The sequence below is a fragment of the Petromyzon marinus genome, unplaced genomic scaffold (genome assembly GCF_048934315.1).
Source record: "Petromyzon marinus isolate PM22_M1 ecotype Great Lakes invasive population unplaced genomic scaffold, UKy_Petmar_22M1.pri1.0 PM_G_Scaffold_1, whole genome shotgun sequence".
Lineage (NCBI taxonomy): Eukaryota > Metazoa > Chordata > Hyperoartia > Petromyzontiformes > Petromyzontidae > Petromyzon > Petromyzon marinus.
Window position 1 is genome coordinate 653,172 of NW_027422650.1, and position 72,089 is coordinate 725,260.

Here is a 72,089-nt window from a genome sequence, read left to right on the forward strand (position 1 = left end):
GAAGTTGCTGAAATAAGGCTATTTAATAAGTCTAAGTTGCTGATATAAGCCTATTTAATCAGCGTAAGTTGCTGAAATAAGCCTATATAATAACCCCAAGTTGCTGAAATAAGACTACTTAATTAGGCGATTTAATAAGCCTAAGTTGCTGAAATAAGCCCATTTAATGAGTCGAAGTTGCTGAAATAAGGCTATTTAATAAGTCTAAGTTGCTGATATAAGCCTATTTAATCAGCCTAAGTTGCTGAAATAAGCCTATTTAATAAGCGTAAGTTGCTGAAATAAGCCTATTTAATAAGCCTAAGTTGCTGAAATAAGCCCATTTAATAAGCCTATTTAATAAGCCTAAGTTGCTGAAATAAGCCTATTTAATAAGCCTATTTAATAGGCCTATTTAATAAGTCTAAGTTGCTGAAATAAGCCTATTTAATAAGCCTAAGTTGCTGAATGAGCCTATTTAATAAGCCTAAGTTGCTGAAATAAGCCTATTTAATAAGCCTAAGTTGCTGAATAAGCCTATTTAATAAGCGTAAGTTGCTGAATAAACCTATTTAATAAGTCTAAGTTGCTGAAATAAGCCTATTTAATAAGGCTATTTAATAAGCCTAAGTTGCTGAATAAGCCTATTTAATAAGTCTAAGTTGCTGAAATAAGGCTATTTAATAAGCCTAAGTTGCTGAAATAAGGCGATTTAATAAGTTTAAGTTGCTGAAATAAGCCTATTTAATAAGCCTAAGTTGCTGAAATAAGCCTATTTAATAAGGCTATTTAATGAGCCTAAGTTGCTGAAATAAGCCTATTTAATAAGCCTAAGTTTCTGAACTAAGCCTATTTAAAAAGGTGTATTTAATAAGTCTAAGTTGCTGAAATAAACCTGTTTAATAAGCCTAAGTTGCTGAAATAAACCTATTTAATAAGCCTAAGTTGATAAAATAAGCCTATTTAATGAGGCTATTTAATAAGTCTACTTAATAAGCCTATTTAATAAGCCTATTTGATAAGCCTATTTAATAAGCCTATTTAATATGCCTATTTAATAAACATATTTAATAAGTATTTAATGTGCCTATTTAATAAGCCTATTTATTGAGCCTATTTAATAAGCCTATTTATTGAGCCTATTTAATAAGCCTATTTATTGAGCCTATTTAATAAGCCTATTTATTGAGCCTATTTAATAAGCCTATTTAATAAGTCTATTTAATAAGCCTATTTAATAAGTCTATTTAATAAGTCTATTTAATAAGCCTATTTAATAAGTATTTAATGCACCTATTTAATAAGCCTATTTATTGAGCCTATTTAATAAGCCTATTTATTGAGCCTATTTAATAAGCCTATTTATTGAGCCTATTTAATAAGCCTATTTATTGAGCCTATTTAATAAGCCTATTTAATAAGCCTAAGTTGCTGAAATAAGCCTATTTAATAAGCATAAGTTGCTGAAATAAGGCTATTTAATAAGTCTAAGTTGCTGAAATAAGCCTATTTAATAAGCCTAAGTTGCTGAAATAAGCCCATTTAATAAGCCTATTTAATAAGTCTAAGTTGCTTAAATAAGCCTATTTAATAAGCCTATTTAATAGGCCTATTTAATAAGTCTAAGTTGCTGAAATAAGCCTATTTAATAAGCCTAAGTTGCTGAATGAGCCTATTTAATAAGCCTAAGTTGCTGAAATAAGCCTATTTAATAAGCCTAAGTTGCTGAATAAGCCTATTTAATAAGCCTAAGTTGCTGAATAAACCTATTTAATAAGTCTTAGTTGCTGAAATAAGCCTATTTAATAAGGCTATTTAATAAGTCTAAGTTGCTGAAATAAGGCTATTTAATAAGCCTAAGTTGCTGAAATAAGGCTATTTAATACGTTTAAGTTGCTGAAATAAGCCTATTTAATAAGCCTAAGTTGCTGAAATAAGCCTATTTAATAAGGCTATTTAATGAGCCTAAGTTGCTGAAATAAGCCTATTTAATAAGCCTAAGTTTCTGAACTAAGCCTATTTAAAAAGGTATATTTAATAAGTCTAAGTTGCTGAAATAAACCTATTTAAAAATGCTATTTAATAAGCCTAAGTTGCTGAAATAAACCTGTTTAATAAGCCTAAGTTGCTGAAATAAGCCTATTTAATAAGGCTATTTAATAAGTCTAAGTTGCTGAAATAAACTTATTTAATAAGCCTAAGTTGATAATATAAGCCTATTTAATGAGGCTATTTAATAAGTCTACTTAATAAGCCTATTTAATAAGCCTATTTGATAAGCCTATTTAATAAGCCTATTTAATACGCCTATTTAATAAACATATTTAATAAGTATTTAATGAGCCTATTTAATAAGTCTATTTAATAAGCCTTTTTAATAAGCCTATTTAATAAGTCTATTTAAAAAGCCTATTTAATAAGTCTATTTAATAAGTCTATTTAATAAGCCTATTTAATAAGTATTTAATGAGCCTATTTAATAAGCCTATTTATTGAGCCTATTTAATAAGCCTATTTATTGAGCCTATTTTATGAGCCTATTTATTGAGCCTATTTAATAAGCCTATTTATTGAGCCTATTTAATAAGCCTATTTATTGAGCCTATTTAATAAGCCTATTTAATAAGCCTATTTATTGAGCCTATTTAATAGCCTATTTAATACGCCTATTTATTGAGCCTATTTAATAAGTCTATTTATTAAGCCTATTTAATAGGCCTAATTAATAAGTATTTAATGAGCCTATTTAATAAGTCTATTTAATAAGCCTATTTAATAGGCCTATTTAATAAGTCTAAGTTGCTGAAATAAGCCTATTTAATAAGCCTATTTAATAGGCCTATTAAATAAGTCTAAGTTGCTGAAATAAGCCTATTTAATAAGCCTAAGTTTCTAAATGAGCCTATTTGATAAGCCTAAGTTGCTGAAATAAGCCTATTTAATACGCCTAAGTTGCTGAATAAGCCTATTTAATAAGCCTAAGTTGCTGAAATAAGCCTGTTTAATAAGTTTAAGTTGCTGAAATAAGGCTATTTAATAAGCCTACGTTGCTGAAATAAGCCTATTTAATAAGCATAAGTTGCTGAAATAAGCCCATTTAATGAGTCGAAGTTGCTGAAATAAGGCTATTTAATAAGTCTAAGTTGCTGATATAAGCCTATTTAATCAGCGTAAGTTGCTGAAATAAGCCTATATAATAACCCCAAGTTGCTGAAATAAGACTACTTAATTAGGCGATTTAATAAGCCTAAGTTGCTGAAATAAGCCCATTTAATGAGTCGAAGTTGCTGAAATAAGGCTATTTAATAAGTCTAAGTTGCTGATATAAGCCTATTTAATCAGCGTAAGTTGCTGAAATAAGCCTATATAATAAACCCAAGTTGCTGAAATAAGCCTACTTAATTAGGCGATTTAATAAGCCTAAGTTGCTGAAATAAGCCTATTTAATAAGCGTAAGTTGCTGAAATAAGCCTATTTAATAAGCCTAAGTTGCTGAAATAAGCCCATTTAATAAGTCTATTTAATAAGCCTAAGTTGCTGAAATAAGCCTATTTAATAAGCCTATTTAATAAGCCTATTTAAAAGGCCCATTTAATAAGTCTAAGTTACTGAAATAAGCCTTTTTAATAAACCTATTTAATAGGCCTATTTAATAAGTCTAAGTTGCTGAAATAAGCCTATTTAATAAGCCTAAGTTGCTGAATGAGCCTATTTAATAAGCCTAAGTTGCTGAAATAAGCCTATTTAATAAGCCTAAGTTGCTGAATAAGCCTATTTAATAAGCCTAAGTTGCTGAAAAAACCTATTTAATAAGTCTAAGTTGCTGAAATAAGCCTATTTAATAAGGCTATTTAATAAGCCTAAGTTGCTGAATAAGCCTATTTAATAAGTCTAAGTTGCTGAAATAAGGCTATTTAATAAGCCTAAGTTGCTGAAATAAGGCGATTTAATAAGGCTATTTAATGAGCCTAAGTTGCTGAAATAAGCCTATTTAATAAGCCTAAGTTTCTGAACTAAGCCTATTTAAAAAGGTATATTTAATAAGTCTAAGTTGCTGAAATAAACCTATTTAAAAATGCTATTTAATAAGCCTAAGTTGCTGAAATAAACCTGTTTAATAAGCCTAAGTTGCTGAAATAAGCCTATTTAATAAGGCTATTTAATAAGTCTAAGTTGCTGAAATAAACCTATTTAATAAGCCTAAGTTGATAATATAAGCCTATTTAATGAGGCTATTTAATAAGTCTACTTAATACGCCTATTTAATAAGCCTATTTGATAAGCCTATTTAATAAGCCTATTTAATACGCCTATTTAATAAACATATTTAATAAGAATTTAATGAGCCTATTTAATAAGTCTATTTAATAAGCCTTTTTAATAAGCCTATTTAATAAGTCTATTTAAAAAGCCTATTTAATAAGTCTATTTAATAAGTCTATTTAATAAGCCTATTTAATAAGTATTTAATGAGCCTATTTAATAAGCCTATTTATTGAGCCTATTTAATAAGCCTATTTATTGAGCCTATTTTATAAGCCTATTTATTGAGCCTATTTAATAAGCCTATTTATTGAGCCTATTTAATAAGCCTATTTATTGAGCCTATTTAATAAGCCTATTTAATAAGCCTATTTATTGAGCCTATTTAATAAGCCTATTTAATACGCCTATTTATTGAGCCTATTTAATAAGTCTATTTATTAAGCCTATTTAATAGGCCTAATTAATAAGTATTTAATGAGCCTATTTAATAAGTCTATTTAATAAGCCTATTTAATAGGCCTATTTAATAAGTCTAAGTTGCTGAAATAAGCCTATTTAATAAGCCTATTTAATAGGCCTATTAAATAAGTCTAAGTTGCTGAAATAAGCCTATTTAATAAGCCTAAGTTTCTAAATGAGCCTATTTGATAAGCCTAAGTTGCTGAAATAAGCCTATTTAATACGCCTAAGTTGCTGAATAAGCCTATTTAATAAGCCTAAGTTGCTGAAATAAGCCTGTTTAATAAGTTTAAGTTGCTGAAATAAGGCTATTTAATAAGCCTACGTTGCTGAAATAAGCCTATTTAATAAGCATAAGTTGCTGAAATAAGCCCATTTAATGAGTCGAAGTTGCTGAAATAAGGCTATTTAATAAGTCTAAGTTGCTGATATAAGCCTATTTAATCAGCGTAAGTTGCTGAAATAAGCCTATTTAATAACCCCAAGTTGCTGAAATAAGCCTACTTAATTAGGCGATTTAATAAGCCTAAGTTGCTGAAATAAGCCTATTTAATAAGCGTAAGTTGCTGAAATAGGCCTATTTAATAAGCCTAAGTTGCTGAAATAAGCCCATTTAATAAGCCTATTTAATAAGCCTAAGTTGCTGAAATAAGCCTAATTAATAAGCCTATTTAATAGGCCTATTTAATAAGTCTAAGTTGCTGAAATAAGCCTATTTAATAAGCCTAAGTTGCTGAATGAGCCTATTTAATAAGCCTAAGTTGCTGAAATAAGGCTATTTAATAAGCCTAAGTTGCTGAAATAAGGCGATTTAATAAGTTTAAGTTGCTGAAATAAGCCTATTTAATAAGCCTAAGTTGCTGAAATAAGCCTATTTAATAAGGCTATTTAATGAGCCTAAGTTGCTGAAATAAGCCTATTTAATAAGCCTAAGTTTCTGAACTAAGCCTATTTAAAAAGGTGTATTTAATAAGTCTAAGTTGCTGAAATAAACCTATTTAAAATGCTATTTAATAAGCCTAAGTTACTGAAATAAACCTGTTTAATAAGCCTAAGTTGCTGAAATAAGCCTATTTAATAAGCCTATTTAATAGGCCTATTTAATAAGTCTAAGTTGCTGAAATAAGCCTATTTAATAAGCCTAAGTTGCTGAATGAGCCTATTTAATAAGTCTAAGTTGCTGAAATAAGGCTATTTAATAAGCCTAAGTTGCTGAAATAAGGCGATTTAATAAGTTTAAGTTGCTGAAATAAGCCTATTTAATAAGCCTAAGTTGCTGAAATAAGCCTATTTAATAAGGCTATTTAATGAGCCTAAGTTGCTGAAATAAGCCTATTTAATAAGCCTAAGTTTCTGAACTAAGCCTATTTAAAAAGGTGTATTTAATAAGTCTAAGTTGCTGAAATAAACCTATTTAAAATGCTATTTAATAAGCCTAAGTTGCTGAAATAAACCTGTTTAATAAGCCTAAGTTGCTGAAATAAGCCTATTTAATAAGGCTTTTTAATAAGTCTAAGTTGCTGAAATAAACCTATTTAATAAGCCTAAGTTGATAAAAATAAGCCTATTTAATGAGGCTATTTAATAAGTCTACTTAATAAGCCTATTTAATAAGCCTATTTGATAAGCCTATTTAATAAGCCTATTTAATATGCCTATTTAATAAACATATTTAATAAGTATTTAATGTGCCTATTTAATAAGCCTATTTATTGAGCCTATTTAATAAGCCTATTTATTGAGCCTATTTAATAAGCCTATTTATTGAGCCTATTTAATAAGCCTATTTATTGAGCCTATTTAATAAGCCTATTTAATAAGTCTATTTAATAAGCCTATTTAATAAGCCTATTTAATAAGCCAATTTATTGAGCCTATTTAATAAGCCTATTTAATAAGCCTATTTATTGAGCCTATTTAATAAGTCTATTTAATAAGCCTATTTAATAAGCCTATTTAATAAGTATTTAATGAGCCTATTTAATACGTCTATTTAATAAGCCTATTTAATAAGGCTATTTAATGCACCTAAGTTGCTGAAATAAGCCTGTTTAATAAGCCTATTTAATAGGCCTATTTAATATGTCTAAGTTGCTGAAATAAGCCTATTTAATAAGCCTAAGTTTCTGAATGAGCCTATTTAATAAGCCTAAGTTACTGAATAAACCTATTTAATAAGTCTATTTTGCTGAAATAAGCCTATTCAATAAGGCTATTTAATAAGCCTAAGTTGCTGAAATAAGCCTATTTAATAAGCCTATTTAATAAGCCTATTTAATAAGTATTTAATGAGGCTATTTAATAAGCCTATTTAATAAGCCTATTTAATACGCCTATTTAATAAACATATTTAATAAATATTTAATGAGCCTATTTATTAAGTCTATTTAATAAGCCTTTTTAATAAGCCTATTTAATAAGTCTATTTAATAAGCCTATTTAATAAGTCTATTTAATAAGTCTATTTAATAAGCCTATTTAATAAGTATTTAATGCACCTATTTAATAAGCCTATTTATTGAGCCTATTTAATAAGCCTATTTATTGAGCCTATTTAATAAGCCTATTTATTGAGCCTATTTAATAAGCCTATTTATTGAGCCTATTTAATAAACCTATTTAATAAGCCTAAGTTGCTGAAATAAGCCTATTTAATAAGCATAAGTTGCTGAAATAAGGCTATTTAATAAGTCTAAGTTGCTGAAATAAGCCTATTTAATAAGCCTAAGTTGCTGAAATAAGCCCATTTAATAAGCCTATTTAATAAGTCTAAGTTGCTTAAATAAGCCTATTTAATAAGCCTATTTAATAGGCCTATTTAATAAGTCTAAGTTGCTGAAATAAGCCTATTTAATAAGCCTAAGTTGCTGAATGAGCCTATTTAATAAGCCTAAGTTGCTGAAATAAGCCTATTTAATAAGCCTAAGTTGCTGAATAAGCCTATTTAATAAGCCTAAGTTGCTGAATAAACCTATTTAATAAGTCTTAGTTGCTGAAATAAGCCTATTTAATAAGGCTATTTAATAAGTCTAAGTTGCTGAAATAAGGCTATTTAATAAGCCTAAGTTGCTGAAATAAGGCTATTTAATAAGTTTAAGTTGCTGAAATAAGCCTATTTAATAAGCCTAAGTTGCTGAAATAAGCCTATTTAATAAGGCTATTTAATGAGCCTAAGTTGCTGAAATAAGCCTATTTAATAAGCCTAAGTTTCTGAACTAAGCCTATTTAAAAAGGTATATTTAATAAGTCTAAGTTGCTGAAATAAACCTATTTAAAAATGCTATTTAATAAGCCTAAGTTGCTGAAATAAACCTGTTTAATAAGCCTAAGTTGCTGAAATAAGCCTATTTAATAAGGCTATTTAATAAGTCTAAGTTGCTGAAATAAACTTATTTAATAAGCCTAAGTTGATAATATAAGCCTATTTAATGAGGCTATTTAATAAGTCTACTTAATAAGCCTATTTAATAAGCCTATTTGATAAGCCTATTTAATAAGCCTATTTAATACGCCTATTTAATAAACATATTTAATAAGTATTTAATGAGCCTATTTAATAAGTCTATTTAATAAGCCTTTTTAATAAGCCTATTTAATAAGTCTATTTAAAAAGCCTATTTAATAAGTCTATTTAATAAGTCTATTTAATAAGCCTATTTAATAAGTATTTAATGAGCCTATTTAATAAGCCTATTTATTGAGCCTATTTAATAAGCCTATTTATTGAGCCTATTTTATAAGCCTATTTATTGAGCCTATTTAATAAGCCTATTTATTGAGCCTATTTAATAAGCCTATTTATTGAGCCTATTTAATAAGCCTATTTAATAAGCCTATTTATTGAGCCTATTTAATAAGCCTATTTAATACGCCTATTTATTGAGCCTATTTAATGAGTCTATTTATTAAGCCTATTTAATAGGCCTAATTAATAAGTCTAAGTTGCTGAAATAAGCCTATTTAATAAGCCTATTTAATAGACCTATTAAATAAGTCTAAGTTGCTGAAATAAGCCTATTTAATAAGCCTAAGTTTCTAAATGAGCCTATTTGATAAGCCTAAGTTGCTGAAATAAGCCTATTTAATACGCCTAAGTTGCTGAATAAGCCTATTTAATAAGCCTAAGTTGCTGAAATAAGCCTGTTTAATAAGTTTAAGTTGCTGAAATAAGGCTATTTAATAAGCCTACGTTGCTGAAATAAGCCTATTTAATAAGCATAAGTTGCTGAAATAAGCCCATTTAATGAGTCGAAGTTGCTGAAATAAGGCTATTTAATAAGTCTAAGTTGCTGATATAAGCCTATTTAATCAGCGTAAGTTGCTGAAATAAGCCTATATAATAACCCCAAGTTGCTGAAATAAGACTACTTAATTAGGCGATTTAATAAGCCTAAGTTGCTGAAATAAGCCCATTTAATGAGTCGAAGTTGCTGAAATAAGGCTATTTAATAAGTCTAAGTTGCTGATATAAGCCTATTTAATCAGCGTAAGTTGCTGAAATAAGCCTATATAATAAACCCAAGTTGCTGAAATAAGCCTACTTAATTAGGCGATTTAATAAGCCTAAGTTGCTGAAATAAGCCTATTTAATAAGCGTAAGTTGCTGAAATAAGCCTATTTAATAAGCCTAAGTTGCTGAAATAAGCCCATTTAATAAGTCTATTTAATAAGCCTAAGTTGCTGAAATAAGCCTATTTAATAAGCCTATTTAATAAGCCTATTTAAAAGGCCTATTTAATAAGTCTAAGTTACTGAAATAAGCCTTTTTAATAAGCCTATTTAATAGGCCTATTTAATAAGTCTAAGTTGCTGAAATAAGCCTATTTAATAAGCCTAAGTTGCTGAATGAGCCTATTTAATAAGCCTAAGTTGCTGAAATAAGCCTATTTAATAAGCCTAAGTTGCTGAATAAGCCTATTTAATAAGCCTAAGTTGCTGTATAAACCTATTTAATAAGTCTAAGTTGCTGAAATAAGCCTATTTAATAAGGCTATTTAATAAGCCTAAGTTGCTGAATAAGCCTATTTAATAAGTCTAAGTTGCTGAAATAAGGCTATTTAATAAGCCTAAGTTGCTGAAATAAGGCGATTTAATAAGGCTATTTAATGAGCCTAAGTTGCTGAAATAAGCCTATTTAATAAGCCTAAGTTTCTGAACTAAGCCTATTTAAAAAGGTATATTTAATAAGTCTAAGTTGCTGAAATAAACCTATTTAAAAATGCTATTTAATAAGCCTAAGTTGCTGAAATAAACCTGTTTAATAAGCCTAAGTTGCTGAAATAAGCCTATTTAATAAGGCTATTTAATAAGTCTAAGTTGCTGAAATAAACCTATTTAATAAGCCTAAGTTGATAATATAAGCCTATTTAATGAGGCTATTTAATAAGTCTACTTAATACGCCTATTTAATAAGCCTATTTGATAAGCCTATTTAATAAGCCTATTTAATACGCCTATTTAATAAACATATTTAATAAGAATTTAATGAGCCTATTTAATAAGTCTATTTAATAAGCCTTTTTAATAAGCCTATTTAATAAGTCTATTTAAAAAGCCTATTTAATAAGTCTATTTAATAAGTCTATTTAATAAGCCTATTTAATAAGTATTTAATGAGCCTATTTAATAAGCCTATTTATTGAGCCTATTTAATAAGCCTATTTATTGAGCCTATTTTATAAGCCTATTTATTGAGCCTATTTAATAAGCCTATTTATTGAGCCTATTTAATAAGCCTATTTATTGAGCCTATTTAATAAGCCTATTTAATAAGCCTATTTATTGAGCCTATTTAATAAGCCTATTTAATACGCCTATTTATTGAGCCTATTTAATAAGTCTATTTATTAAGCCTATTTAATAGGCCTAATTAATAAGTATTTAATGAGCCTACTTAATAAGTCTATTTAATAAGCCTATTTAATAGGCCTATTTAATAAGTCTAAGTTGCTGAAATAAGCCTATTTAATAAGCCTATTTAATAGGCCTATTAAATAAGTCTAAGTTGCTGAAATAAGCCTATTTAATAAGCCTAAGTTTCTAAATGAGCCTATTTGATAAGCCTAAGTTGCTGAAATAAGCCTATTTAATACGCCTAAGTTGCTGAATAAGCCTATTTAATAAGCCTAAGTTGCTGAAATAAGCCTGTTTAATAAGTTTAAGTTGCTGAAATAAGGCTATTTAATAAGCCTACGTTGCTGAAATAAGCCTATTTAATAAGCATAAGTTGCTGAAATAAGCCCATTTAATGAGTCGAAGTTGCTGAAATAAGGCTATTTAATAAGTCTAAGTTGCTGATATAAGCCTATTTAATCAGCGTAAGTTGCTGAAATAAGCCTATTTAATAACCCCAAGTTGCTGAAATAAGACTACTTAATTAGGCGATTTAATAAGCCTAAGTTGCTGAAATAAGCCCATTTAATGAGTCGAAGTTGCTGAAATAAGGCTATTTAATAAGTCTAAGTTGCTGATATAAGCCTATTTAATCAGCGTAAGTTGGTGAAATAAGCCTATATAATAAACCCAAGTTGCTGAAATAAGCCTACTTAATTAGGCGATTTTATAAGCCTAAGTTGCTGAAATAAGCCTATTTAATAAGCGTAAGTTGCTGAAATAAGCCTATTTAATAAGCCTAAGTTGCTGAAATAAGCCCATTTAATAAACCTGTTTAATAAGCCTAAGTTGCTGAAATAAGCCTATTTAATAAGGCTATTTAATAAGTCTAAGTTGCTGAAATAAACTTATTTAATAAGCCTAAGTTGATAATATAAGCCTATTTAATGAGGCTATTTAATAAGTCTACTTAATAAGCCTATTTAATAAGCCTATTTGATAAGCCTATTTAATAAGCCTATTTAATACGCCTATTTAATAAACATATTTAATAAGTATTTAATGAGCCTATTTAATAAGTCTATTTAATAAGCCTTTTTAATAAGCCTATTTAATAAGTCTATTTAAAAAGCCTATTTAATAAGTCTATTTAATAAGTCTATTTAATACGCCTATTTAATAAGTATTTAATGAGCCTATTTAATAAGCCTATTTATTGAGCCTATTTAATAAGCCTATTTATTGAGCCTATTTTATAAGCCTATTTATTGAGCCTATTTAATAAGCCTATTTATTGAGCCTATTTAATAAGCCTATTTATTGAGCCTATTTAATAAGCCTATTTAATAAGCCTATTTATTGAGCCTATTTAATAAGCCTATTTAATACGCCTATTTATTGAGCCTATTTAATTAGTCTATTTATTAAGCCTATTTAATAGGCCTAATTAATAAGTCTAAGTTGCTGAAATAAGCCTATTTAATAAGCCTATTTAATAGACCTATTAAATAAGTCTAAGTTGCTGAAATAAGCCTATTTAATAAGCCTAAGTTTCTAAATGAGCCTATTTGATAAGCCTAAGTTGCTGAAATAAGCCTATTTAATAAGCCTAAGTTGCTGAAATAAGCCTGTTTAATAAGTTTAAGTTGCTGAAATAAGGCTATTTAATAAGCCTACGTTGCTGAAATAAGCCTATTTAATAAGCATAAGTTGCTGAAATAAGCCCATTTAATGAGTCGAAGTTGCTGAAATAAGGCTATTTAATAAGTCTAAGTTGCTGATATAAGCCTATTTAATCAGCGTAAGTTGCTGAAATAAGCCTATATAATAACCCCAAGTTGCTGAAATAAGACTACTTAATTAGGCGATTTAATAAGCCTAAGTTGCTGAAATAAGCCCATTTAATGAGTCGAAGTTGCTGAAATAAGGCTATTTAATAAGTCTAAGTTGCTGATATAAGCCTATTTAATCAGCGTAAGTTGCTGAAATAAGCCTATATAATAAACCCAAGTTGCTGAAATAAGCCTACTTAATTAGGCGATTTAATAAGCCTAAGTTGCTGAAATAAGCCTATTTAATAAGCGTAAGTTGCTGAAATAAGCCTATTTAATAAGCCTAAGTTGCTGAAATAAGCCCATTTAATAAGTCTATTTAATAAGCCTAAGTTGCTGAAATAAGCCTATTTAATAAGCCTATTTAATAAGCCTATTTAAAAGGCCTATTTAATAAGTCTAAGTTACTGAAATAAGCCTTTTTAATAAGCCTATTTAATAGGCCTATTTAATAAGTCTAAGTTGCTGAAATAAGCCTATTTAATAAGCCTAAGTTGCTGAATGAGCCTATTTAATAAGCCTAAGTTGCTGAAATAAGCCTATTTAATAAGCCTAAGTTGCTGAATAAGCCTATTTAATAAGCCTAAGTTGCTGTATAAACCTATTTAATAAGTCTAAGTTGCTGAAATAAGCCTATTTAATAAGGCTATTTAATAAGCCTAAGTTGCTGAATAAGCCTATTTAATAAGTCTAAGTTGCTGAAATAAGGCTATTTAATAAGCCTAAGTTGCTGAAATAAGGCGATTTAATAAGGCTATTTAATGAGCCTAAGTTGCTGAAATAAGCCTATTTAATAAGCCTAAGTTTCTGAACTAAGCCTATTTAAAAAGGTATATTTAATAAGTCTAAGTTGCTGAAATAAACCTATTTAAAAATGCTATTTAATAAGCCTAAGTTGCTGAAATAAACCTGTTTAATAAGCCTAAGTTGCTGAAATAAGCCTATTTAATAAGGCTATTTAATAAGTCTAAGTTGCTGAAATAAACCTATTTAATAAGCCTAAGTTGATAATATAAGCCTATTTAATGAGGCTATTTAATAAGTCTACTTAATACGCCTATTTAATAAGCCTATTTGATAAGCCTATTTAATAAGCCTATTTAATACGCCTATTTAATAAACATATTTAATAAGAATTTAATGAGCCTATTTAATAAGTCTATTTAATAAGCCTTTTTAATAAGCCTATTTAATAAGTCTATTTAAAAAGCCTATTTAATAAGTCTATTTAATAAGTCTATTTAATAAGCCTATTTAATAAGTATTTAATGAGCCTATTTAATAAGCCTATTTATTGAGCCTATTTAATAAGCCTATTTATTGAGCCTATTTTATAAGCCTATTTATTGAGCCTATTTAATAAGCCTATTTATTGAGCCTATTTAATAAGCCTATTTATTGAGCCTATTTAATAAGCCTATTTAATAAGCCTATTTATTGAGCCTATTTAATAAGCCTATTTAATACGCCTATTTATTGAGCCTATTTAATAAGTCTATTTATTAAGCCTATTTAATAGGCCTAATTAATAAGTATTTAATGAGCCTACTTAATAAGTCTATTTAATAAGCCTATTTAATAGGCCTATTTAATAAGTCTAAGTTGCTGAAATAAGCCTATTTAATAAGCCTATTTAATAGGCCTATTAAATAAGTCTAAGTTGCTGAAATAAGCCTATTTAATAAGCCTAAGTTTCTAAATGAGCCTATTTGATAAGCCTAAGTTGCTGAAATAAGCCTATTTAATACGCCTAAGTTGCTGAATAAGCCTATTTAATAAGCCTAAGTTGCTGAAATAAGCCTGTTTAATAAGTTTAAGTTGCTGAAATAAGGCTATTTAATAAGCCTACGTTGCTGAAATAAGCCTATTTAATAAGCATAAGTTGCTGAAATAAGCCCATTTAATGAGTCGAAGTTGCTGAAATAAGGCTATTTAATAAGTCTAAGTTGCTGATATAAGCCTATTTAATCAGCGTAAGTTGCTGAAATAAGCCTATATAATAACCCCAAGTTGCTGAAATAAGACTACTTAATTAGGCGATTTAATAAGCCTAAGTTGCTGAAATAAGCCCATTTAATGAGTCGAAGTTGCTGAAATAAGGCTATTTAATAAGTCTAAGTTGCTGATATAAGCCTATTTAATCAGCGTAAGTTGCTGAAATAAGCCTATATAATAAACCCAAGTTGCTGAAATAAGCCTACTTAATTAGGCGATTTAATAAGCCTAAGTTGCTGAAATAAGCCTATTTAATAAGCGTAAGTTGCTGAAATAAGCCTATTTAATAAGCCTAAGTTGCTGAAATAAGCCCATTTAATAAGTCTATTTAATAAGCCTAAGTTGCTGAAATAAGCCTATTTAATAAGCCTATTTAATAAGCCTATTTAAAAGGCCTATTTAATAAGTCTAAGTTACTGAAATAAGCCTTTTTAATAAGCCTATTTAATAGGCCTATTTAATAAGTCTAAGTTGCTGAAATAAGCCTATTTAATAAGCCTAAGTTGCTGAATGAGCCTATTTAATAAGCCTAAGTTGCTGAAATAAGCCTATTTAATAAGCCTAAGTTGCTGAATAAGCCTATTTAATAAGCCTAAGTTGCTGTATAAACCTATTTAATAAGTCTAAGTTGCTGAAATAAGCCTATTTAATAAGGCTATTTAATAAGCCTAAGTTGCTGAATAAGCCTATTTAATAAGTCTAAGTTGCTGAAATAAGGCTATTTAATAAGCCTAAGTTGCTGAAATAAGGCGATTTAATAAGGCTATTTAATGAGCCTAAGTTGCTGAAATAAGCCTATTTAATAAGCCTAAGTTTCTGAACTAAGCCTATTTAAAAAGGTATATTTAATAAGTCTAAGTTGCTGAAATAAACCTATTTAAAAATGCTATTTAATAAGCCTAAGTTGCTGAAATAAACCTGTTTAATAAGCCTAAGTTGCTGAAATAAGCCTATTTAATAAGGCTATTTAATAAGTCTAAGTTGCTGAAATAAACCTATTTAATAAGCCTAAGTTGATAATATAAGCCTATTTAATGAGGCTATTTAATAAGTCTACTTAATACGCCTATTTAATAAGCCTATTTGATAAGCCTATTTAATAAGCCTATTTAATACGCCTATTTAATAAACATATTTAATAAGAATTTAATGAGCCTATTTAATAAGTCTATTTAATAAGCCTTTTTAATAAGCCTATTTAATAAGTCTATTTAAAAAGCCTATTTAATAAGTCTATTTAATAAGTCTATTTAATAAGCCTATTTAATAAGTATTTAATGAGCCTATTTAATAAGCCTATTTATTGAGCCTATTTAATAAGCCTATTTATTGAGCCTATTTTATAAGCCTATTTATTGAGCCTATTTAATAAGCCTATTTATTGAGCCTATTTAATAAGCCTATTTATTGAGCCTATTTAATAAGCCTATTTAATAAGCCTATTTATTGAGCCTATTTAATAAGCCTATTTAATACGCCTATTTATTGAGCCTATTTAATAAGTCTATTTATTAAGCCTATTTAATAGGCCTAATTAATAAGTATTTAATGAGCCTACTTAATAAGTCTATTTAATAAGCCTATTTAATAGGCCTATTTAATAAGTCTAAGTTGCTGAAATAAGCCTATTTAATAAGCCTATTTAATAGGCCTATTAAATAAGTCTAAGTTGCTGAAATAAGCCTATTTAATAAGCCTAAGTTTCTAAATGAGCCTATTTGATAAGCCTAAGTTGCTGAAATAAGCCTATTTAATACGCCTAAGTTGCTGAATAAGCCTATTTAATAAGCCTAAGTTGCTGAAATAAGCCTGTTTAATAAGTTTAAGTTGCTGAAATAAGGCTATTTAATAAGCCTACGTTGCTGAAATAAGCCTATTTAATAAGCATAAGTTGCTGAAATAAGCCCATTTAATGAGTCGAAGTTGCTGAAATAAGGCTATTTAATAAGTCTAAGTTGCTGATATAAGCCTATTTAATCAGCGTAAGTTGCTGAAATAAGCCTATTTAATAACCCCAAGTTGCTGAAATAAGACTACTTAATTAGGCGATTTAATAAGCCTAAGTTGCTGAAATAAGCCCATTTAATGAGTCGAAGTTGCTGAAATAAGGCTATTTAATAAGTCTAAGTTGCTGATATAAGCCTATTTAATCAGCGTAAGTTGGTGAAATAAGCCTATATAATAAACCCAAGTTGCTGAAATAAGCCTACTTAATTAGGCGATTTTATAAGCCTAAGTTGCTGAAATAAGCCTATTTAATAAGCGTAAGTTGCTGAAATAAGCCTATTTAATAAGCCTAAGTTGCTGAAATAAGCCCATTTAATAAGCCTATTTAATAAGCCTAAGTTGCTGAAATAAGCCTAATTAATAAGCCTATTTAATAGGCCTATTTAATAAGTCTAAGTTGCTGAAATAAGCCTATTTAATAAGTCTAAGTTGCTGAAATAAACCTATTTAAAATGCTATTTAATAAGCCTAAGTTACTGAAATAAACCTGTTTAATAAGCCTAAGTTGCTGAAATAAGCCTATTTAATAAGCCTATTTAATAGGCCTATTTAATAAGTCTAAGTTGCTGAAATAAGCCTATTTAATAAGCCTAAGTTGCTGAATGAGCCTATTTAATAAGTCTAAGTTGCTGAAATAAGGCTATTTAATAAGCCTAAGTTGCTGAAATAAGGCGATTTAATAAGTTTAAGTTGCTGAAATAAGCCTATTTAATAAGCCTAAGTTGCTGAAATAAGCCTATTTAATAAGGCTATTTAATGAGCCTAAGTTGCTGAAATAAGCCTATTTAATAAGCCTAAGTTTCTGAACTAAGCCTATTTAAAAAGGTGTATTTAATAAGTCTAAGTTGCTGAAATAAACCTATTTAAAATGCTATTTAATAAGCCTAAGTTGCTGAAATAAACCTGTTTAATAAGCCTAAGTTGCTGAAATAAGCCTATTTAATAAGGCTTTTTAATAAGTCTAAGTTGATGAAATAAACCTATTTAATAAGCCTAAGTTGATAAAATAAACCTATTTAATGAGGCTATTTAATAAGTCTACTTAATAAGCCTATTTAATAAGCCTATTTGATAAGCCTATTTAATAAGCCTATTTAATATGCCTATTTAATAAACATATTTAATAAGTATTTAATGTGCCTATTTAATAAGCCTATTTATTGAGCCTATTTAATAAGCCTATTTATTGAGCCTATTTAATAAGCCTATTTATTGAGCCTATTTAATAAGCCTATTTATTGAGCCTATTTAATAAGCCTATTTAATAAGTCTATTTAATAAGCCTATTTAATAAGCCTATTTAATAAGCCAATTTATTGAGCCTATTTAATAAGCCTATTTAATAAGCCTATTTATTGAGCCTATTTAATAAGTCTATTTAATAAGCCTATTTAATAAGCCTATTTAATAAGTATTTAATGAGCCTATTTAATACGTCTATTTAATAAGCCTATTTAATAAGGCTATTTAATGCACCTAAGTTGCTGAAATAAGCCTGTTTAATAAGCCTATTTAATAGGCCTATTTAATATGTCTAAGTTGCTGAAATAAGCCTATTTAATAAGCCTAAGTTTCTGAATGAGCCTATTTAATAAGCCTAAGTTACTGAATAAACCTATTTAATAAGTCTAAGTTGCTGAAATAAGCCTATTCAATAAGGCTATTTAATAAGCCTAAGTTGCTGAAATAAGCCTATTTAATAAGCCTATTTAATAAGCTTATTTAATAAGTATTTAATGAGGCTATTTAATAAGCCTATTTAATAAGCCTATTTAATACGCCTATTTAATAAACATATTTAATAAGTATTTAATGAGCCTATTTATTAAGTCTATTTAATAAGCCTTTTTAATAAGCCTATTTAATAAGTCTATTTAATAAGCCTATTTAATAAGTCTATTTAATAAGTCTATTTAATAAGCCTATTTAATAAGTATTTAATGCACCTATTTAATAAGCCTATTTATTGAGCCTATTTAATAAGCCTATTTATTGAGCCTATTTAATAAGCCTATTTATTGAGCCTATTTAATAAGCCTATTTATTGAGCCTATTTAATAAACCTATTTAATAAGCCTAAGTTGCTGAAATAAGCCTATTTAATAAGCATAAGTTGCTGAAATAAGGCTATTTAATAAGTCTAAGTTGCTGAAATAAGCCTATTTAATAAGCCTAAGTTGCTGAAATAAGCCCATTTAATAAGCCTATTTAATAAGTCTAAGTTGCTTAAATAAGCCTATTTAATAAGCCTATTTAATAGGCCTATTTAATAAGTCTAAGTTGCTGAAATAAGCCTATTTAATAAGCCTAAGTTGCTGAATGAGCCTATTTAATAAGCCTAAGTTGCTGAAATAAGCCTATTTAATAAGCCTAAGTTGCTGAATAAGCCTATTTAATAAGCCTAAGTTGCTGAATAAACCTATTTAATAAGTCTTAGTTGCTGAAATAAGCCTATTTAATAAGGCTATTTAATACGTCTAAGTTGCTGAAATAAGGCTATTTAATAAGCCTAAGTTGCTGAAATAAGGCTATTTAATAAGTTTAAGTTGCTGAAATAAGCCTATTTAATAAGCCTAAGTTGCTGAAATAAGCCTATTTAATAAGGCTATTTAATGAGCCTAAGTTGCTGAAATAAGCCTATTTAATAAGCCTAAGTTTCTGAACTAAGCCTATTTAAAAAGGTATATTTAATAAGTCTAAGTTGCTGAAATAAACCTATTTAAAAATGCTATTTAATAAGCCTAAGTTGCTGAAATAAACCTGTTTAATAAGCCTAAGTTGATGAAATAAGCCTATTTAATAAGGCTATTTAATAAGTCTAAGTTGCTGAAATAAACTTATTTAATAAGCCTAAGTTGATAATATAAGCCTATTTAATGAGGCTATTTAATAAGTCTACTTAATAAGCCTATTTAATAAGCCTATTTGATAAGCCTATTTAATAAGCCTATTTAATACGCCTATTTAATAAACATATTTAATAAGTATTTAATGAGCCTATTTAATAAGTCTATTTAATAAGCCTTTTTAATAAGCCTATTTAATAAGTCTATTTAAAAAGCCTATTTAATAAGTCTATTTAATAAGTCTATTTAATAAGCCTATTTAATAAGTATTTAATGAGCCTATTTAATAAGCCTATTTATTGAGCCTATTTAATAAGCCTATTTATTGAGCCTATTTTATAAGCCTATTTATTGAGCCTATTTTATAAGCCTATTTATTGAGCCTATTTAATAAGCCTATTTATTGAGCCTATTTAATAAGCCTATTTAATAAGCCTATTTATTGAGCCTATTTAATAAGCCTATTTAATACGCCTATTTATTGAGCCTATTTAATAAGTCTATTTATTAAGCCTATTTAATAGGCCTAATTAATAAGTCTAAGTTGCTGAAATAAGCCTATTTAATAAGCCTATTTAATAGACCTATTAAATAAGTCTAAGTTGCTGAAATAAGCCTATTTAATAAGCCTAAGTTTCTAAATGAGCCTATTTGATAAGCCTAAGTTGCTGAAATAAGCCTATTTAATACGCCTAAGTTGCTGAATAAGCCTATTTAATAAGCCTAAGTTGCTGAAATAAGCCTGTTTAATAAGTTTAAGTTGCTGAAATAAGGCTATTTAATAAGCCTACGTTGCTGAAATAAGCCTATTTAATAAGCATAAGTTGCTGAAATAAGCCCATTTAATGAGTCGAAGTTGCTGAAATAAGGCTATTTAATAAGTCTAAGTTGCTGATATAAGCCTATTTAATCAGCGTAAGTTGCTGAAATAAGCCTATATAATAACCCCAAGTTGCTGAAATAAGACTACTTAATTAGGCGATTTAATAAGCCTAAGTTGCTGAAATAAGCCCATTTAATGAGTCGAAGTTGCTGAAATAAGGCTATTTAATAAGTCTAAGTTGCTGATATAAGCCTATTTAATCAGCGTAAGTTGCTGAAATAAGCCTATATAATAAACCCAAGTTGCTGAAATAAGCCTACTTAATTAGGCGATTTAATAAGCCTAAGTTGCTGAAATAAGCCTATTTAATAAGCGTAAGTTGCTGAAATAAGCCTATTTAATAAGCCTAAGTTGCTGAAATAAGCCCATTTAATAAGCCTATTTAATAAGCCTAAGTTGCTGAAATAAGCCTATTTAATAAGCATATTTAATAAGCCTATTTAAAAGGCCTATTTAATAAGTCTAAGTTACTGAAATAAGCCTATTTAATAAGCCTATTTAATAGGCCTATTTAATAAGTCTAAGTTGCTGAAATAAGCCTATTTAATAAGCCTAAGTTGCTGAATGAGCCTATTTAATAAGCCTAAGTTGCTGAAATAAGCCTATTTAATAAGCCTAAGTTGCTGAATAAGCCTATTTAATAAGCCTAAGTTGCTGAATAAACCTATTTAATAAGTCTAAGTTGCTGAAATAAGCCTATTTAATAAGGCTATTTAATAAGCCTAAGTTGCTGAATAAGCCTATTTAATAAGCCTAAGTTTCTGAACTAAGCCTATTTAAAAAGGTATATTTAATAAGTCTAAGTTGCTGAAATAAACCTATTTAAAAATGCTATTTAATAAGCCTAAGTTGCTGAAATAAACCTGTTTAATAAGCCTAAGTTGCTGAAATAAGCCTATTTAATAAGGCTATTTAATAAGTCTAAGTTGCTGAAATAAACCTATTTAATAAGCCTAAGTTGATAATATAAGCCTATTTAATGAGGCTATTTAATAAGTCTACTTAATAAGCCTATTTAATAAGCCTATTTGATAAGCCTATTTAATAAGCCTATTTAATACGCCTATTTAATAAACATATTTAATAAGTATTTAATGAGCCTATTTAATAAGTCTATTTAATAAGCCTTTTTAATAAGCCTATTTAATAAGTCTATTTAAAAAGCCTATTTAATAAGTCTATTTAATAAGTCTATTTAATAAGCCTATTTAATAAGTATTTAATGAGCCTTTTTAATAAGCCTATTTATTGAGCCTATTTAATAAGCCTATTTATTGAGCCTATTTTATAAGCCTATTTATTGAGCCTATTTAATAAGCCTATTTATTGAGCCTATTTAATAAGCCTATTTATTGAGCCTATTTAATAAGCCTATTTAATAAGCCTATTTATTGAGCCTATTTAATAAGCCTATTTAATACGCCTATTTATTGAGCCTATTTAATAAGTCTATTTATTAAGCCTATTTAATAGGCCTAATTAATAAGTATTTAATGAGCCTATTTAATAAGTCTATTTAATAAGCCTATTTAACAGGCCTATTTAATAAGTCTAAGTTGTTGAAATAAGCCTTTTTAATAAGCCTATTTAATAGGCCTATTAAATAAGTCTAAGTTGCTGAAATAAGCCTATTTAATACGTCTAAGTTGCTGAATAAGCCTATTTAATAAGCCTAAGTTGCTGAAATAAGCCTGTTTAATAAGTTTAAGTTGCTGAAATAAGGCTATTTAATAAGCCTACGTTGCTGAAATAAGCCTATTTAATAAGCATAAGTTGCTGAAATAAGCCCATTTAATGAGTCGAAGTTGCTGAAATAAGGCTATTTAATAAGTCTAAGTTGCTGATATAAGCCTATTTAATCAGCGTAAGTTGCTGAAATAAGCCTATATAATAACCCCAAGTTGCTGAAATAAGACTACTTAATTAGGCGATTTAATAAGCCTAAGTTGCTGAAATAAGCCCATTTAATGAGTCGAAGTTGCTGAAATAAGGCTATTTAATAAGTCTAAGTTGCTGATATAAGCCTATTTAATCAGCGTAAGTTGCTGAAATAAGCCTATATAATAAACCCAAGTTGCTGAAATAAGCCTACTTAATTAGGCGATTTAATAAGCCTAAGTTGCTGAAATAAGCCTATTTAATAAGCGTAAGTTGCTGAAATAAGCCTATTTAATAAGCCTAAGTTGCTGAAATAAGCCCATTTAATAAGCCTATTTAATAAGCCTAAGTTGCTGAAATAAGCCTATTTAATAAGCATATTTAATAAGCCTATTTAAAAGGCCTATTTAATAAGTCTAAGTTACTGAAATAAGCCTATTTAATAAGCCTATTTAATAGGCCTATTTAATAAGTCTAAGTTGCTGAAATAAGCCTATTTAATAAGCCTAAGTTGCTGAATGAGCCTATTTAATAAGCCTAAGTTGCTGAAATAAGCCTATTTAATAAGCCTAAGTTGCTGAATAAGCCTATTTAATAAGCCTAAGTTGCTGAATAAACCTATTTAATAAGTCTAAGTTGCTGAAATAAGCCTATTTAATAAGGCTATTTAATAAGCCTAAGTTGCTGAATAAGCCTATTTAATAAGTCTAAGTTGCTGAAATAAGGCTATTTAATAAGCCTAAGTTGCTGAAATAAGGCGATTTAATAAGGGTATTTAATGAGCCTAAGTTGCTGAAATAAGCCTATTTAATAAGCCTAAGTTTCTGAACTAAGCCTATTTAAAAAGGTATATTTAATAAGTCTAAGTTGCTGAAATAAACCTATTTAAAAATGCTATTTAATAAGCCTAAGTTGCTGAAATAAACCTGTTTAATAAGCCTAAGTTGCTGAAATAAGCCTATTTAATAAGGCTATTTAATAAGTCTAAGTTGCTGAAATAAACCTATTTAATAAGCCTAAGTTGATAAAATAAGCCTATTTAATGAGGCTATTTAATAAGTCTACTTAATAAGCCTATTTAATAAGCCTATTTGATAAGCCTATTTAATAAGCCTATTTAATACGCCTATTTAATAAACATATTTAATAAGTATTTAATGAGCCTATTTAATAAGTCTATTTAATAAGCCTTTTTAATAAGCCTATTTAATAAGTCTATTTAAAAAGCCTATTTAATAAGTCTATTTAATAAGTCTATTTAATAAGCCTATTTAATAAGTATTTAATGAGCCTATTTAATAAGCCTATTTATTGAGCCTATTTAATAAGCCTATTTATTGAGCCTATTTTATAAGCCTATTTATTGAGCCTATTTAATAAGCCTATTTATTGAGCCTATTTAATAAGCCTATTTATTGAGCCTATTTAATAAGCCTATTTAATAAGCCTATTTATTGAGCCTATTTAATAAGCCTATTTAATACGCCTATTTATTGAGCCTATTTAATAAGTCTATTTATTAAGCCTATTTAATAGGCCTAATTAATAAGTATTTAATGAGCCTATTTAATAAGTCTATTTAATAAGCCTATTTAATAGGCCTATTTAATAAGTCTAAGTTGTTGAAATAAGCCTATTTAATAAGCCTATTTAATAGGCCTATTAAATAAGTCTAAGTTGCTGAAATAAGCCTATTTAATAAGCCTAAGTTTCTAAATGAGCCTATTTGATAAGCCTAAGTTGCTGAAATAAGCCTATTTAATACGCCTAAGTTGCTGAATAAGCCTATTTAATAAGCCTAAGTTGCTGAAATAAGCCTGTTTAATAAGTTTAAGTTGCTGAAATAAGGCTATTTAATAAGCCTACGTTGCTGAAATAAGCCTATTTAATAAGCATAAGTTGCTGAAATAAGCCCATTTAATGAGTCGAAGTTGCTGAAATAAGGCTATTTAATAAGTCTAAGTTGCTGATATAAGCCTATTTAATCAGCGTAAGTTGCTGAAATAAGCCTATATAATAACCCCAAGTTGCTGAAATAAGACTACTTAATTAGGCGATTTAATAAGCCTAAGTTGCTGAAATAAGCCCATTTAATGAGTCGAAGTTGCTGAAATAAGGCTATTTAATAAGTCTAAGTTGCTGATATAAGCCTATTTAATCAGCGTAAGTTGCTGAAATAAGCCTATATAATAAACCCAAGTTGCTGAAATAAGCCTACTTAATTAGGCGATTTAATAAGCCTAAGTTGCTGAAATAAGCCTATTTAATAAGCGTAAGTTGCTGAAATAAGCCTATTTAATAAGCCTAAGTTGCTGAAATAAGCCCATTTAATAAGCCTATTTAATAAGCCTAAGTTGCTGAAATAAGCCTATTTAATAAGCCTATTTAATAGGCCTATTTAATAAGTCTAAGTTGCTGAAATAAGCCTATTTAATAAGCCTAAGTTGCTGAATGAGCCTATTTAATAAGCCTAAGTTGCTGAAATAAGCCTATTTAATAAGCCTAAGTTGCTGAATAAGCCTATTTAATAAGCCTAAGTTGCTGAATAAACCTATTTAATAAGTCTAAGTTGCTGAAATAAGCCTATTTAATAAGGCTATTTAATAAGCCTAAGTTGCTGAATAAGCCTATTTAATAAGTCTAAGTTGCTGAAATAAGGCTATTTAATAAGCCTAAGTTGCTGAAATAAGGCGATTTAATAAGTTTAAGTTGCTGAAATAAGCCTATTTAATAAGCCTAAGTTGCTGAAATAAGCCTATTTAATAAGGCTATTTAATGAGCCTAAGTTGCTGAAATAAGCCTATTTAATAAGCCTAAGTTTCTGAACTAAGCCTATTTAAAACGGTGTATTTAATAAGTCTAAGTTGCTGAAATAAACCTATTTAAAATGCTATTTAATAAGCCTAAGTTGCTGAATAAGCCTATTTAATAAGTCTAAGTTGCTGAAATAAGCCTATTTAATAAGGCTTTTTAATAAGTCTAAGTTGCTGAAATAAACCTATTTAATAAGCATAAGTTGATAAAATAAGCCTATTTAATGAGGCTATTTAATAAGTCTACTTAATAAGCCTATTTAATAAGCCTATTTGATAAGCCTATTTAATAAGCCTATTTAATATGCCTATTTAATAAACATATTTAATAAGTATTTAATGAGCCTATTTAATAAGTCTATTTAATAAGCCTTTTTAATAAGCCTATTTAATAAGTCTATTTAATAAGCCTATTTAATAAGTATATTTAATAAGTCTATTTAATAAGCCTATTTAATAAGTATTTAATGAGCCTATTTAATACGCCTATTTAATAAGCCTATTCATTGAGCCTATTTATTGAGCCTATTTAATAAGCCTATTTATTGAGCCTATTTAATAAGCCTATTTATTGAGCCTATTTAATAAGCCTATTTATTGAGCCTATTTAATAAGTCTATTTAATAAGCCTATTTATTGAGCCTATTTAATAAGCCTATTTAATAAGCCTATTTATTGAGTCTATTTAATAAGTCTATTTAATAAGCCTATTTAATACGCCTATTTAATAAGTATTTAATGAGCCTATTTAATAAGTCTATTTAATAAGCCTATTTAATAAGGCTATTTAATTATCCTAAGTTGCTGAAATAAGCCTATTTAATAAGCCTATTTAATAGGCCTATTTAATAAGTATTTAATGAGCCTATTTAATAAGTCTATTTAATAAGCCTATTTAATAAGGCTATTTAATTATCCTAAGTTGCTGAAATAAGCCTATTTAATAAACCTAAGTTTCTGAATGAGCCTATTTAATAAGCCTAAGTTGCTGAAATAAGCTTATTTAATAAGCCTAAGTTGCTGAACAAGCCTATTTAATAAGCCTAAGTTGCTGAATAAACCTATTTAATAAGTATAAGTTGCTGAAATAAGCCTATTCAATAAGGCTATTTAATAAGCCTAAGTTGCTGAAATAAGCTTATTTAATAAGCCTATTTAATAAGCCTATTTAATAAGTATTTAATTAGGCTATATAATAAGCCTATTTAATAAGCCTATTTAATAAGCCTATTTAATACGCCTATTTAATAAACATATTTAATAAGTATTTAATGAGCCTATTTAATAAGCCTATTTATTGAGCCTATTTAATAAGCCTATTTATTGAGCCTATTTAATAAGCCTATTTATTGAGCCTATTTAATAAGCCTATTTATTGAGCCTATTTAATAAGCCTATTTAATAAGTCTATTTAATGAGCCTATTTAATAAGCCTATTTATTGAGCCTATTTAATAAGCCTATTTAATAAGCCTATTTATTGAGCCTATTTAATAAGTATATTTAATAAGGCTATTTAATAAACCTATTTAATAAGTATTTAATGAGCCTATTTAATAAGTCTATTTAATAAGCCTATTTAATAGGCCTATTTAATAAATCTAAGTTGCTGAAATAAGCCTATTTAATAAGCCTATTTAATAGGCCTATTTAATAAGCCTAAGTTGCTGAAATAAGCCTATTTAATAAGTCTAAGTTGCTGAAATAAGGCTAATTAATAAGCCTAAGTTGCTGAAATAAGCCTATTTAATAAGCCTAAGTTGCTGAAATAAGGCTATTTAATAAGTCTAAGTTGCTGAAATAAGCCTATTTAATACGCCTAAATTGCTGAAATAAGAATATTTAATAAGCATAAGTTGCTGAAATAAGCCTATTTAATAAGTCTAAGTTGCTGAAATAAGGCTATTTAATAAGTCTAAGTTGCTGAAATAAACCTATTTAATAAGCCTAAGTTGCTAAAATAAGCCTATTTAATGAGGCTATTTAATAAGTCTATTTAATAAGCCTATTTAATAAGCCTATTTAATAAGCCTATTTAATAAGCCTATTTATTGAGCCTATTTAATAAGCCTGTTTATTGAGCCTATTTAATAAGCCGATTTAATAAGTCTATCTAATAAGCCTATTTAATAAGCCTATTTAATAAGCCTATTTATTGAGCCTACTTAATAAGCCTATTTAATAAGCCTATTTATTGAGCCTATTTAATAAGTCTATTTAATAAGCCTATTTAATAAGCCTATTTAATAAGTATTTAATGAGCCTATTTAATAAGTCTATTTAATAAGCCTATTTAATAGGCCTATTTAATACGTCTAAGTTGCTTAAATAAGCCTATTTAATAAGCCTATTTAATAGGCCTATTTAATAAGCCTAAGTTGCTGAAATAAACCTATTTAATATGCCTAAGTTGCTGAATAAGCCTATTTAATAAGCCTAAGTTGCTGAAATAAGCCTATTTAATAAGTGTAAGTTGCTGAAATAAGGCTATTTAATAAGCCTAAGTTGCTGAAATAAGCCTATTTAATAAGCCTAAGTTGCTGAAATAAGGCTATTTAATAAGTCTAAGTTGCTGAAATAAGCCTATTTAATAAGCCTAAGTTGCTGAAATAAGTATATTTAATAAGCATAAGTTGCTGAAATAAGCCTATTTAATGAGTCCAAGTTGCTGAAATAAGGCTATTTAATAAGTCTAAGTTGCTGAAATAAGCCTATTTAATAAGGCTATTTAATAAGTCTAAGTTGCTAAAATAAGCCTATTTAATGCAGCTATTTAATAAGTCTATTTAATGAGCCTATTTAATAAGCCTATTTAATAAGCCTATTTAATAAGCCTAAGTTGCTAAAATAAGCCTATTTAATGCAGCTATTTAATAAGTCTATTTAATGAGCCTATTTAATAAGCCTATTTAATAAGCCTATTTAATAAGCCTATTTAATACGCCTAATTAATAAACATATTTAATAAGTATTTAATGAGACTATTTAATAAGTCTATTTAATAAACCTTTTTAATAAGCCTATTTAATAAATCTATTTAATAAGCCTATTTAATAAGTCTATTTAATAAGTCTATTTAATAAGCCTATTTAATAAGTATTTATTGAGCCTATTTAATAAGTCTATTTATTAAGCCTATTTAATAGGCCTAATTAATAAGTATTTAATGAGCCTATTTAATAAGTCTATTTAATAAGCCTATTTAACAGGCCTATTTAATAAGTCTAAGTTGTTGAAATAAGCCTTTTTAATAAGCCTATTTAATAGGCCTATTAAATAAGTCTAAGTTGCTGAAATAAGCCTATTTAATAAGCCTAAGTTTCTAAATGAGCCTATTTGATAAGCCTAAGTTGCTGAAATAAGCCTATTTAATACGTCTAAGTTGCTGAATAAGCCTATTTAATAAGCCTAAGTTGCTGAAATAAGCCTGTTTAATAAGTTTAAGTTGCTGAAATAAGGCTATTTAATAAGCCTACGTTGCTGAAATAAGCCTATTTAATAAGCATAAGTTGCTGAAATAAGCCCATTTAATGAGTCGAAGTTGCTGAAATAAGGCTATTTAATAAGTCTAAGTTGCTGATATAAGCCTATTTAATCAGCGTAAGTTGCTGAAATAAGCCTATATAATAACCCCAAGTTGCTGAAATAAGACTACTTAATTAGGCGATTTAATAAGCCTAAGTTGCTGAAATAAGCCTATTTAATAAGCGTAAGTTGCTGAAATAAGCCTATTTAATAAGCCTAAGTTGCTGAAATAAGCCCATTTAATAAGCCTATTTAATAAGCCTAAGTTGCTGAAATAAGCCTATTTAATAAGCATATTTAATAAGCCTATTTAAAAGGCCTATTTAATAAGTCTAAGTTACTGAAATAAGCCTATTTAATAAGCCTATTTAATAGGCCTATTTAATAAGTCTAAGTTGCTGAAATAAGCCTATTTAATAAGCCTAAGTTGCTGAATGAGCCTATTTAATAAGCCTAAGTTGCTGAAATAAGCCTATTTAATAAGCCTAAGTTGCTGAATAAGCCTATTTAATAAGCCTAAGTTGCTGAATAAACCTATTTAATAAGTCTAAGTTGCTGAAATAAGCCTATTTAATAAGGCTATTTAATAAGCCTAAGTTGCTGAATAAGCCTATTTAATAAGTCTAAGTTGCTGAAATAAGGCTATTTAATAAGCCTAAGTTGCTGAAATAAGGCGATTTAATAAGGGTATTTAATGAGCCTAAGTTGCTGAAATAAGCCTATTTAATAAGCCTAAGTTTCTGAACTAAGCCTATTTAAAAAGGTATATTTAATAAGTCTAAGTTGCTGAAATAAACCTATTTAAAAATGCTATTTAATAAGCCTAAGTTGCTGAAATAAACCTGTTTAATAAGCCTAAGTTGCTGAAATAAGCCTATTTAATAAGGCTATTTAATAAGTCTAAGTTGCTGAAATAAACCTATTTAATAAGCCTAAGTTGATAAAATAAGCCTATTTAATGAGGCTATTTAATAAGTCTACTTAATAAGCCTATTTAATAAGCCTATTTGATAAGCCTATTTAATAAGCCTATTTAATACGCCTATTTAATAAACATATTTAATAAGTATTTAATGAGCCTATTTAATAAGTCTATTTAATAAGCCTTTTTAATAAGCCTATTTAATAAGTCTATTTAAAAAGCCTATTTAATAAGTCTATTTAATAAGTCTATTTAATAAGCCTATTTAATAAGTATTTAATGAGCCTATTTAATAAGCCTATTTATTGAGCCTATTTAATAAGCCTATTTATTGAGCCTATTTTATAAGCCTATTTATTGAGCCTATTTAATAAGCCTATTTATTGAGCCTATTTAATAAGCCTATTTATTGAGCCTATTTAATAAGCCTATTTAATAAGCCTATTTATTGAGCCTATTTAATAAGCCTATTTAATACGCCTATTTATTGAGCCTATTTAATAAGTCTATTTATTAAGCCTATTTAATAGGCCTAATTAATAAGTATTTAATGAGCCTATTTAATAAGTCTATTTAATAAGCCTATTTAATAGGCCTATTTAATAAGTCTAAGTTGTTGAAATAAGCCTATTTAATAAGCCTATTTAATAGGCCTATTAAATAAGTCTAAGTTGCTGAAATAAGCCTATTTAATAAGCCTAAGTTTCTAAATGAGCCTATTTGATAAGCCTAAGTTGCTGAAATAAGCCTATTTAATACGCCTAAGTTGCTGAATAAGCCTATTTAATAAGCCTAAGTTGCTGAAATAAGCCTGTTTAATAAGTTTAAGTTGCTGAAATAAGGCTATTTAATAAGCCTACGTTGCTGAAATAAGCCTATTTAATAAGCATAAGTTGCTGAAATAAGCCCATTTAATGAGTCGAAGTTGCTGAAATAAGGCTATTTAATAAGTCTAAGTTGCTGATATAAGCCTATTTAATCAGCGTAAGTTGCTGAAATAAGCCTATATAATAACCCCAAGTTGCTGAAATAAGACTACTTAATTAGGCGATTTAATAAGCCTAAGTTGCTGAAATAAGCCCATTTAATGAGTCGAAGTTGCTGAAATAAGGCTATTTAATAAGTCTAAGTTGCTGATATAAGCCTATTTAATCAGCGTAAGTTGCTGAAATAAGCCTATATAATAAACCCAAGTTGCTGAAATAAGCCTACTTAATTAGGCGATTTAATAAGCCTAAGTTGCTGAAATAAGCCTATTTAATAAGCGTAAGTTGCTGAAATAAGCCTATTTAATAAGCCTAAGTTGCTGAAATAAGCCCATTTAATAAGCCTATTTAATAAGCCTAAGTTGCTGAAATAAGCCTATTTAATAAGCCTATTTAATAGGCCTATTTAATAAGTCTAAGTTGCTGAAATAAGCCTATTTAATAAGCCTAAGTTGCTGAATGAGCCTATTTAATAAGCCTAAGTTGCTGAAATAAGCCTATTTAATAAGCCTAAGTTGCTGAATAAGCCTATTTAATAAGCCTAAGTTGCTGAATAAACCTATTTAATAAGTCTAAGTTGCTGAAATAAGCCTATTTAATAAGGCTATTTAATAAGCCTAAGTTGCTGAATAAGCCTATTTAATAAGTCTAAGTTGCTGAAATAAGGCTATTTAATAAGCCTAAGTTGCTGAAATAAGGCGATTTAATAAGTTTAAGTTGCTGAAATAAGCCTATTTAATAAGCCTAAGTTGCTGAAATAAGCCTATTTAATAAGGCTATTTAATGAGCCTAAGTTGCTGAAATAAGCCTATTTAATAAGCCTAAGTTTCTGAACTAAGCCTATTTAAAACGGTGTATTTAATAAGTCTAAGTTGCTGAAATAAACCTATTTAAAATGCTATTTAATAAGCCTAAGTTGCTGAATAAGCCTATTTAATAAGTCTAAGTTGCTGAAATAAGCCTATTTAATAAGGCTTTTTAATAAGTCTAAGTTGCTGAAATAAACCTATTTAATAAGCATAAGTTGATAAAATAAGCCTATTTAATGAGGCTATTTAATAAGTCTACTTAATAAGCCTATTTAATAAGCCTATTTGATAAGCCTATTTAATAAGCCTATTTAATATGCCTATTTAATAAACATATTTAATAAGTATTTAATGAGCCTATTTAATAAGTCTATTTAATAAGCCTTTTTAATAAGCCTATTTAATAAGTCTATTTAATAAGCCTATTTAATAAGTATATTTAATAAGTCTATTTAATAAGCCTATTTAATAAGTATTTAATGAGCCTATTTAATACGCCTATTTAATAAGCCTATTCATTGAGCCTATTTATTGAGCCTATTTAATAAGCCTATTTATTGAGCCTATTTAATAAGCCTATTTATTGAGCCTATTTAATAAGCCTATTTATTGAGCCTATTTAATAAGTCTATTTAATAAGCCTATTTATTGAGCCTATTTAATAAGCCTATTTAATAAGCCTATTTATTGAGCCTATTTAATAAGTCTATTTAATAAGCCTATTTAATACGCCTATTTAATAAGTATTTAATGAGCCTATTTAATAAGTCTATTTAATAAGCCTATTTAATAAGGCTATTTAATTATCCTAAGTTGCTGGTTGCCATGTTGTATAGGTGACTTCCAAGTCAGCCATATTGCATGGGGGACATTGTGCTGGTTGCCATGTTGTATAGGTGACTTCCAAGTCAGCCATATTGCATGGGGGACATTGTGCTGGATGCCATGTTGTATAGGTGACTTCCAAGTGAGCCATATTTCATGGGGGACATTGTGCTGGTTGTGTTGTATAGGTGACTTCCAAGTCAGCCATATTGCATGGGGGACATTGTGCTGGTTGTGTTGTATAGGTGACTTCCAAGTCAGCCATATTGCATGGGGGACATTGTGCTGGTTGTATTGTATAGGTGACTTCCAAGTCAGCCATATTGCATGGGGGACATTGTGCTGTTTGTATTGTATAGGTGCCTTCCAAGTGAGCCATATTGCTTGGGGGACATTGTGCTGGTGTCCATGTTCTATAGGTGACTTCCAAGTCAGCCATATTGGATGGGGGACATTGTGCTGGTTGCCATGTTGTATAGGTGACTTCCAAGTCAGCCATATTGCTTGGGGGACATTGTGCTGGTTGCCATGTTCTATAGGTGACTTCCAAGTCAGCCATATTGCTTGGGGGACATTGTGCTGGTTGCCATGTTGTATAGGTGACTTCCAAGTCAGCCATATTGCTTGGGGGACATTGTGCTGGTTGCCATGTTGTATAGGTGACTTCCAAGTCAGCCATATTGCATGGGGGACATTGTGCTGGTGGCCATGTTCTATAGGTGACTTCCAAGTCAGCCATATTGCATGGGGGACATTGTGCTGGTTGTCTTGTATAGGTGACTTCCAAGTCAGCCAAATTGCATGGGGGACATTGTGCTGGTTGTGTTGTATAGGTGACTTCCAAATCAGCCATATTGCATGGGGGACATTGTGCTGGTTGTATTGTATAAATGACTTCCAAGTCAGCCATATTGCATGGGGGACATTGTGCTGGTGGCCATGTCCTATAGGTGACTTCCAAGTCAGCCATATTGCATGGGGGACATTGTGCTGGTTGTCTTGTATAGGTGACTTCCAAGTCAGCCATATTGCTTGGGGGACATTGTGCTGGTTGTATTGTATAGGTGACTTCCAAGTCAGCCATATTGCATGGGGGACATTGTTCTGGTTGCCATGTTGTATAGGTGACTTCCAAGTCAGCCATATTGCATGGGGGACCTTGTGCTGGTGGCCATGTTCTATAGGTGACTTCCAAGTCAGCCATATTGCATTTGGGACATTGTGCTGGTTGTCTTGTATAGGTGACTTCCAAGTCAGCCATATTGCATGGGGGACATTGTGCTGGTTGTGTTGTATAGGTGACTTCCAAATCAGCCATATTGCATGGGGGACATTGTGCTGGTTGTATTGTATAGGTGACTTCCAAGTCAGCCATATTGCATGGGGGACATTGTGCTGGTTGTATTGTATAGGTGACTTCCAAGTCAGCCATATTGCATGGGGGACATTGTGCTGGTGGCCATGTCCTATAGGTGACTTAAAAGTCAGCCATATTGCATGGGGGACATTGTGCTGGTTGTCTTGTATAGGTGACTTCCAAGTCAGCCATATTGCTTGGGGGACATTGTGCTGGTTGTATTGTATAGGTGACTTCCAAGTCAGCCATATTGCATGGGGGACATTGTGCTGGTTGCCATGTTGTATAGGTGACTTCCAAGTCAGCCATATTGCATGGGGGACATTGTGCTGGTGGCCATGTTCTATAGGTGACTTCTAAGTCAGCCATATTGCATTTGAGACATTGTGCTGGTTGCCTTGTATAGGTGACTTCCAAGTCAGCCATATTGATTGGGGGACATTGTGCTGGTTGCCATGTCCTATAGGTGACTTCCAAGTCAGCCATATTGCATGGGGGACATTGTGCTGGTTGTCTTGTATAGGTGACTTCCAAGTCAGCCATATTGCATGGGGGACATTGTGCTGGTTGCCATGTTGTATAGGTGACTTCCAAGTCAGCCATATTGCATGGGGGACATTGTGCTGGTTGCCATGTTGTATAGGTGACTTCCAAGTGAGCCATATTGCTTGGGGGACATTGTGCTGGTTGTGTTGTATAGGTGACGTCCAAGTCAGCCATATTGCATGGGGGACATTGTGCTGGTTGTGTTGTATAGGTGACTTCCAAGTCAGCCATATTGCATGGGGGACATTGTGCTGGTTGTATTGTATAGGTGACTTCCAAGTCAGCCATATTGCATGGGGGACATTGTGCTGGTTGTATTGTATAGGTGACTTCCAAGTCAGCCATATTGCATGGGGGACATTGTGCTGGTGGCCATGTCCTATAGGTGACTTCCAAGTCAGCCATATTGCATGGGGGACATTGTGCTGGTTGTGTTGTATAGGTGACTTCCAAGTCAGCCATATTGCTTGGGGGACATTGTGCTGGTTGTCTTGTATAGGTGACTTCCAAGTCAGCCGTGTTGCATGGGGGACATTGTGCTGGTGGCAATGTTCTATAGGTGACTTCCAAGTCAGCCATATTGCATGGGGGACATTGTGCTGGTTGCCATGTTGTATAGGTGACTTCCAAGTCAGCCATATTGCTTGGGGGACATTGTGCTGGTTGCCATGTTCTATAGGTGACTTCCAAGTGAGCCATATTGCTTGGGGGACATTGTGCTGGTTGCAATGTTGTATAGGTGACTTCCAAGTCAGCCATATTGCATGGGGGACATTGTGCTGGTGGCCATGTTCTATAGGTGACTTCCAAGTCAGCCACATTGCATGGGGGACATTGTGCTGGTTTCTTGTATAGGTGACTTCCAAGTCAGCCATATTGCATGGGGGACATTGTGCTGGTTGCCATGTTGTATAGGTGACTTCCAAGTCAGCCATATTGCATGGGGGACATTGTGCTGGTTGCCATGTTGTATAGGTGACTTCCAAGTCAGCCATATTGCATGGGGGACATTGTGCTGGTGGCCATGTTCTATAGGTGACTTCCAAGTCAGCCATATTGCATGGGGGACATTGTGCTGGTTGCCATGTTGTATAGGTGACTTCCATGTCAGCCATATTGCATGGGGGACATTGTGCTGGTGGCCATGTTCTATAGGTGACTTCCAAGTCAGCCATATTGCTTGGGGGACATTGTGCTGGTTGTCTTGTATAGGTGACTTCCAAGTCAGCCGTGTTGCATGGGGGACATTGTGCTGGTGGCCATGTTCTATAGGTGACTTCCAAGTAAGCCATATTGCATGGGGGACATTGTGCTGGTTGCCATGTTGTATAGGTGACTTCCAAGTCAGCCATATTGCTTGGGGGACATTGTGCTGGTTGCCATTTTCTATAGGTGACTTCCAAGTGAGCCATATTGCTTGTGGGACATTGTGCTGGTTGCAATGTTGTATAGGTGACTTCCAAGTCAGCCATATTGCATGGGGGACATTGTGCTGGTGGCCATGTTCTATAGGTGACTTCCAAGACAGCCACATTGCATGGGGGACATTGTGCTGGTTTCTTGTATAGGTGACTTCCAAGTCAGCCATATTGCATGGGGGACATTGTGCTGGTTGCAATGTTGTATAGGTGACTTCCAAGTCAGCCATATTGCATGGGGGACATTGTGCTGGTTGCCATGTTGTATAGGTGACTTCCAAGTCAGCCATATTGCATGGGGGACATTGTGCTGGATGCCATGTTGTATAGGTGACTTCCAAGTGAGCCATATTGCATGGGGGACATTGTGCTGGTTGTGTTGTATAGGTGACTTCCAAGTCAGCCATATTGCATGGGGGACATTGTGCTGGTTGTGTTGTATAGGTGACTTCCAAGTCAGCCATATTGCATGGGGGACATTGTGCTGGTTGTATTGTATAGGTGACTTCCAAGTCAGCCATATTGCATGGGGGACATTGTGCTGTTTGTATTGTATAGGTGCCTTCCAAGTGAGCCATATTGCTTGGGGGACATTGTGCTGGTGTCCATGTTCTATAGGTGACTTCCAAGTCAGCCATATTGCATGGGGGACATTGTGCTGGTTGCCATGTTGTATAGGTGACTTCCAAGTCAGCCATATTGCTTGGGGGACATTGTGCTGGTTGCCATGTTCTATAGGTGACTTCCAAGTCAGCCATATTGCTTGGGGGACATTGTGCTGGTTGCCATGTTGTATAGGTGACTTCCAAGTCAGCCATATTGCTTGGGGGACATTGTGCTGGTTGCCATGTTGTATAGGTGACTTCCAAGTCAGCCATATTGCATGGGGGACATTGTGCTGGTGGCCATGTTCTATAGGTGACTTCCAAGTCAGCCATATTGCATGGGGGACATTGTGCTGGTTGTCTTGTATAGGTGACTTTCAAGTCAGCCATATTGCATGGGGGACATTGTGCTGGTTGTGTTGTATAGGTGACTTTCAAATCAGCCATATTGCATGGGGGACATTGTGCTGGTTGTATTGTATAAATGACTTCCAAGTCAGCCATATTGCATGGGGGACATTGTGCTGGTGGCCATGTTCTATAGGTGACTTCCAAGTAAGCCATATTGCATGGGGGACATTGTGCTGGTTGCCATGTTGTATAGGTGACTTCCAAGTCACCCATATTGCATGGGGGACATTGTGCTGGTGGCCATGTTCTATAGGTGACTTCCAAGACAGCCACATTGCATGGGGGACATTGTGCTGGTTTCTTGTATAGGTGACTTCCAAGTCAGCCATATTGCATGGGGGACATTGTGCTGGTTGCCATGTTGTATAGGTGACTTCCAAGTCAGCCATATTGCATGGGGGACATTGTGCTGGTTGCCATGTTGTATAGGTGACTTCCAAGTCAGCCATATTGCATGGGGGACATTGTGCTGGATGCCATGTTGTATAGGTGACTTCCAAGTGAGCCATATTGCATGGGGGACATTGTGCTGGTTGTGTTGTATAGGTGACTTCCAAGTCAGCCATATTGCATGGGGGACATTGTGCTGGTTGTGTTGTATAGGTGACTTCCAAGTCAGCCATATTGCATGGGGGACATTGTGCTGGTGGCAATGTTCTATAGGTGACTTCCAAGTCAGCCATATTGCATGGGGGACATTGTGCTGGTTGCCATGTTGTATAGGTGACTTCCAAGTCAGCCATATTGCTTGGGGGACATTGTGCTGGTTGCCATGTTCTATAGGTGACTTCCAAGTGAGCCATATTGCTTGGGGGACATTGTGCTGGTTGCAATGTTGTATAGGTGACTTCCAAGTCAGCCATATTGCATGGGGGACATTGTGCTGGTGGCCATGTTCTATAGGTGACTTCCAAGTCAGCCACATTGCATGGGGGACATTGTGCTGGTTTCTTGTATAGGTGACTTCCAAGTCAGCCATATTGCATGGGGGACATTGTGCTGGTTGCCATGTTGTATAGGTGACTTCCAAGTCAGCCATATTGCATGGGGGACATTGTGCTGGTTGCCATGTTGTATAGGTGACTTCCAAGTCAGCCATATTGCATGGGGGACATTGTGCTGGTGGCCATGTTCTATAGGTGACTTCCAAGTCAGCCATATTGCATGGGGGACATTGTGCTGGTTGCCATGTTGTATAGGTGACTTCCATGTCAGCCATATTGCATGGGGGACATTGTGCTGGTGGCCATGTTCTATAGGTGACTTCCAAGACAGCCACATTGCATGGGGGACATTGTGCTGGTTTCTTGTATAGGTGACTTCCAAGTCAGCCATATTGCATGGGGGACATTGTGCTGGTTGCCATGTTGTATAGGTGACTTCCAAGTCAGCCATATTGCATGGGGGACATTGTGCTGGTTGCCATGTTGTATAGGTGACTTCCAAGTCAGCCATATTGCATGGGGGACATTGTGCTGGATGCCATGTTGTATAGGTGACTTCCAAGTGAGCCATATTGCATGGGGGACATTGTGCTGGTTGTGTTGTATAGGTGACTTCCAAGTCAGCCATATTGCATGGGGGACATTGTGCTGGTTGTGTTGTATAGGTGACTTCCAAGTCAGCCATATTGCATGGGGGACATTGTGCTGGTTGTATTGTATAGGTGACTTCCAAGTCAGCCATATTGCATGGGGGACATTGTGCTGTTTGTATTGTATAGGTGCCTTCCAAGTGAGCCATATTGCTTGGGGGACATTGTGCTGGTGTCCATGTTCTATAGGTGACTTCCAAGTCAGCCATATTGCATGGGGGACATTGTGCTGGTTGCCATGTTGTATAGGTGACTTCCAAGTCAGCCATATTGCTTGGGGGACATTGTGCTGGTTGCCATGTTCTATAGGTGACTTCCAAGTCAGCCATATTGCTTGGGGGACATTGTGCTGGTTGCCATGTTGTATAGGTGACTTCCAAGTCAGCCATATTGCTTGGGGGACATTGTGCTGGTTGCCATGTTGTATAGGTGACTTCCAAGTCAGCCATATTGCATGGGGGACATTGTGCTGGTGGCCATGTTCTATAGGTGACTTCCAAGTCAGCCATATTGCATGGGGGACATTGTGCTGGTTGTCTTGTATAGGTGACTTACAAGTCAGCCATATTGCATGGGGGACATTGTGCTGGTTGTGTTGTATAGGTGACTTTCAAATCAGCCATATTGCATGGGGGACATTGTGCTGGTTGTATTGTATAAATGACTTCCAAGTCAGCCATATTGCATGGGGGACATTGTGCTGGTGGCCATGTTCTATAGGTGACTTCCAAGTAAGCCATATTGCATGGGGGACATTGTGCTGGTTGCCATGTTGTATAGGTGACTTCCAAGTCACCCATATTGCATGGGGGACATTGTGCTGGTGGCCATGTTCTATAGGTGACTTCCAAGACAGCCACATTGCATGGGGGACATTGTGCTGGTTTCTTGTATAGGTGACTTCCAAGTCAGCCATATTGCATGGGGGACATTGTGCTGGTTGCCATGTTGTATAGGTGACTTCCAAGTCAGCCATATTGCATGGGGGACATTGTGCTGGTTGCCATGTTGTATAGGTGACTTCCAAGTCAGCCATATTGCATGGGGGACATTGTGCTGGATGCCATGTTGTATAGGTGACTTCCAAGTGAGCCATATTGCATGGGGGACATTGTGCTGGTTGTGTTGTATAGGTGACTTCCAAGTCAGCCATATTGCATGGGGGACATTGTGCTGGTTGTGTTGTATAGGTGACTTCCAAGTCAGCCATATTGCATGGGGGACATTGTGCTGGTGGCAATGTTCTATAGGTGACTTCCAAGTCAGCCATATTGCATGGGGGACATTGTGCTGGTTGCCATGTTGTATAGGTGACTTCCAAGTCAGCCATATTGCTTGGGGGACATTGTGCTGGTTGCCATGTTCTATAGGTGACTTCCAAGTGAGCCATATTGCTTGGGGGACATTGTGCTGGTTGCAATGTTGTATAGGTGACTTCCAAGTCAGCCATATTGCATGGGGGACATTGTGCTGGTGGCCATGTTCTATAGGTGACTTCCAAGTCAGCCACATTGCATGGGGGACATTGTGCTGGTTTCTTGTATAGGTGACTTCCAAGTCAGCCATATTGCATGGGGGACATTGTGCTGGTTGCCATGTTGTATAGGTGACTTCCAAGTCAGCCATATTGCATGGGGGACATTGTGCTGGTTGCCATGTTGTATAGGTGACTTCCAAGTCAGCCATATTGCATGGGGGACATTGTGCTGGTGGCCATGTTCTATAGGTGACTTCCAAGTCAGCCATATTGCATGGGGGACATTGTGCTGGTTGCCATGTTGTATAGGTGACTTCCATGTCAGCCATATTGCATGGGGGACATTGTGCTGGTGGCCATGTTCTATAGGTGACTTCCAAGTCAGCCATATTGCTTGGGGGACATTGTGCTGGTTGTCTTGTATAGGTGACTTCCAAGTCAGCCGTGTTGCATGGGGGACATTGTGCTGGTGGCCATGTTCTATAGGTGACTTCCAAGTAAGCCATATTGCATGGGGGACATTGTGCTGGTTGCCATGTTGTATAGGTGACTTCCAAGTCAGCCATATTGCTTGGGGGACATTGTGCTGGTTGCCATTTTCTATAGGTGACTTCCAAGTGAGCCATATTGCTTGTGGGACATTGTGCTGGTTGCAATGTTGTATAGGTGACTTCCAAGTCAGCCATATTGCATGGGGGACATTGTGCTGGTGGCCATGTTCTATAGGTGACTTCCAAGACAGCCACATTGCATGGGGGACATTGTGCTGGTTTCTTGTATAGGTGACTTCCAAGTCAGCCATATTGCATGGGGGACATTGTGCTGGTTGCCATGTTGTATAGGTGACTTCCAAGTCAGCCATATTGCATGGGGGACATTGTGCTGGTTGCCATGTTGTATAGGTGACTTCCAAGTCAGCCATATTGCATGGGGGACATTGTGCTGGATGCCATGTTGTATAGGTGACTTCCAAGTGAGCCATATTGCATGGGGGACATTGTGCTGGTTGTGTTGTATAGGTGACTTCCAAGTCAGCCATATTGCATGGGGGACATTGTGCTGGTTGTGTTGTATAGGTGACTTCCAAGTCAGCCATATTGCATGGGGGACATTGTGCTGGTTGTATTGTATAGGTGACTTCCAAGTCAGCCATATTGCATGGGGGACATTGTGCTGTTTGTATTGTATAGGTGCCTTCCAAGTGAGCCATATTGCTTGGGGGACATTGTGCTGGTGTCCATGTTCTATAGGTGACTTCCAAGTCAGCCATATTGCATGGGGGACATTGTGCTGGTTGCCATGTTGTATAGGTGACTTCCAAGTCAGCCATATTGCTTGGGGGACATTGTGCTGGTTGCCATGTTCTATAGGTGACTTCCAAGTCAGCCATATTGCTTGGGGGACATTGTGCTGGTTGCCATGTTGTATAGGTGACTTCCAAGTCAGCCATATTGCTTGGGGGACATTGTGCTGGTTGCCATGTTGTATAGGTGACTTCCAAGTCAGCCATATTGCATGGGGGACATTGTGCTGGTGGCCATGTTCTATAGGTGACTTCCAAGTCAGCCATATTGCATGGGGGACATTGTGCTGGTTGTCTTGTATAGGTGACTTTCAAGTCAGCCATATTGCATGGGGGACATTGTGCTGGTTGTGTTGTATAGGTGACTTTCAAATCAGCCATATTGCATGGGGGACATTGTGCTGGTTGTATTGTATAAATGACTTCCAAGTCAGCCATATTGCATGGGGGACATTGTGCTGGTGGCCATGTTCTATAGGTGACTTCCAAGTAAGCCATATTGCATGGGGGACATTGTGCTGGTTGCCATGTTGTATAGGTGACTTCCAAGTCACCCATATTGCATGGGGGACATTGTGCTGGTGGCCATGTTCTATAGGTGACTTCCAAGACAGCCACATTGCATGGGGGACATTGTGCTGGTTTCTTGTATAGGTGACTTCCAAGTCAGCCATATTGCATGGGGGACATTGTGCTGGTTGCCATGTTGTATAGGTGACTTCCAAGTCAGCCATATTGCATGGGGGACATTGTGCTGGTTGCCATGTTGTATAGGTGACTTCCAAGTCAGCCATATTGCATGGGGGACATTGTGCTGGATGCCATGTTGTATAGGTGACTTCCAAGTGAGCCATATTGCATGGGGGACATTGTGCTGGTTGTGTTGTATAGGTGACTTCCAAATCAGCCATATTGCATGGGGGACATTGTGCTGGTTGTGTTGTATAGGTGACTTCCAAGTCAGCCATATTGCATGGGGGACATTGTGCTGGTTGTATTGTATAGGTGACTTCCAAGTCAGCCATATTGCATGGGGGACATTGTGCTGTTTGTATTGTATAGGTGCCTTCCAAGTGAGCCATATTGCTTGGGGGACATTGTGCTGGTGTCCATGTTCTATAGGTGACTTCCAAGTCAGCCATATTGGATGGGGGACATTGTGCTGGTTGCCATGTTGTATAGGTGACTTCCAAGTCAGCCATATTGCTTGGGGGACATTGTGCTGGTTGCCATGTTCTATAGGTGACTTCCAAGTCAGCCATATTGCTTGGGGGACATTGTGCTGGTTGCCATGTTGTATAGGTGACTTCCAAGTCAGCCATATTGCTTGGGGGACATTGTGCTGGTTGCCATGTTGTATAGGTGACTTCCAAGTCAGCCATATTGCATGGGGGACATTGTGCTGGTGGCCATGTTCTATAGGTGACTTCCAAGTCAGCCATATTGCATGGGGGACATTGTGCTGGTTGTCTTGTATAGGTGACTTCCAAGTCAGCCAAATTGCATGGGGGACATTGTGCTGGTTGTGTTGTATAGGTGACTTCCAAATCAGCCATATTGCATGGGGGACATTGTGCTGGTTGTATTGTATAAATGACTTCCAAGTCAGCCATATTGCATGGGGGACATTGTGCTGGTGGCCATGTCCTATAGGTGACTTCCAAGTCAGCCATATTGCATGGGGGACATTGTGCTGGTTGTCTTGTATAGGTGACTTCCAAGTCAGCCATATTGCTTGGGGGACATTGTGCTGGTTGTATTGTATAGGTGACTTCCAAGTCAGCCATATTGCATGGGGGACATTGTTCTGGTTGCCATGTTGTATAGGTGACTTCCAAGTCAGCCATATTGCATGGGGGACATTGTGCTGGTGGCCATGTTCTATAGGTGACTTCCAAGTCAGCCATATTGCATTTGGGACATTGTGCTGGTTGTCTTGTATAGGTGACTTCCAAGTCAGCCATATTGCATGGGGGACATTGTGCTGGTTGTGTTGTATAGGTGACTTCCAAATCAGCCATATTGCATGGGGGACATTGTGCTGGTTGTATTGTATAGGTGACTTCCAAGTCAGCCATATTGCATGGGGGACATTGTGCTGGTTGTATTGTATAGGTGACTTCCAAGTCAGCCATATTGCATGGGGGACATTGTGCTGGTGGCCATGTCCTATAGGTGACTTAAAAGTCAGCCATATTGCATGGGGGACATTGTGCTGGTTGTCTTGTATAGGTGACTTCCAAGTCAGCCATATTGCTTGGGGGACATTGTGCTGGTTGTATTGTATAGGTGACTTCCAAGTCAGCCATATTGCATGGGGGACATTGTGCTGGTTGCCATGTTGTATAGGTGACTTCCAAGTCAGCCATATTGCATGGGGGACATTGTGCTGGTGGCCATGTTCTATAGGTGACTTCTAAGTCAGCCATATTGCATTTGAGACATTGTGCTGGTTGCCTTGTATAGGTGACTTCCAAGTCAGCCATATTGATTGGGGGACATTGTGCTGGTTGCCATGTCCTATAGGTGACTTCCAAGTCAGCCATATTGCATGGGGGACATTGTGCTGGTTGTCTTGTATAGGTGACTTCCAAGTCAGCCATATTGCATGGGGGACATTGTGCTGGTTGCCATGTTGTATAGGTGACTTCCAAGTCAGCCATATTGCATGGGGGACATTGTGCTGGTTGCCATGTTGTATAGGTGACTTCCAAGTGAGCCATATTGCTTGGGGGACATTGTGCTGGTTGTGTTGTATAGGTGACGTCCAAGTCAGCCATATTGCATGGGGGACATTGTGCTGGTTGTCTTGTATAGGTGACTTCCAAGTCAGCCGTGTTGCATGGGGGACATTGTGCTGGTGGCCATGTTCTATAGGTGACTTCCAAGTCAGCCATATTGCATGGGGGACATTGTGCTGGTTGTCTTGTATAGGTGACTTCCAAGTCAGCCATATTGCTTGGGGGACATTGTGCTGGTTGTGTTGTATAGGTGACTTCCAAATCAGCCATATTGCATGGGGGACATTGTGCTGGTTGTATTGTATAGGTGACTTCCAAGTCAGCCATATTGCATGGGGGACATTGTGCTGGTTGTATTGTATAGGTGACTTCCAAGTCAGCCATATTGCATGGGGGACATTGTGCTGGTGGCCATGTCCTATAGGTGACTTCCAAGTCAGCCATATTGCATGGGGGACATTGTGCTGGTTGTCTTGTATAGGTGACTTCCAAGTCAGCCATATTGCTTGGGGGACATTGTGCTGGTTGTATTGTATAGGTGACTTCCAAGTCAGCCATATTGCATGGGGGACATTGTGCTGGTTGCCATGTTGTATAGGTGACTTCCAAGTCAGCCATATTGCATGGGGGACATTGTGCTGGTGGCCATGTTCTATAGGTGACTTCTAAGTCAGCCATATTGCATTTGGGACATTGTGCTGGTTGCCTTGTATAGGTGACTTCCAAGTCAGCCATATTGATTGGGGGACATTGTGCTGGTTGCCATGTCCTATAGGTGACTTCCAAGTCAGCCATATTGCATGGGGGACATTGTGCTGGTTGTCTTGTATAGGTGACTTCCAAGTCAGCCATATTGCATGGGGGACATTGTGCTGGTTGCCATGTTGTATAGGTGACTTCCAAGTCAGCCATATTGCATGGGGGACATTGTGCTGGTTGCCATGTTGTATAGGTGACTTCCAAGTGAGCCATATTGCTTGGGGGACATTGTGCTGGTTGTGTTGTATAGGTGATGTCCAAGTCAGCCATATTGCATGGGGGACATTGTGCTGGTTGTCTTGTATAGGTGACTTCCAAGTCAGCCGTGTTGCATGGGGGACATTGTGCTGGTGGCCATGTTCTATAGGTGACTTCCAAGTCAGCCATATTGCATGGGGGACATTGTGCTGGTTGCCATGTTGTATAGGTGACTTCCAAGTCAGCCATATTGCTTGGGGGACATTGTGCTGGTTGCCATGTTCTATAGGTGACTTCCAAGTGAGCCATATTGCTTGGGGGACATTGTGCTGGTTGCCATGTTGTATAGGTGACTTCCAAGTCAGCCATATTGCATGGGGGACATTGTGCTGGTGGCCATGTTCTATAGGTGACTTTCAAGTCAGCCACATTGCATGGGGACATTGTGCTGGTTTCTTGTATAGGTGACTTCCAAGTCAGCCATATTGCATGGGGGACATTGTGCTGGTTGCCATGTTGTATAGGTGACTTCCAAGTGAGCCATATTGCAGGGGGGACATTGTGCTGGTTGTGTTGTATAGGTGACTTCCAAGTCAGCCATATTGCATGGGGGACATTGTGCTGGTTGTATTGTATAGGTGACTTCCAAGTCAGCCATATTGCATGGGGGACATTGTGCTGTTTGTATTGTATAGGTGCCTTCCAAGTGAGCCATATTGCTTGGGGGACATTGTGCTGGTGGCCATGTTCTATAGGTGACTTCCAAGTCAGCCATATTGCATGGGGGACATTGTGCTGGTTGCCATGTCCTATAGGTGACTTCCAAGTCAGCCATATTGCTTGGGGGACATTGTGCTGGTTGTGTTGTATAGGTGACTTCCAAGTCAGCCATATTGCATGGGGGACATTGTGCTGGTTGTCTTGTATAGGTGACTTCCAAGTCAGCCGTGTTGCATGGGGGACATTGTGCTGGTTGTATTGTATAGGTGACTTCCAAGTCAGCCATATTGCATGGGGGACATTGTGCTGGTGGCCATGTTCTATAGGTGACTTCCAAGTCAGCCATATTGCATTTGGGACATTGTGCTGGTTGTCTTGTATAGGTGACTTCCAAGTCAGCCATATTGCATGGGGGACATTGTGCTGGTTGTGTTGTATAGGTGACTTCCAAATCAGCCATATTGCATGGGGGACATTGTGCTGGTTGTATTGTATAGGTGACTTCCAAGTCAGCCATATTGCATGGGGGACATTGTGCTGGTTGTATTGTATAGGTGACTTCCAAGTCAGCCATATTGCATGGGGGACATTGTGCTGGTGGCCATGTCCTATAGGTGACTTCCAAGTCAGCCATATTGCATGGGGGACATTGTGCTGGTTGTCTTGTATAGGTGACTTCCAAGTCAGCCATATTGCTTGGGGGACATTGTGCTGGTTGTATTGTATAGGTGACTTCCAAGTCAGCCATATTGCATGGGGGACATTGTGCTGGTTGCCATGTTGTATAGGTGACTTCCAAGTCAGCCATATTGCATGGGGGACATTGTGCTGGTGGCCATGTTCTATAGGTGACTTCTAAGTCAGCCATATTGCATTTGGGACATTGTGCAGGTTGCCTTGTATAGGTGACTTCCAAGTCAGCCATATTGCTTGGGGGACATTGTGCTGGTTGCCATGTTGTATAGGTGACTTCCAAGTCAGCCATATTGCTTGGGGGACATTGTGCTGGTTGCCATGTTGTATAGGTGACTTCCAAGTCAGCCATATTGCATGGGGGACATTGTGCTGGTGGCCATGTTCTATAGGTGACTTCCAAGTCAGCCATATTGCATGGGGGACATTGTGCTGGTTGTCTTGTATAGGTGACTTCCAAGTCAGCCAAATTGCATGGGGGACATTGTGCTGGTTGTGTTGTATAGGTGACTTCCAAATCAGCCATATTGCATGGGGGACATTGTGCTGGTTGTATTGTATAAATGACTTCCAAGTCAGCCATATTGCATGGGGGACATTGTGCTGGTGGCCATGTCCTATAGGTGACTTCCAAGTCAGCCATATTGCATGGGGGACATTGTGCTGGTTGTCTTGTATAGGTGACTTCCAAGTCAGCCATATTGCTTGGGGGACATTGTGCTGGTTGTATTGTATAGGTGACTTCCAAGTCAGCCATATTGCATGGGGGACATTGTTCTGGTTGCCATGTTGTATAGGTGACTTCCAAGTCAGCCATATTGCATGGGGGACATTGTGCTGGTGGCCATGTTCTATAGGTGACTTCCAAGTCAGCCATATTGCATTTGGGACATTGTGCTGGTTGTCTTGTATAGGTGACTTCCAAGTCAGCCATATTGCATGGGGGACATTGTGCTGGTTGTGTTGTATAGGTGACTTCCAAATCAGCCATATTGCATGGGGGACATTGTGCTGGTTGTATTGTATAGGTGACTTCCAAGTCAGCCATATTGCATGGGGGACATTGTGCTGGTTGTATTGTATAGGTGACTTCCAAGTCAGCCATATTGCATGGGGGACATTGTGCTGGTGGCCATGTCCTATAGGTGACTTAAAAGTCAGCCATATTGCATGGGGGACATTGTGCTGGTTGTCTTGTATAGGTGACTTCCAAGTCAGCCATATTGCTTGGGGGACATTGTGCTGGTTGTATTGTATAGGTGACTTCCAAGTCAGCCATATTGCATGGGGGACATTGTGCTGGTTGCCATGTTGTATAGGTGACTTCCAAGTCAGCCATATTGCATGGGGGACATTGTGCTGGTGGCCATGTTCTATAGGTGACTTCTAAGTCAGCCATATTGCATTTGAGACATTGTGCTGGTTGCCTTGTATAGGTGACTTCCAAGTCAGCCATATTGATTGGGGGACATTGTGCTGGTTGCCATGTCCTATAGGTGACTTCCAAGTCAGCCATATTGCATGGGGGACATTGTGCTGGTTGTCTTGTATAGGTGACTTCCAAGTCAGCCATATTGCATGGGGGACATTGTGCTGGTTGCCATGTTGTATAGGTGACTTCCAAGTCAGCCATATTGCATGGGGGACATTGTGCTGGTTGCCATGTTGTATAGGTGACTTCCAAGTGAGCCATATTGCTTGGGGGACATTGTGCTGGTTGTGTTGTATAGGTGACGTCCAAGTCAGCCATATTGCATGGGGGACATTGTGCTGGTTGTCTTGTATAGGTGACTTCCAAGTCAGCCGTGTTGCATGGGGGACATTGTGCTGGTGGCCATGTTCTATAGGTGACTTCCAAGTCAGCCATATTGCATGGGGGACATTGTGCTGGTTGTCTTGTATAGGTGACTTCCAAGTCAGCCATATTGCTTGGGGGACATTGTGCTGGTTGTGTTGTATAGGTGACTTCCAAATGAGCCATATTGCATGGGGGACATTGTGCTGGTTGTATTGTATAGGTGACTTCCAAGTCAGCCATATTGCATGGGGGACATTGTGCTGGTTGTATTGTATAGGTGACTTCCAAGTCAGCCATATTGCATGGGGGACATTGTGCTGGTGGCCATGTCCTATAGGTGACTTCCAAGTCAGCCATATTGCATGGGGGACATTGTGCTGGTTGTCTTGTATAGGTGACTTCCAAGTCAGCCATATTGCTTGGGGGACATTGTGCTGGTTGTATTGTATAGGTGACTTCCAAGTCAGCCATATTGCATGGGGGACATTGTGCTGGTTGCCATGTTGTATAGGTGACTTCCAAGTCAGCCATATTGCATGGGGGACATTGTGCTGGTGGCCATGTTCTATAGGTGACTTCTAAGTCAGCCATATTGCATTTGGGACATTGTGCTGGTTGCCTTGTATAGGTGACTTCCAAGTCAGCCATATTGATTGGGGGACATTGTGCTGGTTGCCATGTCCTATAGGTGACTTCCAAGTCAGCCATATTGCATGGGGGACATTGTGCTGGTTGTCTTGTATAGGTGACTTCCAAGTCAGCCATATTGCATGGTGGACATTGTGCTGGTTGCCATGTTGTATAGGTGACTTCCAAGTCAGCCATATTGCATGGGGGACATTGTGCTGGTTGCCATGTTGTATAGGTGACTTCCAAGTGAGCCATATTGCTTGGGGGACATTGTGCTGGTTGTGTTGTATAGGTGATGTCCAAGTCAGCCATATTGCATGGGGGACATTGTGCTGGTTGTCTTGTATAGGTGACTTCCAAGTCAGCCGTGTTGCATGGGGGACATTGTGCTGGTGGCCATGTTCTATAGGTGACTTCCAAGTCAGCCATATTGCATGGGGGACATTGTGCTGGTTGCCATGTTGTATAGGTGACTTCCAAGTCAGCCATATTGCTTGGGGGACATTGTGCTGGTTGCCATGTTCTATAGGTGACTTCCAAGTGAGCCATATTGCTTGGGGGACATTGTGCTGGTTGCCATGTTGTATAGGTGACTTCCAAGTCAGCCATATTGCATGGGGGACATTGTGCTGGTGGCCATGTTCTATAGGTGACTTTCAAGTCAGCCACATTGCATGGGGACATTGTGCTGGTTTCTTGTATAGGTGACTTCCAAGTCAGCCATATTGCATGGGGGACATTGTGCTGGTTGCCATGTTGTATAGGTGACTTCCAAGTCAGCCATATTGCATGGGGGACATTATGCTGGTTGCCATGTTGTATAGGTGACTTCCAAGTCAGCCATATTGCATGGGGGACATTGTGCTGGATGCCATGTTGTATAGGTGACTTCCAAGTGAGCCATATTGCAGGGGGGACATTGTGCTGGTTGTGTTGTATAGGTGACTTCCAAGTCAGCCATATTGCATGGGGGACATTGTGCTGGTTGTATTGTATAGGTGACTTCCAAGTCAGCCATATTGCATGGGGGACATTGTGCTGTTTGTATTGTATAGGTGCCTTCCAAGTGAGCCATATTGCTTGGGGGACATTGTGCTGGTGGCCATGTTCTATAGGTGACTTCCAAGTCAGCCATATTGCATGGGGGACATTGTGCTGGTTGCCATGTCCTATAGGTGACTTCCAAGTCAGCCATATTGCATGGGGGACATTGTGCTGGTTGCCATGTTGTATAGGTGACTTCCAAGTGAGCCATATTGCTTGGGGGACATTGTGCTGGTTGTGTTGTATAGGTGACTTCCAAGTCAGCCATATTGCATGGGGGACATTGTGCTGGTTGTCTTGTATAGGTGACTTCCAAGTCAGCCGTGTTGCATGGGGGACATTGTGCTGGTTGTATTGTATAGGTGACTTCCAAGTCAGCCATATTGCATGGGGGACATTGTGCTGGTGGCCATGTTCTATAGGTGACTTCCAAGTCAGCCATATTGCATTTGGGACATTGTGCTGGTTGTCTTGTATAGGTGACTTCCAAGTCAGCCATATTGCATGGGGGACATTGTGCTGGTTGTGTTGTATAGGTGACTTCCAAATCAGCCATATTGCATGGGGGACATTGTGCTGGTTGTATTGTATAGGTGACTTCCAAGTCAGCCATATTGCATGGGGGACATTGTGCTGGTTGTATTGTATAGGTGACTTCCAAGTCAGCCATATTGCATGGGGGACATTGTGCTGGTGGCCATGTCCTATAGGTGACTTCCAAGTCAGCCATATTGCATGGGGGACATTGTGCTGGTTGTCTTGTATAGGTGACTTCCAAGTCAGCCATATTGCTTGGGGGACATTGTGCTGGTTGTATTGTATAGGTGACTTCCAAGTCAGCCATATTGCATGGGGGACATTGTGCTGGTTGCCATGTTGTATAGGTGACTTCCAAGTCAGCCATATTGCATGGGGGACATTGTGCTGGTGGCCATGTTCTATAGGTGACTTCTAAGTCAGCCATATTGCATTTGGGACATTGTGCAGGTTGCCTTGTATAGGTGACTTCCAAGTCAGCCATATTGATCGCGGGACATTGTGCTGGTTGCCATGTCCTATAGGTGACTTCCAAGTCAGCCATATTGCATGGGGGACATTGTGCTGGTTGTCTTGTATAGGTGACTTCCAAGTCAGCCATATTGCATGGGGGACATTGTGCTGGTTGCCATGTTGTATAGGTGACTTCCAAGTCAGCCATATTGCATGGGGGACATTGTGCTGGTTGCCATGTTGTATAGGTGACTTCCAAGTGAGCCATATTGCTTGGGGGACATTGTGCTGGTTGTGTTGTATAGGTGACGTCCAAGTCAGCCATATTGCATGGGGGACATTGTGCTGGTTGTCTTGTATAGGTGACTTCCAAGTCAGCCGTGTTGCATGGGGGACATTGTGCTGGTGGCCATGTTCTATAGGTGACTTCCAAGTCAGCCATATTGCATGGGGGACATTGTGCTGGTTGCCATGTTGTATAGGTGACTTCCAAGTCAGCCATATTGCTTGGGGGACATTGTGCTGGTTGCCATGTTCTATAGGTGACTTCCAAGTGAGCCATATTGCTTGGGGGACATTGTGCTGGTTGCCATGTTGTATAGGTGACTTCCAAGTCAGCCATATTGCATGGGGGACATTGTGCTGGTGGCCATGTTCTATAGGTGACTTTCAAGTCAGCCACATTGCATGGGGACATTGTGCTGGTTTCTTGTATAGGTGACTTCCAAGTCAGCCATATTGCATGGGGGACATTGTGCTGGTTGCCATGTTGTATAGGTGACTTCCAAGTCAGCCATATTGCATGGAGGACATTATGCTGGTTGCCATGTTGTATAGGTGACTTCCAAGTCAGCCATATTGCATGGGGGACATTGTGCTGGATGCCATGTTGTATAGGTGACTTCCAAGTGAGCCATATTGCAGGGGGGACATTGTGCTGGTTGTGTTGTATAGGTGACTTCCAAGTCAGCCATATTGCATGGGGGACATTGTGCTGGTTGTATTGTATAGGTGACTTCCAAGTCAGCCATATTGCATGGGGGACATTGTGCTGTTTGTATTGTATAGGTGCCTTCCAAGTGAGCCATATTGCTTGGGGGACATTGTGCTGGTGGCCATGTTCTATAGGTGACTTCCAAGTCAGCCATATTGCATGGGGGACATTGTGCTGGTTGCCATGTCCTATAGGTGACTTCCAAGTCAGCCATATTGCATGGGGGACATTGTGCTGGTTGCCATGTTGTATAGGTGACTTCCAAGTGAGCCATATTGCTTGGGGGACATTGTGCTGGTTGTGTTGTATAGGTGACTTCCAAGTCAGCCATATTGCATGGGGGACATTGTGCTGGTTGTCTTGTATAGGTGACTTCCAAGTCAGCCGTGTTGCATGGGGGACATTGTGCTGGTTGTATTGTATAGGTGACTTCCAAGTCAGCCATATTGCATGGGGGACATTGTGCTGGTGGCCATTTTGTAAAGGTGACTTCCAAGTCAGCCATATTGCATGGGGGACATTGTGCTGGTTGCCATGTTGTATAGGTGACTTCCAAGTCAGCCATATTGCATGGGGGACATTGTGCTGGTTGCCATGTTGTATAGGTGACTTACAAGTCAGCCATATTGCATGGGGGACATTGTGCTGGTTGCCATGTCCTATAGGTGACTTCCAAGTCAGCCATATTGCATGGGGGAAATTGTGCTGGTTGTCTTGTATAGGTGACTTTTAAGTCAGCCATATTGCTGGGGGACATTGTGCTGGTTGCCATGTTCTATAGGTGACTTCCAAGTCAGCCATATTGCTTGGGGGACATTGTGCTGGTTGCCATGTTGTATAGGTGACTTCCAAGTCAGCCATATTGCTTGGGGGACATTGTGCTGGTTGCCGTGTTGTGTAGGTGACTTCCAAGTCAGCCATATTGCATGGGGGACATTGTGCTGGTGGCCATGTTCTATAGGTGACTTCCAAGTCAGCCATATTGCATGGGGGACATTGTGCTGGTTGTCTTGTATAGGTGACTTCCAAGTCAGCCATATTGCATGGGGGACATTGTGCTGGTTGTGTTGTATAGGTGACTTCCAAGTCAGCCATATTGCTTGGGGGACATTGTGCTGGTTGCCATGTTGTATAGGTGACTTCCAAGTCAGCCATATTGCTTGGGGGACATTGTGCTGGTTGCCGTGTTGTATAGGTGACTTCCAAGTCAGCCATATTGCATGGGGGACATTGTGCTGGTGGCCATGTTCTATAGGTGACTTCCAAGTCAGCCATATTGCATGGGGGACATTGTGCTGGTTGTCTTGTATAGGTGACTTCCAAGTCAGCCATATTGCATGGGGGACATTTTGCTGGTTGTGTTGTATAGGTGACTTCCAAATCAGCCATATTGCATGGGGGACATTGTGCTGGTTGAATTGTATAGGTGACTTCCAAGTCAGCCATATTGCATGGGGGACATTGTGCTGGTGGCCATGTCCTATAGGTGACTTCCAAGTCAGCCATATTGCATGGGGGACATTGAGCTGGTTGTCTTGTATAGGTGACTTCCAAGTCAGCCATATTGTTTGGGGGACAATGTGCTGGTTGTATTGTATAGGTGACTTCCAAGTCAGCCATATTGCATGGGGGACATTGTGCTGGTGGCCATTTTGTAAAGGTGACTTCCAAGTCAGCCATATTGCATGGGGGACATTGTGCTGGTTGCCATGTTGTATAGGTGACTTCCAAGTCAGCCATATTGCATGGGGGACATTGTGCTGGTTGCCATGTTGTATAGGTGACTTACAAGTCAGCCATATTGCATGGGGGAAATTGTGCTGGTTGCCATGTCCTATAGGTGACTTCCAAGTCTGCCATATTGCATGGGGGAAATTGTGCTGGTTGTCTTGTATAGGTGACTTTTAAGTCAGCCATATTGCTGGGGGACATTGTGCTGGTTGCCATGTTCTATAGGTGACTTCCAAGTCAGCCATATTGCTTGGGGGACAATGTGCTGATTGCCTTGTTGTATAGGTGACTTCCAAGTCAGCCATATTGCTTGGGGTACATTGTGCTGGTTGACGTGTTGTATAGGTGACTTCCAAGTCAGCCATATTGCATGGGGGACATTGTGCTGGTGGCCATGTTCTATAGGTGACTTCCAAGTCAGCCATATTGCATGGGGGACATTGTGCTGGTTGTCTTGTATAGGTGACTTCCAAGTAAGCCATATTGCATGGGGGACATTGTGCTGGTTGTGTTGTATAGGTGACTTCCAAATCAGCCATATTGCATGGGGGACATTGTGCTGGTTGTATTGTATAGGTGACTTCCAAGTCAGCCATATTGCATGGGGGACATTGTGCTGGTGGCCATGTCCTATAGGTGACTTCCAAGTCAGCCATATTGCATGGGGGACATTGTGCTGGTTGTCTTGTATAGGTGACTTCCAAGTCAGCCATATTGCTTGGGGGACATTGTGCTGGTTGTATTGTATAGGTGACTTCCAAGTCAGCCATATTGCATGGGGGACATTGTGCTGGTTGCCATGTTGTATAGGTGACTTAGTCAGCCATATTGCATGGGGGATATTGTGCTGGTTGCCATGTTGTATAGGTGACTTCCAAGTGAGCCATATTGCTTGGGGGACATTGTGCTGGTTGTGTTGTATAGGTGACTTCCAAGTCAGCCATATTGCATGGGGGACATTGTGCAGGTTGTCTTGTATAGGTGACTTCCAAGTCAGCCGTGTTGCATGGGGGACATTGTGCTGGTGGCCATGTTCTATAGGTGACTTCCAAGTCAGCCATATTGCATGGGGGACATTGTGCTGGTTGCCATGTTGTATAGGTGACTTCCAAGTCAGCCATATTGCTTGGGGGACATTGTGCTGGTTGTCATGTTCTATAGGTGACTTCCAAGTCAGCCATATTGCTTGGGGGACATTGTGCTGGTTGCCATGTTGTATAGGTGACTTCCAAGTCAGCCATATTGCTTGGGGGACATTGTGCTGGTTGCCATGTTGTATAGGTGACTTCCAAGTCAGCCATATTGCATGGGGGACATTGTGCTGGTGGCCATGTTCTATAGATGACTTCCAAGTCAGCCATATTGCATGGGGGACATTGTGCTGGTTGTCTTGTATAGGTGACTTCCAAGGCAGCCATATTGCATGGGGGACATTGTGCTGGTTGTGTTGTATAGGTGACTTCCAAATCAGCCATATTGCATGGGGGACATTGTGCTGGTTGTATTGTATAGGTGACTTCCAAGTCAGCCATATTGCATGGGGGACATTGTGCTGGTGGCCATGTCTATAGGTGACTTCCAAGTCAGCCATATTGCATGGGGGACATTGTGCTGGTTGTCTTGTATAGGTGACTTCCAAGTCAGCCATATTGCTTGGGGGACATTGTGCTGGTTGTATTGTATAGGTGACTTCCAAGTCAGCCATATTGCATGGGGGACATTGTGCTGGTTGCCATGTTGTATAGGTGACTTCCAAGTCAGCCATATTGCATGGGGGAAATTGTGCTGGTGGCCATGTTCTATAGGTGACTTCCAAGTCAGCCATATTGCATTTGGGACATTGTGCTGGTTGTCTTGTATAGGTGACTTCCAAGTCAGCTATATTGCATGGGGGACATTGTGCTGGTTGTGTTGTATAGGTGACTTCCAAATCAGCCATATTGCATGGGGGACATTGTGCTGGTTGTTTTGTATAGGTGACTTCCAAGTCAGCCATATTGCTTGGGGGACATTGTGCTGGTTGTATTGGATAGGTGACTTCCAAGTCAGCCATATTGCATGGGGGACATTGTGCTGGTGGCCATTTTGTAAAGGTGACTTCCAAGTCAGCCATATTGCATGGGGGACATTGTGCTGGTTGCCATGTTGTATAGGTGACTTCCAAGTCAGCCATATTGCATGGGGGACATTGTGCTGGTTGCCATGTTGTATAGGTGACTTACAAGTCAGCCATATTGCATGGGGGACATTGTGCTGGTTGCCATGTCCTATAGGTGACTTCCAAGTCTGCCATATTGCATGGGGGAAATTGTGCTGGTTGTCTTGTATAGGTGACTTTTAAGTCAGCCATATTGCTGGGGGACATTGTGCTGGTTGCCATGTTCTATAGGTGACTTCCAAGTCAGCCATATTGCTTGGGGGACATTGTGCTGGTTGCCATGTTGTATAGGTGACTTCCAAGTCAGCCATATTGCTTGGGGGACATTGTGCTGGTTGCCGTGTTGTATAGGTGACTTCCAAGTCAGCCATATTCCATGGGGGACATTGTGCTGGTGGCCATGTTCTATAGGTGACTTCCAAGTCATCCATATTGCATGGGGGACATTGTGCTGGTTGTCTTGTATAGGTGACTTCCAAGTCAGCCATATTGCATGGGGGACATTGTGCTGGTTGTGTTGTATAGGTGACTTCCAAATCAGCCATATTGCATAGGGGACATTGTGCTGGTTGTATTGTATAGGTGACTTCCAAGTCAGCCATATTGCATGGGGGACATTGTGCTGGTGGCCATGTCCTATAGGTGACTTCCAAGTCAGCCATATTGCATGGGGGACATTGTGCCGGTTGTCTTGTATAGGTGACTTCCAAGTCAGCCATATTGCTTGGGGGACATTGTGCTGGTTGTATTGTATAGGTGACTTCCAAGTCAGCCATATTGCATGGGGGACATTGTGCTGGTTGCCATGTTGTATAGGTGACTTAGTCAGCCATATTGCATGGGGGACATTGTGCTGGTTGCCATGTTGTATAGGTGACTTCCAAGTGAGCCATATTGCTTGGGGGACATTGTGCTGGTTGTGTTGTATAGGTGACTTCCAAGTCAGCCATATTGCATGGGGGACATTGTGCAGGTTGTCTTGTATAGGTGACTTCCAAGTCAGCCGTGTTGCATGGGGGACATTGTGCTGGTGGCCATGTTCTATAGGTGACTTCCAAGTCAGCCATATTGCATGGGGGACATTGTGCTGGTTGCCATGTTGTATAGGTGACTTCCAAGTCAGCCATATTGCTTGGGGGACATTGTGCTGGTTGCCATGTTCTATAGGTGACTTCCAAGTCAGCCATATTGCTTGGGGGACATTGTGCTGGTTGCCATGTTGTATAGGTGACTTCCAAGTCAGCCATATTGCTTGGGGGACATTGTGCTGGTTGCCATGTTGTATAGGTGACTTCCAAGTCAGCCATATTGCATGGGGGACATTGTGCTGGTGGCCATGTTCTATAGGTGACTTCCAAGTCAGCCATATTGCATGGGGGACATTGTGCTGGTTGTCTTGTATAGGTGACTTCCAAGGCAGCCATATTGCATGGGGGACATTGTGCTGGTTGTGTTGTATAGGTGACTTCCAAATCAGCCATATTGCATGGGGGACATTGTGCTGGTTGTATTGTATAGGTGACTTCCAAGTCAGCCATATTGCATGGGGGACATTGTGCTGGTGGCCATGTCCTATAGGTGACTTCCAAGTCAGCCATATTGCATGGGGGACATTGTGCTGGTTGTCTTGTATAGGTGACTTCCAAGTCAGCCATATTGCTTGGGGGACATTGTGCTGGTTGTATTGTATAGGTGACTTCCAAGTCAGCCATATTGCATGGGGGACATTGTGCTGGTTGCCATGTTGTATAGGTGACTTCCAAGTCAGCCATATTGCATGGGGGACATTGTGCTGGTGGCCATGTTCTATAGGTGACTTCCAAGTCAGCCATATTGCATTTGGGACATTGTGCTGGTTGTCTTGTATAGGTGACTTCCAAGTCAGCCATATTGCATGGGGGACATTGTGTTGGTTGTGTTGTATAGGTGACTTCCAAATCAGCCATATTGCATGGGGGACATTGTGCTGGTTGTATTGTATAGGTGACTTCCAAGTCAGCCATATTGCATGGGGGACATTGTGCTGGTTGTATTGTATAGGTGACTTCCAAGTCAGCCATATTGCATGGGGGACATTGTGCTGGTTGTCATGTTGTATAGGTGACTTCCAAGTCAGCCATATTGCATGGGGGACATTGTGCTGGTGGCCATGTTCTATAGGTGACTTCCAAGTCAGCCATATTGCTTGGGGGACATTGTGCTGGTTGTCATGTTGTATAGGTGACTTCCAAGTCAGCCATATTGCTTGGGGGACATTGTGCTGGGTGCCGTGTTGTATAGGTGACTTCCAAATCAGCCATATTGCATGGGGGACATTGTGCTGGTGGCCATGTTCTATAGGTGACTTCCAAGTCAGCCATATTGCATGGGGGACATTGTGCTGGTTGTCTTGTATAGGTGACTTCCAAGTCAGCCATATTGCATGGGGGACATTGTGCTGGTTGTGTTGTATAGGTGACTTCCAAATCAGCCATATTGCATTTGGGACATTGTGCTGGTTGTATTGTATAGGTGACTTCCAAGTCAGCCATATTGCATGGGGGACATTGTGCTGGTGGCCATGTCCTATAGGTGACTTCCAAGTCAGCCATATTGTATGGGGGACATTGTGCTGGTTGTCTTGTATAGGTGACTTCAAAGTCAGCCATATTGCTTGGGGGACATTGTGCTGGTTGTATTGTATAGGTGACTTTCAAGTCAGCCATATTGCATGGGGGACATTGTGCTGGTTGTATTGTATAGGTGACTTCCAAGTCAGCCATATTGCATGGGGGACATTGTGCTGGTTGCCATGTTGTATAGGTGACTTCCAAGTCAGCCATATTGCATGGGGGACATTGTGCTGGTGGCCATGTTCTATAGGTGACTTCCAAGTCAGCCATATTGCTTGGGGGACATTGTGCTGGTTGCCATGTTGTATAGGTGACTTCCAAGTCAGCCATATTGCTTGGGGGACATTGTGCTGGGTGCCGTGTTGTATAGGTGACTTCCAAATCAGCCATATTGCATGGGGGACATTGTGCTGGTGGCCATGTTCTATAGGTGACTTCCAAGTCAGCCATATTGCATGGGGGACATTGTGCTGGTTGTCTTGTATAGGTGACTTCCAAGTCAGCCATATTGCATGGGGGACATTGTGCTGGTTGTGTTGTATAGGTGACTTCCAAATCAGCCATATTGCATTTGGGACATTGTGCTGGTTGTATTGTATAGGTGACTTCCAAGTCAGCCATATTGCATGGGGGACATTGTGCTGGTTGTCTTGTATAGGTGACTTCCAAGGCAGCCATATTGCATGGGGGACATTGTGCTGGTTGTGTTGTATAGGTGACTTCCAAATCAGCCATATTGCATGGGGGACATTGTGCTGGTTGTATTGTATAGGTGACTTCCAAGTCAGCCATATTGCATGGGGGACATTGTGCTGGTTGTATTGTATAGGTGACTTCCAAGTCAGCCATATTGCATGGGGGACATTGTGCTGGTTGTCATGTTGTATAGGTGACTTCCAAGTCAGCCATATTGCATGGGGGACATTGTGCTGGTGGCCATGTTCTATAGGTGACTTCCAAGTCAGCCATATTGCTTGGGGGACATTGTGCTGGTTGCCATGTTGTATAGGTGACTTCCAAGTCAGCCATATTGCTTGGGGGACATTGTGCTGGGTGCCGTGTTGTATAGGTGACTTCCAAATCAGCCATATTGCATGGGGGACATTGTGCTGGTGGCCATGTTCTATAGGTGACTTCCAAGTCAGCCATATTGCATGGGGGACATTGTGCTGGTTGTCTTGTATAGGTGACTTCCAAGTCAGCCATATTGCATGGGGGACATTGTGCTGGTTGTGTTGTATAGGTGACTTCCAAATCAGCCATATTGCATTTGGGACATTGTGCTGGTTGTATTGTATAGGTGACTTCCAAGTCAGCCATATTGCATGGGGGACATTGTGCTGGTGGCCATGTCCTATAGGTGACTTCCAAGTCAGCCATATTGTATGGGGGACATTGTGCTGGTTGTCTTGTATAGGTGACTTCAAAGTCAGCCATATTGCTTGGGGGACATTGTGCTGGTTGTATTGTATAGGTGACTTTCAAGTCAGCCATATTGCATGGGGGACATTGTGCTGGTTGTATTGTATAGGTGACTTCCAAGTCAGCCATATTGCATGGGGGACATTGTGCTGGTTGCCATGTTGTATAGGTGACTTCCAAGTCAGCCATATTGCATGGGGGACATTGTGCTGGTGGCCATGTTCTATAGGTGACTTCCAAGTCAGCCATATTGCTTGGGGGACATTGTGCTGGTTGCCATGTTGTATAGGTGACTTCCAAGTCAGCCATATTGCTTGGGGGACATTGTGCTGGGTGCCGTGTTGTATAGGTGACTTCCAAATCAGCCATATTGCATGGGGGACATTGTGCTGGTGGCCATGTTCTATAGGTGACTTCCAAGTCAGCCATATTGCATGGGGGACATTGTGCTGGTTGTCTTGTATAGGTGACTTCCAAGTCAGCCATATTGCATGGGGGACATTGTGCTGGTTGTGTTGTATAGGTGACTTCCAAATCAGCCATATTGCATTTGGGACATTGTGCTGGTTGTATTGTATAGGTGACTTCCAAGTCAGCCATATTGCATGGGGGACATTGTGCTGGTGGCCATGTCCTATAGGTGACTTCCAAGTCAGCCATATTGTATGGGGGACATTGTGCTGGTTGTCTTGTATAGGTGACTTCAAAGTCAGCCATATTGCTTGGGGGACATTGTGCTGGTTGTATTGTATAGGTGACTTTCAAGTCAGCCATATTGCATGGGGGACATTGTGCTGGTTGCCATGTTGTATAGGTGACTTAGTCAGCCATATTGCATGGGGGACATTGTGCTGGTTGCCATGTTGTATAGGTGACTTCCAAGTGAGCCATATTGCTTGGGGGACATTGTGCTGGTTGTGTTGTATAGGTGACTTCCAAGTCAGCCATATTGCATGGGGGACATTGTGCAGGTTGTCTTGTATAGGTGACTTCCAAGTCAGCCGTGTTGCATGGGGGACATTGTGCTGGTGGCCATGTTCTATAGGTGACTTCCAAGTCAGCCATATTGCATGGGGGACATTGTGCTGGTTGTCTTGTATAGGTGACTTCTAAGGCAGCCATATTGCATGGGGGACATTGTGCTGGTTGTGTTGTATAGGTGACTTCCAAATCAGCCATATTGCATGGGGGACATTGTGCTGGTTGTATTGTATAGGTGACTTCCAAGTAATCCATATTGCATGGGGGACATTGTGCTGGTGGCCATGTCCTATAGGTGACTTCCAAGTCAGCCATATTGCATGGGGGACATTGTGCTGGTTGTCTTGTATAGGTGACTTCCAAGTCAGCCATATTGCTTGGGGGACATTGTGCTGGTTGTATTGTATAGGTGACTTCCAAGTCAGCCATATTGCATGGGGGACATTGTGCTGGTTGCCATGTTGTATAGGTGACTTCCAAGTCAGCCATATTGCATGGGGGACATTGTGCTGGTGGCCATGTTCTATAGGTGACTTCCAAGTCAGCCATATTGCATTTGGGACATTGTGCTAGTTGTCTTGTATAGGTGACTTCCAAGTCAGCCATATTGCATGGGGGACATTGTGCTGGTTGTGTTGTATAGGTGACTTCCAAATCAGCCATATTGCATGGGGGACATTGTGCTGGTTGTATTGTATAGGTGACTTCCAAGTCAGCCATATTGCATGGGGGACATTGTGCTGGTTGTATTGTATAGGTGACTTCCAAGTCAGCCATATTGCATGGGGGACATTGTGCTGGTGGCCATGTCCTATAGGTGACTTCCAAGTCAGCCATATTGCTTGGGGGACATTGTGCTGGTTGTCTTGTATAGGTGACTTCCAAGTCAGCCATATTGCTTGGGGGACATTGTGCTGGTTGTATTGTATAGGTGACTTCCAAGTCAGCCATATTGCATGGGGGACATTGTGCTGGTTGCCATGTTGTATAGGTGACTTCCAAGTCAGCCATATTGCATGGGGGACATTGTGCTGGTGGCCATGTTCTATATGTGACTTCCAAGTCAGCCATATTGCTTGGGGGACATTGTGCTGGTTGCCATGTTGTATAGGTGACTTCCAAGTCAGCCATATTGCTTGGGGGACATTGTGCTGGTTGCCGTGTTGTATAGGTGACTTCCAAATCAGCCATATTGCATGGGGGACATTGTGCTGGTGGCCATGTTCTATAGGTGACTTCCAAGTCAGCCATATTGCATGGGGGACATTGTGCTGGTTGTCTTGTATAGGTGACTTCCAAGTCAGCCATATTGCATGGGGGACATTGTGCTGGTTGTGTTGTATAGGTGACTTCCAAATCAGCCATATTGCATGGGGGACATTGTTCTGGTTGTATTGTATAGGTGACTTCCAAGTCAGCCATATTGCATGGGGGACATTGTGCTGGTGGCCATGTCCTATAGGTGACTTCCAAGTCAGCCATATTGCTTGGGGGACATTGTGCTGGTTGTCTTGTATAGGTGACTTCAAAGTCAGCCATATTGCTTGGGGGACATTGTGCTGGTTGTATTGTATAGGTGACTTCCAAGTCAGCCATATTGCATGGGGGACATTGTGCTGGTTGTCTTGTATAGGTGACTTCCAAGTCAGCCGTCTTGCATGGGGGACATTGTGCTGGTGGCCATGTTCTATAGGTGACTTCCAAGTCAGCCATATTGCATGGGGGACATTGTGCTGGTTGCCATGTTGTATAGGTGTCTTCCAAGTCAGCCATATTGCTTGGGGGACATTGAGCTGGTGGCCATGTTCTATAGGTGACTTCCAAGTCAGCCATATTGCATGGGGGACATTGTGCTGGTTGTATTGTATAGGTGACTTCCAAGTCAGCCATATTGCATGGGGGACATTGTGCTGGTTGTATTGTATAGGTGACTTCCAAGTCAGCCATATTGCATGGGGGACATTGTGCTGGTGGCCATGTCCTATAGGTGACTTCCAAGTCAGCCATATTGCATGGGGGACATTGTGCTGGTTGTCTTGTATAGGTGACTTCCAAGTCAGCCATATTGCTTGGGGGACATTGTGCTGGTTGTATTGTATAGGTGACTTCCAAGTCAACCATATTGCATGGGGGACATTGTGCTGGTTGCCATGTTGTATAGGTGACTTCCAAGTCAGCCATATTGCATGGGGGACATTGTGCTGGTGGCCATGTTCTATAGGTGACTTCCAAGTCAGCCATATTGCATTTGGGACATTGTGCTGGTTGCCTTGTATAGGTGACTTCCAAGTCAGCCATATTGCTTGGGGGACATTCTGCTGGTTGCCATGTCCTATAGGTGACTTCCAAGTCAGCCATATTGCATGGGGGACATTGTGCTGGTTGTCTTGTATAGGTGACTTCCAAGTCAGCCATATTGCATGGGGGACATTGTGCTGGTTGCCATGTTGTATAGGTGACTTCCAAGTCAGCCATATTGCATGGGGGACATTGTGCTGGTTGTCTTGTATAGGTGACTTCCAAGTCAGCCATATTGCTTGGGGGACATTGTGCTGGTTGTATTGTATAGGTGACTTCCAAGTCAGCCATATTGCATGGGGGACATTGTGCTGGTTGCCATGTTGTATAGGTGACTTCCAAGTCAGCCATATTGCATGGGGGACATTGTGCTGGTGGCCATGTTCTATAGGTGACTTCCAAGTCAGCCATATTGCATTTGGGACATTGTGCTAGTTGTCTTGTATAGGTGACTTCCAAGTCAGCCATATTGCATGGGGGACATTGTGCTGGTTGTGTTGTATAGGTGACTTCCAAATCAGCCATATTGCATGGGGGACATTGTGCTGGTTGTATTGTATAGGTGACTTCCAAGTCAGCCATATTGCATGGGGGACATTGTGCTGGTTGTATTGTATAGGTGACTTCCAAGTCAGCCATATTGCATGGGGGACATTGTGCTGGTGGCCATGTCCTATAGGTGACTTCCAAGTCAGCCATATTGCTTGGGGGACATTGTGCTGGTTGTCTTGTATAGGTGACTTCCAAGTCAGTCATATTGCTTGGGGGACATTGTGCTGGTTGTATTGTATAGGTGACTTCCAAGTCAGCCATATTGCATGGGGGACATTGTGCTGGTTGCCATGTTGTATAGGTGACTTCCAAGTCAGCCATATTGCATGGGGGACATTGTGCTGGTGGCCATGTTCTATAGGTGACTTCCAAGTCAGCCATATTGCTTGGGGGACATTGTGCTGGTTGCCATGTTGTATAGGTGACTTCCAAGTCAGCCATATTGCTTGGGGGACATTGTGCTGGTTGCCGTGTTGTATAGGTGACTTCCAAATCAGCCATATTGCATGGGGGACATTGTGCTGGTGGCCATGTTCTATAGGTGACTTCCAAGTCAGCCATATTGCATGGGGGACATTGTGCTGGTTGTCTTGTATAGGTGACTTCCAAGTCAGCCATATTGCATGGGGGACATTGTGCTGGTTGTGTTGTATAGGTGACTTCCAAATCAGCCATATTGCATGGGGGACATTGTTCTGGTTGTATTGTATAGGTGACTTCCAAGTCAGCCATATTGCATGGGGGACATTGTGCTGGTGGCCATGTCCTATAGGTGACTTCCAAGTCAGCCATATTGCTTGGGGGACATTGTGCTGGTTGTCTTGTATAGGTGACTTCAAAGTCAGCCATATTGCTTGGGGGACATTGTGCTGGTTGTATTGTATAGGTGACTTCCAAGTCAGCCATATTGCATGGGGGACATTGTGCTGGTTGTCTTGTATAGGTGACTTCCAAGTCAGCCGTCTTGCATGGGGGACATTGTGCTGGTGGCCATGTTCTATAGGTGACTTCCAAGTCAGCCATATTGCATGGGGGACATTGTGCTGGTTGCCATGTTGTATAGGTGTCTTCCAAGTCAGCCATATTGCTTGGGGGACATTGTGCTGGTGGCCATGTTCTATAGGTGACTTCCAAGTCAGCCATATTGCATGGGGGACATTGTGCTGGTTGTATTGTATAGGTGACTTCCAAGTCAGCCATATTGCATGGGGGACATTGTGCTGGTTGTATTGTATAGGTGACTTCCAAGTCAGCCATATTGCATGGGGGACATTGTGCTGGTGGCCATGTCCTATAGGTGACTTCCAAGTCAGCCATATTGCATGGGGGACATTGTGCTGGTTGTCTTGTATAGGTGACTTCCAAGTCAGCCATATTGCTTGGGTGACATTGTGCTGGTTGTATTGTATAGGTGACTTCCAAGTCAACCATATTGCATGGGGGACATTGTGCTGGTTGCCATGTTGTATAGGTGACTTCCAAGTCAGCCATATTGCATGGGGGACATTGTGCTGGTGGCCATGTTCTATAGGTGACTTCCAAGTCAGCCATATTGCATTTGGGACATTGTGCTGGTTGCCTTGTATAGGTGACTTCCAAGTCAGCCATATTGCTTGGGGGACATTCTGCTGGTTGCCATGTCCTATAGGTGACTTCCAAGTCAGCCATATTGCATGGGGGACATTGTGCTGGTTGTCTTGTATAGGTGACTTCCAAGTCAGCCATATTGCATGGGGGACATTGTGCTGGTGGCCATGTTCTATAGGTGACTTCCAAGTCAGCCATATTGCATTTGGGACATTGTGCTGGTTGCCTTGTATAGGTGACTTCCAAGTCAGCCATATTGCTTGGGGGACATTCTGCTGGTTGCCATGTCCTATAGGTGACTTCCAAGTCAGCCATATTGCATGGGGGACATTGTGCTGGTTGTCTTGTATAGGTGACTTCCAAGTCAGCCATATTGCATGGGGGACATTGTGCTGGTTGCCATGTTGTATAGGTGACTTCCAAGTCAGCCATATTGCATGGGGGACATTGTGCTGGTTGTCTTGTATAGGTGACTTCCAAGTCAGCCATATTGCTTGGGGGACATTGTGCTGGTTGTATTGTATAGGTGACTTCCAAGTCAGCCATATTGCATGGGGGACATTGTGCTGGTTGCCATGTTGTATAGGTGACTTCCAAGTCAGCCATATTGCATGGGGGACATTGTGCTGGTGGCCATGTTCTATAGGTGACTTCCAAGTCAGCCATATTGCATTTGGGACATTGTGCTAGTTGTCTTGTATAGGTGACTTCCAAGTCAGCCATATTGCATGGGGGACATTGTGCTGGTTGTGTTGTATAGGTGACTTCCAAATCAGCCATATTGCATGGGGGACATTGTGCTGGTTGTATTGTATAGGTGACTTCCAAGTCAGCCATATTGCATGGGGGACATTGTGCTGGTTGTATTGTATAGGTGACTTCCAAGTCAGCCATATTGCATGGGGGACATTGTGCTGGTGGCCATGTCCTATAGGTGACTTCCAAGTCAGCCATATTGCTTGGGGGACATTGTGCTGGTTGTCTTGTATAGGTGACTTCCAAGTCAGTCATATTGCTTGGGGGACATTGTGCTGGTTGTATTGTATAGGTGACTTCCAAGTCAGCCATATTGCATGGGGGACATTGTGCTGGTTGCCATGTTGTATAGGTGACTTCCAAGTCAGCCATATTGCATGGGGGACATTGTGCTGGTGGCCATGTTCTATAGGTGACTTCCAAGTCAGCCATATTGCTTGGGGGACATTGTGCTGGTTGCCATGTTGTATAGGTGACTTCCAAGTCAGCCATATTGCTTGGGGGACATTGTGCTGGTTGCCGTGTTGTATAGGTGACTTCCAAATCAGCCATATTGCATGGGGGACATTGTGCTGGTGGCCATGTTCTATAGGTGACTTCCAAGTCAGCCATATTGCATGGGGGACATTGTGCTGGTTGTCTTGTATAGGTGACTTCCAAGTCAGCCATATTGCATGGGGGACATTGTGCTGGTTGTGTTGTATAGGTGACTTCCAAATCAGCCATATTGCATGGGGGACATTGTTCTGGTTGTATTGTATAGGTGACTTCCAAGTCAGCCGTCTTGCATGGGGGACATTGTGCTGGTGGCCATGTTCTATAGGTGACTTCCAAGTCAGCCATATTGCATGGGGGACATTGTGCTGGTTGCCATGTTGTATAGGTGTCTTCCAAGTCAGCCATATTGCTTGGGGGACATTGTGCTGGTGGCCATGTTCTATAGGTGACTTCCAAGTCAGCCATATTGCATGGGGGACATTGTGCTGGTTGTATTGTATAGGTGACTTCCAAGTCAGCCATATTGCATGGGGGACATTGTGCTGGTTGTATTGTATAGGTGACTTCCAAGTCAGCCATATTGCATGGGGGACATTGTGCTGGTGGCCATGTCCTATAGGTGACTTCCAAGTCAGCCATATTGCATGGGGGACATTGTGCTGGTTGTCTTGTATAGGTGACTTCCAAGTCAGCCATATTGCTTGGGGGACATTGTGCTGGTTGTATTGTATAGGTGACTCCCAAGTCAACCATATTGCATGGGGGACATTGTGCTGGTTGCCATGTTGTATAGGTGACTTCCAAGTCAGCCATATTGCATGGGGGACATTGTGCTGGTGGCCATGTTCTATAGGTGACTTCCAAGTCAGCCATATTGCATTTGGGACATTGTGCTGGTTGCCTTGTATAGGTGACTTCCAAGTCAGCCATATTGCTTGGGGGACATTCTGCTGGTTGCCATGTCCTATAGGTGACTTCCAAGTCAGCCATATTGCATGGGGGACATTGTGCTGGTTGTCTTGTATAGGTGACTTCCAAGTCAGCCATATTGCATGGGGGACATTGTGCTGGTTGCCATGTTGTATAGGTGACTTCCAAGTCAGCCATATTGCATGGGGGACATTGTGCTGGTTGCCATGTTGTATAGGTGACTTCCAAGTGAGCCATATTGCTTGGGGGACATTGTGCTGGTTGTGTTGTATAGGTGACTTCCAAGTCAGCCATATTGCATGGGGGACATTGTGCTGGTTGTCTTGTATAGGTGACTTCCAAGTCAGCCGTGTTGCATGGGGGACATTGTGCTGGTGGCCATGTTCTATAGGTGACTTCCAAGTCAGCCATATTGCTTGGGGGACATTGTGCTGGTTGCCATGTTGTATAGGTGACTTCCAAGTCAGCCATATTGCTTGGGGGACATTGTGCTGGTTGCCATGTTGTATAGGTGACTTCCAAGTCAGCCATATTGCATGGGGGACATTGTGCTGGTGGCCATGTTCTATAGGTGACTTGCAAGTCAGCCATATTGCATGGGGGACATTGTGCTGGTTGTCTTGTATAGGTGACTTCCAAGGCAGCCATATTGCATGGGGGACATTGTGCTGGTTGTGTTGTATAGGTGACTTCCAAATCAGCCATATTGCATGGGGGACATTGTGCTGGTTGTATTGTATAGGTGACTTCCAAGTCAGCCATATTGCATGGGGGACATTGTGCTGGTGGCCATGTCCTATAGGTGACTTCCAAGTCAGCCATATTGCATGGGGGACATTGTGCTGGTTGTCTTGTATAGGTGACTTCCAAGTCAGCCATATTGCTTGGGGGACATTGTGCTGGTTGTATTGTATAGGTGACTTCCAAGTCAGCCATATTGCATGGGGGACATTGTGCTGGTTGCCATGTTGTATAGGTGACTTCCAAGTCAGCCATATTGCATGGGGGACATTGTGGTGGTGGCCATGTTCTATAGGTGACTTCCAAGTCAGCCATATTGCATTTGGGACATTGTGCTGGTTGTCTTGTATAGGTGACTTCCAAGTCACCCATATTGCATGGGGGACATTGTGCTGGTTGTGTTGTATAGGTGACTTCCAAATCAGCCATATTGCATGGGGGACATTGTGCTGGTTGTATTGTATAGCTGACTTCCAAGTCAGCCATATTGCATGGGGGACATTGTGCTGGTTGTATTGTATAGGTGACTTCCAAGTCAGCCATATTGCATGGGGGACATTGTGCTGGTGGCCATGTCCTATAGGTGACTTCCAAGTCAGCCATATTGCATGGGGGACATTGTGCTGGTTGTCTTGTATAGGTATCTTCCAAGTCAGCCATATTGCTTGGGGGACATTGTGCTGGTTGTATTGTATAGGTGACTTCCAAGTCAACCATATTGCATGGGGGACATTGTGCTGGTTGCCATGTTGTATAGGTGACTTCCAAGTCAGCCATATTGCATGGGGGACATTGTGCTGGTGGCCATGTTCTATAGGTGACTTCCAAGTCAGCCATATTGCATTTGGGACATTGTGCTGGTTGCCTTGTATAGGTGACTTCCAAGTCAGCCATATTGCTTGGGGGACATTGTGCTGGTTGCCATGTCCTATAGGTGACTTCCAAGTCAGCCATATTGCATGGGGGACATTGTGCTGGTTGTCTTGTATAGGTGACTTCCAAGTCAGCCATATTGCATGGGGGACATTGTGCTGGTTGCCATGTTGTATAGGTGAATTCCAAGTCAGCCATATTGCATGGGGGACATTGTGCTGGTTGCCATGTTGTATAGGTGACTTCCAAGTGAGCCATATTGCTTGGGGGACATTGTGCTGGTTGTGTTGTATAGGTGACTTCCAAGTCAGCCATATTGCATGGGGGACATTGTGCTGGTTGTCTTGTATAGGTGACTTCCAAGTCAGCCGTGTTGCATGGGGGACATTGTGCTGGTGGCCATGTTCTATAGGTGACTTCCAAGTCAGCCATATTGCATGGGGGACATTGTGCTGGTTGCCATGTTGTATAGGTGACTTCCAAGTCAGCCATATTGCTTAGGGGACATTGTGCTGGTTGCCATGTTCTATAGGTGACTTCCAAGTGAGCCATATTGCTTGGGGGACATTGTGCTGGTTGCCATGTTGTATAGGTGACTTCCAAGTCAGCCATATTGCATGGGGGACATTGTGCTGGTGGCCATGTTCTATAGGTGACTTTCAAGTCAGCCACATTGCATGGGGGACATTGTGCTGGTTTCTTGTATAGGTGACTTCCAAGTCAGCCATATTGCATGGGGGACATTGTGCTGGTTGCCATGTTGTATAGGTGACTTCCAAGTCAGCCATATTGCATGGGGGACATTATGCTGGTTGCCATGTTGTATAGGTGACTTCCAAGTCAGCCAGATTGCTTGGGGGACATTGTGCTGGATGCCATGTTGTATAGGTGACTTCCAAGTGAGCCATATTGCAGGGGGGACATTGTGCTGGTTGTGTTGTATAGGTGACTTCCAAGTCAGCCATTTTGCATGGGGGACATTGTGCTGGTTGTGTTGTATAGGTGACTTCCAAGTCAGCCATATTGCATGGGGGACATTGTGCTGGTTGTATTGTATAGGTGACTTCCAAGTCAGCCATATTGCATGGGGGACATTGTGCTGTTTGTATTGTATAGGTGCCTTCCAAGTGAGCCATATTGCTTGGGGGACATTGTGCTGGTGGCCATGTTCTATAGGTGACTTCCAAGTCAGCCATATTGCATGGGGGACATTGTGCTGGTTGCCATGTCCTATAGGTGACTTCCAAGTCAGCCATATTGCATGGGGGACATTGTGCTGGTTGCCATGTTGTATAGGTGACTTCCAAGTGAGCCATATTGCTTGGGGGACATTGTGCTGGTTGTGTTGTATAGGTGACATCCAAGTCAGCCATATTGCATGGGGGACATTGTGCTGGTTGTCTTGTATAGGTGACTTCCAAGTCAGCCGTGTTGCATGGGGGACATTGTGCTGGTTGTATTGTATAGGTGACTTCCAAGTCAGCCATATTGCATGGGGGTCATTGTGCTGGTGGCCATTTTGTAAAGGTGACTTCCAAGTCAGCCATATTGCATGGGGGACATTGTGCTGGTTGCCATGTTGTATAGGTGACTTCCAAGTCAGCCATATTGCATGGGGGACATTGTGCTGGTTGCCATGTTGTATAGGTGACTTACAAGTCAGCCATATTGCATGGGGGACATTGTGCTGGTTGCCATGTCCTATAGGTGACTTCCAAGTCAGCCATATTGCATGGGGGAAATTGTGCTGGTTGTCTTGTATAGGTGACTTTTAAGTCAGCCATATTGCTGGGGGACATTGTGCTGGTTGCCATGTTCTATAGGTGACTTCCAAGTCAGCCATATTGCTTGGGGGACATTGTGCTGGTTGCCATGTTGTATAGGTGACTTCCAAGTCAGCCATATTGCTTGGGGGACATTGTGCTGGTTGCCATGTTGTATAGGTGACTTCCAAGTCAGCCATATTGCATGGGGGACATTGTGCTGGTGGCCATGTTCTATAGGTGACTTCCAAGTCAGCCATATTGCATGGGGGACATTGTGCTGGTTGTCTTGTATAGGTGACTTCCAAGTCAGCCATATTGCATGGGGGACATTGTGCTGGTTGTGTTGTATAGGTGACTTCCAAATCAGCCATATTGCATGGGGGACATTGTGCTGGTTGTATTGTATAGGTGACTTCTAAGTCAGCCATATTGCATGGGGGACATTGTGCTGGTGGCCATGTCCTATAGGTGACTTCCAAGTCAGCCATATTGCATGGGGGACATTGTGCTGGTTGTCTTGTATAGGTGAATTCCAAGTCAGCCATATTGCTTGGGGGACATTGTGCTGGTTGTATTGTATAGGTGACTTCCAAGTCAGCCATATTGCATGGGGGACATTGTGCTGGTTGCCATGTTGTATAGGTGACTTCCAAGTCAGCCATATTGCATGGGGGACATTGTGCTGGTGGCCATGTTCTATAGGTAACTTCCAAGTCAGCCATATTGCATTTGGGACATTGTGCTGGTTGTCTTGTATAGGTGACTTCCAAGTCAGCCATATTGCATGGGGGACATTGTGCTGGTTGTGTTGTATAGGTGACTTCCAAATCAGCCATATTGCATGGGGGACATTGTGCTGGTTGTATTGTATAGGTGACTTCCAAGTCAGCCATATTGCATGGGGGACATTGTGCTGGTTGTATTGTATAGGTGACTTCCAAGTCAGCCATATTGCATGGGGGACATTGTGCTGGTGGCCATGTCCTATAGGTGACTTCCAAGTCAGCCATATTGCATGGGGGACATTGTGCTGGTTGTCTTGTATAGGTGACTTCCAAGTCAGCCATATTGCTTGGGGGACATTGTGCTGGTTGTATTGTATAGGTGACTTCCAAGTCAGCCATATTGCATGGGGGACATTGTGCTGGTTGCCATGTTGTATAGGTGACTTCCAAGTCAGCCATATTGCATGGGCGACATTGTGCTGGTGGCCATGTTCTATAGGTAACTTCCAAGTCAGCCATATTGCATGGGGGACATTGTGCTGGTTGTCTTGTATAGGTGACTTCCAAGTCAGCCATATTGCATGGGGGACATTGTGCTGGTTGCCATGTTGTATAGGTGACTTCCAAGTCAGCCATATTGCATGGGGGACATTGTGCTGGTTGCCATGTTGTATAGGTGACTTCCAAGTGAGCCATATTGCTTGGGGGACATTGTGCTGGTTGTGTTGTATAGGTGACTTCCAAGTCAGCCATATTGCATGGGGGACATTGTGCTGGTTGCCATGTTGTATAGGTGAATTCCAAGTCAGCCATATTGCTTGGGGGACATTGTGCTGGTTGTATTGTATAGGTGACTTCCAAGTCAGCCATATTGCATGGGGGACATTGTGCTGGTTGCCATGTTGTATAGGTGACTTCCAAGTCAGCCATATTGCATGGGGGACATTGTGCTGGTGGCCATGTTCTATAGGTAACTTCCAAGTCAGCCATATTGCATTTGGGACATTGTGCTGGTTGTCTTGTATAGGTGACTTCCAAGTCAGCCATATTGCATGGGGGACATTGTGCTGGTTGTGTTGTATAGGTGAATTCCAAATCAGCCATATTGCATGGGGGACATTGTGCTGGTTGTATTGTATAGGTGACTTCCAAGTCAGCCATATTGCATGGGGGACATTGTGCTGGTTGTATTGTATAGGTGACTTCCAAGTCAGCCATATTGCATGGGGGACATTGTGCTGGTGGCCATGTCCTATAGGTGACTTCCAAGTCAGCCATATTGCATGGGGGACATTGTGCTGGTTGTCTTGTATAGGTGACTTCCA